Raw genomic sequence first — 64,558 nt, 5'->3', positions numbered from 1 at the left:
ACAGGAACAATTTTCAAACACATGAGAATTTTTTACATTTGGAACATTTTAAAATTTGCAAAAATATTTTGAAATCCATGAAGATTTTGAAAAATGCAAATAATTTTTTGAACTTCAGGGACATTTATCGATATTATGAAAATTTTCTTAATTCAAAATATTTTTAGAAATTCATGATTTTTATTGTAAAAGCCAGGGTCATTTTTAAATTCTTGAACATTTTATGAAATTTATAGTATTTTTCAAATTTTTGAGATTTTATAAATTTTGAACATTTTTAAAAATTCATGAACATTTTCTAAATTCACGAACATTTTATGAAATCAAAGAACATTTGTTAAATTCTTGAATATTTTTTGAATTTTTCTACTTTATTTGAAATTTAGAACATTTTGTGAAATCCTGAACATTTCTTAAAGAAGCAAAGGAAAAAAACCACAAAAAAGGCAGGGGAACCCGCCCCGAATATTGGCTAGCCAAAGCTATCGCGCCGGGGGGGGGGGGGTATGTATTTCCTCTCTATTTTGCACGTAGGTTGGGGAATAGGAGGTCCGGCTCTTCATCGGCCGCCAGAGCCATGTTTCCCACGGTTGGAACCAGGACAACCACTAAGAAGAATCACCAAGTGAAAAGCAAAGAAAGCAAAGAAAAATAACAAAAATATATATTAACATCAAGTTGATTAAATAACTCCACCCATGCGAAGGTCCGGAGGCAGTAATGAGCTTTGCTCACGACATAACCCAATAAAATGTTAACAGTGCGTATAAAAAATGTTTCGAATGTGTACGAAAAGTGTTGAATGTGTACTGAAAACCAAGAAAGAAATAAAAAAAGCAAGAAAGAAAGAAAAACAATAAAGCGATGAAAACCGAGAAAGAGACAAAGAAAAAAAGAAAAAAAGGTGAAACCGAGAATGAAATGAAGAAACCCGATGAAAAGGCAAAGAAAACAAAAAGGAAACCTAAAAAAAAGAAAGGTAAACCAAAACCGGCGAGCGAGGCGAAGGAACCAGCGAACTTGATTGAATGAAACCCAACATATGAAAATGGGTCGGCCCATTAGCTACAGCGCACAGGCATTCGCTTCAGCGAGCCAGAACTAGCGACCGTGGCGTTTTCTTGGGAGCGTCCGCGGTTGTCTTCCCAGGTGTGACAGAGTCTGCTACTCTCGAGGCGTGCGCGTGCAGAGAAGCATTAGCTCTTGTGGAGGATCTGGCCATCACTAAAGCATGTATTGTATCTGACTGGCTGAGAGTCATAAACGACCTGAAGAGTAGACAACATCTTGGTGAGTATTGCCTGATCCTCAGAGAGATCGACGACAAAAAAAGGCAACTGCAGAGTTGTGAATTTGTCCATGAGCACCGCGCAAGCAATGGTGAGGCCCACAGACTAGCTAGATTGGCCACTACACTCTGTAATGGTCGCCATGTGTGGTTTAATGATCCACCGGATCACCTTTGTATCCTGTAAACTTATTTGAATGAAATAAACTGCGGTGTTCTTCTAAAAAAAAGCACCCACGTGAAGTGAGATATGGTCACCACGGAGAAAGTCAGCAATCCACGCACGCACGACCTTGATCTAAAAAAAAATGCACGCACGACCCAACTCACGACCACGCGCACACAGACAGGAGAGACGACACGTTCGGGTCCAACCTCGCGCTGCCGCCTCCTTGCTTGACGTCGTCTGGGCTGTGGCCGCCATGGTGTTGTCCACCGATCGGTGACAGACACCTTCCATCGACTCCTGACGTCCGGTCCCCCCCCCCCCCCCCCCCCCCCCCCCCACACACACACACACACTTCCCCAGGAAGGCCCCTACTCCCCTGGTCCCGCCCCGATGGCCCTGCTCCGCCCCCTGTGTGCGCCGTTCGCTGCCCCGCAACATCCCTTCTTCCCCATCCTAATCTTGGTAAATTTCTTTGATTGTTTTCCACTTGTTCTATATGTGAACTAAATTTATTTGAAAAAGAATGACTGCGTAAGTATTTTGTATTGAGGCATATATGCAGGGTATCGTTAAACTGAAATTGATGCATCTGAAAATTCCATTTTATGTTGTAGAAATAGAAGATGAAGGGGGAAAAAATCTCACTGGTGCTCGCAATGGGGATGTCTATGCCTATCATCTCATTTCAGATGGAGTGAATCAAGCGTCCAGACTGAAACACCCGTGATCAAGTTATGGGAGGAACCAACGAAGTAATCAACTGATTTGGTATTTTTGTATCCCCGTATTATTATATGTACTTTGGTGATGTGCTATCTATTCACTGAGCATTGGGTTTAAATTCTCGATTTATTGGGCAATTGAACTTACTTTATTCTGTATATTTTTGCATGAGGTATTTTTGGAAAATGGTGTGAGGTACATTTGGATTGTTGTAAGTGCCAAAAACTATCATGTTGCCGGAAAAAAAATTGGGATGAGGCTTGCTTCATTCCTGGCTCTGCCACTGCACACCATCGCAAACCTGACGCATGCACATGCCCGGTGGTCTCGCCCGAGCGAAGTAGCGCGGCAAGGGGCAAAGACCCTAACAGAACGACCTGGCTTCACACGGCGCACGCAGACGAGCACGCGGGGTGGTGCACGCTGGCCCGACGGAAAGCCCCTCGTAGAGGTGGCCCCGGTCACGCCGACGACCCATGCTTTATGGACCCCTAAGGAATACCAGCTGGGTGTAGGGTGGCCACAGAGATTAGACGGACGGGTGCACACTAGGGAGCCATCGGTGGGAGGCTCATGCACAACAGATGGCACGAAGGTCACTCTCGCGCGCTGAAGCCCCCAGAAAGCGAGTACTCCAACATGCTTTTATAGGAGTAATTGGTGGACTAGGATGTAAAATGTGCAACCCTAACTAATCATACTAACCCCTGTGGTTGGTTGGGGCGCGGGTTTGTCATTCTGGTGGAGGTGGCGGTGGTCTTCTCATTGTTGGTCCTCGAGCTCAAACCTCCTCCCGGCGTTGTCCTCTGTGGCAACACCGTTGGACTCGTTCCCGGGCTTGGTCAGCGAGGCGGCGACGTCAAGCTATGTGATTTTGTTTCGGGACTGCTTCACCACTTTGTCAGCGCAGGCCCCGGTGCCGGCAAGAAGTTCTTTGTATCCCTATACAGGAATGGCGTCGGAGCTGCCTCCCTCTTGGTGTTTGTCAGCGAGGGAGGCATCAAGTTTTCTTTGCTGATGCCTGCTGCTTCTCAGGCGTGGCGAGTCAGATGGGCTGAGGCTTTGAAGACTTCACGTTCTCACAAAACAAGGTCAGCCGGCTCCATCGATGGGGCGGCAACGGCGGCATGCCTATAGCTCGCGGCGGTGTTAGTAGTTGGTCGGCTCCCCAAGGACCCGGTTGTAATTTTCTTTCATTTTGGGGGTGCTCTGTATCACTTGTTAATTGTTATCTTCAATATAGACCTAAGGCCTACTCACAAAAAAAAAATCATACTGATCTACACACAGACTCGTCCATATATTGGAAACATATCCATTTTTTTGCGGGTGATGTTGGACACGTATCCAGCAATATTGGGTAAGAAATTTTCTTTGTTAATGCGATGCCCGCATGGTGGATGCTCGTGGTAGAGCCACACACAAAGTTTCTGATGCCATGCCGACACATTTCTTCAAAAGCTACGCGGGATGTTTCTGAGCCACGCACACAAAGTTTCTGATGCAATGCCGAGTCATTTCTTCAAAAGCTACGCCGAATATTTCTGAGGCACACACGAAGCTTCCCGGTGGATGAGTGAAAGTTCCATATAGTGCTGCATGCGATGACCTCTTGACCAGCCTCGGTGCGCATACCACTCACTTGGCTCATCGTCCCGCTGAAACCTCACACCCAGTTCATATACAGTGTTCACTTGGATCGCATTTGGCTGCGCGGGGAAGACGATCCTGCAACCGATGGAGGCCGTGGCGGCGAGCGTCGTGACAGGAGCGATGCGGATCCTCCTGCCCAAGCTCGGCGCCCTGCTGGAGAAGAAGTACAAGCTGTCCAAGAGCGTGAAGAAGGAGATCGCCTCCTTGAGCCACGAGATGAGCAGCATGAGCGCTCTGCTCGTGAAGCTAGCCGAGGCGGACGGCGGCGAGCTCGACGTGCAAGACAGGGTGTGGCGCGACCAGGTGCGCGAGCTGTCCTACGAAATGGAGGACTGCGTCGACGCCTTCACGGACGACCTTGGCAGCGGCGGCGCCAGGGCCGGGCTCTTGAACGGGCTCATGAAGCTCAAGGCGCGGTACAAGACTGCCCGCTGGATCGAAGAACTGAAGTCTCGGGTGGTGGAAGTGAACAAGCGCCACAACAGATACAAGCTTGATGACCGGGTTGGTTCTTCTTGTCAGAGCCCTGTGGCCATTGATCCTCGGCTACCTGCACTCCATACGGAGGCAGCCAGCCTTGTCGGCATAGACGGCCCCAAGGAGAAGCTCGTCGACCTGTTGCTGGGAGAGGAGGAGGAAGATGGCAATCACCGGGCACTCAAAGTTGTAGCCATCACGGGGTTTGGAGGTATTGGCAAGACAACTCTCGCCAGCCAGGTCCGAGATAAGATCAAAGGCCACTTTGAACGCACAGCCTTCGTATCGGTGTCGCAAAATCCAAGCATGATCGACATCTTGTTGGATATACTCTCACAAATTGGGGGCTTCTTGCATTCATCGATGAATAATAATGTACCCCGACTCATCAGCACACTGAAGGCACGTCTCGATAGCAAGAGGTATGCTTAGCTCACACAAGTAATTAAATTCAGCTATTACAGCTGACGAAAGGAGTGTAACTTCTTTAAATCTCCATCATTTTTCGCCTTCATTGTCATTTATACAACTTTAAGATACAATTATACCTACGTCTGCATACTTTTTTTTTTCATGCCTGGCATCTCACCTTCCCAAAGCTTATTCAACAATTTAACGCTATCAATGGGGTATCAAGATATTTCAGAGCCAAAAACTCATCATACATGGAAGAATCAGAGTCAGCAGCCCCCAGACAGAAAACTTCGTTAGTTTCAACTAGACAGAGAATAAAGTTCAAACCATAATAAGTTCCTATCCCGACCAGACATGCCACCTAATTCAGCCAGCTTGTCAACTTCATCCGTCTTCCTATCTACTTCTACTTTTCCTTTCTGTATTCACTATAGAGCCACATTTCTGCTCCTCCCACCTTTCTCCTTAAAGTTGACAGAGTGTAGTTCCATTCATTCATGGCATTTCTATTGCCATATGGGAGTTCTAAATAGACTGAAAAATGTCAATTGGTTTATTCCTAAGCAACCAGCATTGCTCAAAGGCTGGCCTCAAGTGTCATTCCCTATAGAAGTATGATAGTCCCACAAGTCCCTATTTTTCTTCTTCTCGAAAAGTAGGTTGGACCCCGGCCTTTGCATCGAGAGATGCACACAACCATATGTTATTGCATAGTTGGTTCATCAACATGTCATACAAAAATATATAAAATGATAGCACAACCAGATAGTAATAAGATCACATAACTCTGTCATCAGTGGCGGACCCAGGAATGGGCTAGGCCCCAGGCAGGCTACAGTGATTGCTACAATCAACAAGCGGATTGGGCCGCACGCCCCAGCCCGCTGCCTGGGGCCTGAATCCGCCACTGTCCGCCATGCTTTACTAATCCTATTGCTGGAACCCCATCCATATGAGTTGACCATAGCCTGTACTACTGTCTCCGATTGGTTGCACCAGAGACCGTGGACTCCCGCGCCTCCCCACACTATAGGTAGGTGGTACCATGTATAGATCAACTGGCTGCCTTGAAGACAACTTGCAAACAAAAAATTGAAACTCACATCCTGTTAAAAACACACGGGATAAAGAACTTGGCCCCTGATTGCTCTCATCCCATTTCGCCTGCTACAGTAGTGCGTAAGGAGACAGAGAGGTGGCGAAGTTCCCCCTCGGTTCTGCCGGCGATCCTTGGCTTTCCCTCCTCTTCGCTCGCTGCTCCGACAGCGCGGGAGGGGGTGGGGGTAGCTCTCGCATAAGTTTTCCGTGGGTATCGTTTTGACGGTGACACCACATCAATCTGGGCTACCCAGCTCAAGCCAAGCCTTGGCGTCCTACGCGGCGTCATGGTGCATCTGTGGGTTGTACATTCCTGTTGTCCCTTCGGCGAGGCTTGGCTTTCCTGGTGTTGTTGTTGTGGTGATGGCGGCGACAACTCTGTCGAATTATGTTCTGCACTCTTGTCTACATCGCATTGGCGACGAGACTGGGGCAGTGCAGCCTTTGCAGTTCGGGCTCGTGTCCGGTGCAGGGAAGATGGTGTGAGGATAGTAGATCCGGCGTGGTTGACCTATCTTGGCGGCGGCGGGACGCAGATCTGGGGTCGGGTGTGGCGTGGCCATTGTGGTATGGCAGATCAGGTTCCGTTGCAGGCAGTGGCGGAGCTACATTAAAAAAGAATGGGTGGGCCGGTCTGAAGATAGGCCCAGTTTTTCTGATAACTATGACTTAGATTTACCCTTAGGCCCAATCTGTTGCACCAAAACTGGGTGGGCGATGGCCCATTTTGCATCAAGGTAGCTCCGCCACTGGTTGCAGGGCGGTGGGCATTTTTGCAAGCATGGAGCTGCTCCTGAATCCAGGTTAGTAGGAGGTATGCCCCCTTCTTCACTGGCATCTTCCGTAATGAGGCAGATCTGCGGCAGATCGCTTGGTGGTCCCCCCGCCACCGCCCAATATTTGTAGCACAAAGTATTCTGAAGTGTACATATCTGAATTGTTTTGAAATTCTGTTCAGTTGTGCAAAACACACTCAAATAAATCCAAACGATTCAGCCCGGCAGCCATGACACCACCCTCCAAATGATTATATATGCTTTTATCTCTAATTTATATAACTACTTTAATTAAAGTTATTTAACTTTAACAAAACAATTGGTGAGGATCCTACTGTGTTCTTGAGTATGAAAACTTATACGATTTTACTTTATTTGACAGATACCTTATTGTCATTGATGATATATGGACAATACAAGCATGGAATACTATTAAATGTGCCTTTGTGGAGAATAACCTTGCTAGTAGAGTTATAACAACTACACGTATTGAAGACATAGCTCAAGCATGTTGTTCTTGTTTCCGTGGCCATGTCTACAAGATGAAACCACTTAATAATCTTGACTCAAGGAGATTATTTCATAGAAGGATTTTCCCCTCCGAAGATGCTTGTCCGGAGAAACTAAAGAATGTTTCTAATGAAATTCTAAATAAATGTGAAGGAGTTCCGTTAGTTATAGTAAGTGTAGCTAGCATTTTGGCTAGTCATAGAGAGGTAAACTCAAAGGAATTCTGGGAGAAGATACAAAATTATTTAGGTTTCCAATTGGAAGGAAACCATGATTTGGAATGGCTGAGACATGTGCTTAATCTTGGTTACATTAATTTATCTTTGGACCTTCGGACATGTATGCTTTATCTCGGTATATTCCCAGAAAATTCTGAAATAATGAAGGATGATTTAGTGAAGAGATGGATAGCCGAGGGTCTCGTTCCTGAAAGGCTTGGTTATGGTCAAGAGGAGACCGCAGAAGATTTCTTTAATGAGCTGATCAATAGAAACATGATCCAAATAGCAGAGTTTGATGACTGTGGGCATGTGTTATCTTGTCGGGTGCATGATGTGATGCTTGACTTTATCGTATGGAAGTCCACGGAAGAAAATTTCATCAATATAATTAAGGGAACCCCTACAGTTAATGATCCGCAATACATGAAAGGGTGTTTGCAGGTTCGTCGGTTATCCCTACAAGTTAGAAAACCGGAACACATGGAATTGCTGGGAAGCATGGCTCTCACGCAGGCCAGATCATTTAACTTTTGGGGGTCTGTTCAATGGATGCCCTCTCTGTCTAGGTTTCAACTCCTGCGAGTCCTGCATCTTGACCTTGGTGTTTATGATTCCAAAAATGAGCAGTGTCTGTCTTTCATTGGCAGTTTTACCCGACTGAGGTATTTGAGGATCATAGGTGCCGTCTTTAAGAAAGTGCAGAAAGAAATGCAAAAATTACAACATTTGAAGACATTGGAGATAGTTGGTGAAAAAAGAGTTGGCCAAGACAGAGAGGAGTTTTTACAATCTTTACACCTAGAGCTCAATGTCAGCAAGTTACCATCGATGCTGTGGCATCTGATTGTTCCATGCACTGTGAAGCTGCCTGGTGAGATCAGCAGGATGAGTGCCCTCCGCACTCTGGGCGAACTCAGCATAGATCTCCAAGATGTGGAGAACATCAAAGGCCTCGGTGAACTGGAAGATCTGAGGGACCTGAAGATACTTGTAGAAAAAGGTGTCCGGGAAGGCGATTGTGCTGATCTTGTTCCTTCCCTGAGCAGGCTCAAACGCCTTGAGTCCCTAACCATCCGTATGGCTGGATCCGTCAAAATTATTGATGTCCTGACTTGCTGGTCTCCACCTTCTCCCCATCTTCGAAGACTACATGTGCTGGGGCTCCCCTTCTCCACTGTCCACCAAAACTGGATTAGCCAACTCGACAACCTCAGAAGCTTGAAAATTCAGGTTGTTTCGCTGCCAGAAGATGGTGCCGAGGTTCTTGCCAGGCTGACCTCGCTGGTTCACCTTACACTGCATGTTAGCAAGAATGTTCCCGAGGAAGGCGTCGTCATCCGCGCCGCATCTTTCCCAAACCTCAAGGATTTCGTGTTCAGATGTGAAGGGATTTGCCTCGTCTTCGAGGCAGGGGCCATGCACAAGCTTGAGAGCCTCACCGTGAAGTGCTGCGAAGAAGCAGAGCGGGTACACGGCTGTGCTGATTTATTTGGTAGCATCGGGCATCTGGGAAGCCTCATGTCATTCAAGCTGGATATTTACAAGCTGGGTATTGTTTTGCAAGCCTATTCTCCTCCACAGCTTCAAACTGGGGGCCTCGACAGTCTCGCGGCCGCGCTCAGGGAGAAATATCCGGGGATTCCTGACATTCGCATTCAGCGCATGTAAACACGGTACGGATAGAAAACCTTCCGTGCTTCGTACTACTACTTTGTTTCACTTACATGATTTGTACTGTTTCGTACTCCCTCCGTTTCTTTTTTAGTTTGCATATAAGTTTTGTTTGGAGTCAATTACACTGGTGGTGCTAGAAGTTGACGCAAACAATCATTTTGGTGCTAGAACTTGCGGCATACATTGAACTGGTGCAATAACTTGGCTCGAGTGTGCAAATATGGTGCAAATCTTGATTGTGTATGCTCACACCGCTGACTAGGCATTCCAGCGTGGCGTGGGGGCCACTGTCAGTGACTAGACGGTAGAGAGGGGGCGTGTGGCCAGTTTCTTTGCGAAAACCACCTTCAATTTTTTATTTATCACAAAAAAAATCCCCTGTCATTATTGGTGAGGTGGCATCTCAATTTTTCTGAAAAATTAACAAAAAAAATAGTACTCTGCGCCTCGAACCAGCGACAGGCTACTGGCACGTAGTCGGTCCTAGCAACTCCATCCGTAACACACTCTTCTTAAATGGACTAGCAAGATGCCCGTGTATTGCACGGAACATCAAGATGCATCTTTTTTATAAAACACCTGTTGTGATTGACCCATACGGGAGTAATCCATGTGTAAAAACTAATGATATCTCAAGAAAATGGAGAGATAAGGTGAGGAGGAGTGGGGTGTGGTGGTGGTTGGTGGTCTGACTGAGTGGAGGCATGGAGATGGACGACGCTGGCAGCGACCACCGTACCAGATTGTTTCAGAGGCTTTCTTTTTTAATTGCTCAACAATGAGGTTGTGGGAGATAAGGATGAACGAGGGAAGGCCTTATCTGCAAATGTGGATAGTGGTGCGGGTATCTTTTTGCAAAATTACCATAGTTTGCTTTCTATCCATCAGATATCGATCGGATGGTCTATATTGCAAGATGGCAGGTACACCATCATCACTAACTCAGTTTTTATATCTTAAATGGATAACTACGCGTAATGTAGATGACAGAGGAGCTCTTTTTTTTGTGAAATACTTTTATTTTTAGCAAATAACGAAGGCATTCTTAGCTGAAATAGCCTGCGGCCAGTGCCGCCCATTTGCACCTGCTCGTATCTTTTAGAAATTTGTAAGATGTATGTAAATTCTAATCTCAACAATAAAAATAACGTTAAAATATTCATATTGTATAAATATTATATACATACAAATAAAATAACTTAATTTTTAAAAAATCAGGTATTATTTAAAAATATATTCATATATTTGAAATAATATTTATGAATTATGAGAATGCTTGTATAATTTTAAAAATACAATATGAATATTTGTAAACTAATATTTAAAATAAAATGTTTGTATAATACAATTATATACATACAAATAAAAATATTTCTATAATTACAAACATTTCAATAAATCTACGCACACTTGCATAGTTCAACATTTTTATAATAAAAAATATTTTTAATTTAAATTTTAAACTGTTTATTTGAATATTCAATCGTGACTAATATATAAATTATATAATTTTTTTGAATAGAAGTCATGAGTTAAAATTATACACATGTGAATATTTAGTAAATGTATGTATCATCATTTTGTATAATTTGAATATAAGCTGCGAGTGTATAAATATTTTAAATGTCCATATTTATGAAAAAATATAATACATGGGGGTATATTTAAATGATTTTATTTACTAATTATCGTCTTTATGTATACTATTTATATCCCCAGAAAACATTATAATATTTATAACACATGAATATTTTAACATTATTTTTGTTACATACGTTTTGCAAATATCTTTAAAAAACCTAGTGCATGCAAAATGGGCCGCACTATTTGGAACCGATTTAAGCCTCACGTGCGTCCGGCTTATGCTACATGAGTGTCTGCTATCAACATTTTGCAGTAGTGCGATCATTGGAGCGGTTAACTCAGATATAATTTTTGCAGTAGGTCGCGCGTTCAACTTGTGGAGGCACTATTTTTCCCTTTTAATTTTCCAATACTGACAGCTTGGACCCATGTGTCATAGGGGCGGAAAAAATAAAATGCATTCTGGCACGTAGACAAGGCTCTCTTTTATGACAAAAATATTCAAGGGGGTTTTCGCCAAAAACAGGCCTCTTTGCCTTCACTGCGCTGACAGCGGGCCCCATGCCATGTTGGCGTGCCAAGTCAGCATTATTTTTTCCTATCAAACGTGGTTTGCACCGTATTTGCACACCCGAGCCAAGTTGTTGCACCAGTTCAATGTATGCCGCAAGTTCTAGCATTAAAGTGACCGTTTACGCCAAGTTCTAGCACCACCAGCGTAACTTCAAAGTATCTCTAATTTAACCAAACTTATAGGAAAAAAGTATCAAACATACACATTGAAGAAACAATATCATGGATTCGTTACGGAATGTAGTGTCATATTTTATATATATTTGATATTGTAGAAGTTAATATTTTTTAATGTAAATGTGGTTAAACTTTACAAAGTTTAAGTTGACACAAATCTTATACGTGGAGTACTAATCATCTTTATCTCTCCATCACAACCCTTCAATTGTATTTGCTCGCATCGTGAACTAGACTGACACAATTTTGTATGTCCTTAACTTATTTGCAAGGTACGTATTTATATTACAGGTCCATTGCAGTGAACAAATCCACGATTATCCTCCACTCAAATCACGGGAGGTACTATGGAGTGTGCCTCAGGGCTAATACAAACCTACTACACTGTTGCCGTGATGTCAGATTTCTGGCTCTCGGGCACATGCAATCTCGCTATCATGACCTTCCATTTATTGCTCGGGATCTGTGTCAAATTAGTTTCAGAATGAAATACTGCTAAAATACGTGAGTGAAATAGCTGCCATGGCACACATGTGAACAGTGGATTCACTGACGGTACATGCTTTGCCATGTAGGCGTCCATGTAATGAACTGCATGTGCTCCAATGTAATGTGTTATATGATACTTCATCCGTTTGCAAATATAATATGTTCTAATTCTTTTCTGAATCAGATGTAAATAACCATGTTTCAGTGTGTAATTTTTTTTGCGGGTTATGTATCAATTTTATTGTCACTTTTTTAGTCTGTATGTAGTTCATATTTAAATTGAATTTGCTAATTCTCATATGAGAATTAGTTATGTCTCATCTAAGTTATCCATTACATGATTAAAAGCCGAAATATCCATACAAACTATCGATCTGTGGTGTGGCCATGCTGCTATTGGCAATAGCTATATCTCGCTTACGCTCTGCTCACCTGAAGAAACTCCCTCATGCTTCGTATCTGGACGACCAATTTAGCAGTTCACCCGTTTCTTCTCCTCGCTCACTCAGGATGGTTGTTGTCCTGGTTTCTGATCCGGTTTTTGGTGGTTTTCTTTCCTTTTTTATTTTTATTTTTATTTTTTTATTTTCTCTGTTTCTATATGGTTTCTTTATATATTTTTTTGATTTTCTTCGTTTCTTTTCTTGGTTTTCACCGTTTTTCTTTCTTTCAGTTTTCTTAGCTTCTTTTCTCGGTTTTCATTGGTTATAGGCTATCTTTATTTTTCTTTGTTTCTTTCTCGGTTTTTTATGTTTTCATTCTTTTTCATTGGTTTATTTAGAGTTTTTTGTTTTCATTAGTTTTCTTTGTTTCTTTGTCGATTTTTTCATCAGTTATTTCTTTGTTCAACACATGTCTATTTTTCAGGGCACAATGTACATTTTTTGTGTATACGCGAAACATTTTTTTGATACATGGTGAACATGTTTTGAATACATCATGTACATTTTTTTCCATAAATACAAGTTTTGAACATTTTTTTAATACATGTTCCACATTTTTCAAATACACGATTAACATTTTTTAGTGGCAATAAACTGTTTTCACATAAAATGTACATTTTTCGTATACATCATGAACATTGCTATAATAATTATGTGATTAGCGTCATGTTTGTGATAATATTAGTTGCATGCTAAACACATCAAGCACTCACCATTGGAGCAATCTAGGTCCTTGGATTGACCTGGTTTGATGACTGTGATGAGTTCGAATCTGCCACTTTAGTATATATATATATATATATATATATATATATATATATATAGAGAGAGAGAGAGAGAGAGAGAGAGAGAGAGAATTTCTTATTTGACCCTTTTCTTAAAATTTGCTTCCTTATGTGGCCCCAAAAAATATTCTTCTTTATTTGACATTAGATGTAAATTTTATTCGGTATTTGACACTTCCATCCAATTGGAGCACTAACGCTGTTAAATGCAATATGAAAAGACTCTTATGCCCCTGTTATTGTATTTAGGTGATTTGTTGCAAATAAACCATATACTCTACTAATGTAATACCCCCAAAGATCCAAAACAAATGTCGTGATTTTAGTTCAAATTGCAGTAAAACTACGTCACTTTTTTGGGATCGGCGGCTACTAATCTAATCACTGACATGATAGTACACCCACGTCATCTCTCTCGTTGCACCCGCTCTCCCAGATTAAGATCCCGACAGATGACGCCAGTGGCAATCTGCGACCAGGTGGTTGCACTGCGTCTTTGCCACACTTGTTCCCCTGTCCATCTCCAGACGCTGATGGCGACCTGAGACCAAGCCTCACTAGGCCACAGCCGTGTCCCTGTCTTTGTCCCTCAAATGATTCCAAAACGAGCTTCAGTTACTGATTTGTAGTTTCACTAACTTCACATATTCCATAGATTACTTTCAAAGATTTTTGGGATAGTTGACTAACTTCACATTTTTATTAACTTCCTTATTTCAAAGAATTTCTCTTCTTGATCTATTTTAATAATTGATATATGTTTTCAATTTCATTTGAGATAATGCAATGTATATGAAACTCATTCCAAATAATACTGACAAAATAAAATTAAAACTATTTCAAATGTATCCAAGATTGATCTGAGTCGTAAAAAAATCGGTACAATTCAAATATAAAAATGTTCAAAATCTAACTTTTGGTCTAGAAGATATCAATCAATCCAAAATATCCAAAGGTTGGGTTTTGATTAGGGAGAGAGTAGAGTGATTCTACGGATGCGGTGTTTTGGCTCCTAGGTGAATATGCACCCATTGTCTAAATACACATTTTGAAAAGTTGAAAAATTCGGAATAAAAATCCTACGGGTATATCTGGACATTCTATGTGCGTGCACAAAGTTTCGGTGAAAAACGACGTTTTTTGTGGCTTGTGTAAAAAAGATAAAGAAATGCCTCGTGAATAGTTATAATGAAGCATCCGAAATTGACTTTTTTTACACAAGCCACAAAAAACCTCGTTTTTTACCGAAAACTTTGTGCACGCACATAGAATGTCCGGATACACACACTTGTTCGAAATTTATCAAATTTTCAAAATGTGTATTTAGACAATGGGTCTATATGCACCTAGGAGCCATAGCCAATTTCCGGTGATTCTACATACAACTGTCATCTCTCTCTCTCTCACACACACACACACACTCTGACACACACACACACACACACACACACACACACACACGTTGGCTGACAAAGGAACTGGTATGTGCACGCAGTTGTACCTTAGTGGACCTAGTTGTACTATTCTACAAAAAAGGTATATATGTGAGGACGAAAGTGTTCTTCTAATCCCGAGATTAGATGTTCATGCTATGAATAGTAAAATCCAAGAAAATAGAAAAACAACTCAAAAAATTTGTTTTTTATAACATTTGTTTAGTTTTCTAGCCACGTGATTTTTTTTGATGAAACTACATTCGTGGATGCCTAGGAGTTTTTTTAAATAGCACTTCAAACTGCTGTCAAAACTAGTCTTTTTGGAGCATCGAATTTGTTTTTTCACCCATGACATTAGGAATGTTTTTTATTCATGACAATTTGCACGTATGTAGAACATTCAACAATGATTGTGGCCAAAACATTTATGAATGTTTTGAATTTTTTAACTATTTTTATTTTACTGTTCTGATGGTGGGTTTGAGCTTGCGTGTAGAAATTCCATGTCCTGGTGCACCCAGCCTTGTGGAGCCACCGGTGCACCAGATGCTCAAATGTCACACTACAAGTTTCAGAAAAATATCAAATAATTTAGTATTTACACATAACATATATTGAACATGTCACAGCTTGAGAAACAGAAATAAAAAATACGACATTGATTGTGTTAATGGACCAAATTATGACCCAATCTGAAATGGGTACTATTCATAACATGATTTGACTTTTTGTTTCTATATTTTTAGTTCTAATTTGAATCTGAAATTTTATGACATATTAGATATATGTTTTGTGTATGTGCAAAATTAGTTTTTGATTTTTCAGACCCTTATATGGATGACTGGTGCACCGTAGCACCACAAGGGTTGGTGCACAAGATATTCTCCTAACTGAGATGTGCCGCAATGAAACATACTGAGTTTTGTTTGGGGGTTAATTTCATCTATCATGAGTGCATATACTGTACTTACACTATTTATTTTAGCAGCGAGCAAAGTAATAATCTGCCATCACAAACCTTTCGACTCCTGACTGCAGTCAAGGAGCATGCACTACATTTTTAATAAAAAACACTAATCTGAATGATGCCAATAGAATCTCACATGCGAATGACTCAAGTTCGTTTCCATTCAAATTTCTTGAAAATGATTGTTCATCTGCTCGCTGGGCAAAAATAACAAACCAAACACTTCTTCGGAACCTGGAAAATGCTATATTTGTTTTTATGTAGACAACAAAGTAATTTTTTTCATCAGAGAAACTTGACGATAATGACTCACTCTAATCTACACACAAGTTTTTTTTGTACTTTTAATTTTTTTTCTGAAATAAACGGAGCATGTGCTCCCGAGAGCACAAAATCCACGTTCGAGTGCACTATATATGTTCCCCATCTCAGTCACCTACGTTTTCTCCTTTTGCACGGTGGATCCCGGCCCTTGCCGGCGGAAGGGCTCCGTTTTTAGATGCTTTTCTGAGTTTTGTTAGGGTTTGTGCCATACTCAAGAAGACGAGGCGACGGCGGCTTCTTGAGGATGAAATAAGATCCTCCCCGCCTAGCTCCCGTCCTGGTGATGTTTCAATCATCATCGGAAGGCGTGTGAAGGTTTGTCACCGATGGGTTTTATGGGATCCGGTTGGCATTTGTCTTCGGTGGATCCGACTGGATCCGGTCTTCATTCGTCTATGTTTGTGTGTCTCCAGGTTAGATCCTTCCGGTCTATGCTTCTCTTCATTGGTGGCGGTTGCTGTTCTGGTGTGCTGGTCCTATCTCCTATGGGGCCTTAGCACGACGACTTCCCGACTGTCTACTACAACAATATTTGCCTGACTCCGATGAAGGAGGGGCGATGACGGCGGCGCGCCTTCTACTCGCTCCAGTGCTGAATGTAAATTTTACTTCTAGTGTTCTTTGTACTACCTTGACAGTTGATGAATAGATCGGAAGTTTTCTTGAAAAAAAATTCTTTAGACGACTCAGTGTAGCCATTCAGATAGTTCGGATGTACTTGTTGTACCAGGGAAAAGTAAATCTAAAGGCAAGGATATGGACGCGGTAAGGATCCACCGTTCGTGTCTTCCCAGAGATTGGTGCAGGCAATTCGGGTATAAACCTGTAAATCCTTTTCCCAAAACAACACACCCTATAGTATGCATCCTGAGAGCATCTCCAACAGGCGTGTGATTTTAGGGTCACGCTGGAAAAATTGTGTTTTTGTATGCGCAGTCTTTCAGGGTGCTCCAGCGGACGCGCAAAAAATGTGCGCGCGGCATAGTTGGTTCAGCGCGTGGAGCAAAACGGCATCGCGCATCGCTTATTTTGTGCGCCCGCGACCCATTTCCGCCACCCTCTCCGGCCGTCCCGCCTTCGCCCCGCCCGCGCCGCTGCCGGCGAAATTCAACCGATGAAAGGCCGCGCCGACGTCCCCCCAACCCCTCCCTACACTTGCGACCTCTTGGTTGGGTGATTCTGGACTTGGTTGAATGATGATGTGGCATGATTGTTGATGTGCCATGCAATTGAACTATGCTATGTCTTTATTTTACACATTTGTTTAATGTTTGAAACATCATCATATTGTTAAAATGGACATGTAAAATCTTATTTGAAGCACCGGCTACTAGCGCGCGCGTTGTAAGTTAACGCGCCTGCTGGAGCTACTCGCGCGCGCCATATTTTACAGCGGCCGTTGTAGCCAGTGTTGTGCCACGCGCAAAAAGTAGCTATTTCCACACCCAGAAAAGGTTAGCGCACCCCGCGGTTGCGCGTCTATTGGAGATGCTCTGACATCTCCCCCTCCCCATGCACACGCGCGCACACACCCACACACACCTATTAACCCGAACCCACCTCCATCTGCTATAGCACGGCAAGCCGCGTCATCGCTGGCTACATCTCATTCCTGGCTTGGCCTAGCCGGCCGGGGGTCCCCGCACCTCGTGGCCACTGACTGCACAGCTCCCATCTCGGCCTTCGTGCTGCACCTCGCCTCCTCCTTACTTCTCCCATGAAATTAACTGAGCCAAATTGAAAAATCAGGCAACGTACATACAGCTATTGACTTTCAATACTGCCCCCCTACAAGTTAACAATTTGTTCACCACATGACACATGTGGTAAGCAATTTAAACAACTCAAAAAAAGTTAACAATTTGTTCGCTCTTTAAACCTCATTGGGGTGCCGTTGTCTTTTGTTCCATATGGCTATATCGCAATGGTGTGTGGTTTTTGATATGGAAAAACTGAACTCTCGTCTATTTATGTTTCTCTCCTATAACGGTTTGGCAGCGGTCATGTTTTTTGCAAAAAACTAGGAGCACAAGGTCACATCACGATGAGCCAAGATGTTGGAATAATGGCTAGTGGTTAACCTATTTTCTTCATGAATTTGCCATTCCTCAGATAACTGAAATCCTTTTTCGTGTCAGTCTATTTTGCCTAGCTAGTGCCCGGGGCTGAGACAAGGACACCGCGGTGTCCGCGAGTAGGCGGTTCACCCTGGGTTGGGAGACGGTTCTACAGAAGGAAGAAGATAAATGGTGAAAGGAGGATAGCCGTTGAATTTACATGGAATGGCTCAGACATAATGGATTGAAAGATGAAACCGCCTCCCTTTGTTTCACTCAGTCCGGCCTATTATTCTTTTTAAACCGAGAGGCTACGTAAATAAACACTAGAGTAAATTCCAGTTTTTACCACCTACTTTGATATGTTTGACACTCATTACCCCCTTTAAAAGCATTTCATCCGGATTATCCCATTCAGCCAAAGTTTTGCCCTTTTTCATCCATTTTAAAGTTTTTTAGGTTACAGAATTTATTTATTTTTTTGGAAAAGGAGGACATACCCCCAGCCTCTGCGGATAGTTCATCTAGCAGTTCTTTTGTTGTAAAAGCGTCCTAAAGCTACATGTCCACTTGCAGCACCCGGAAGCAAATCTAATGAAGAAGAGTGAGGTGGAGTAAATCTCAGCATAAGATGGAGCTGCTTATTGATTACATCGACACACACGCAAGTAAACCGAGACACATAGTTTTTTGTTTTTGTTTTTTTTTGCGGGGGAGACACTGAGTTGCCATGGGTAAATTCCAAACGTTGGGGATTTATCATTTCCACAGAACTCCAAACTACTATTGTTCGCAGCGGTCGGGGACGAACCCAACCATGTCCGCATGAACGTCGTACACCACCTCCGTCGTCTCCTGTGCCAAGGTGCCGATGACCGCCGCGACCCCGGCCGGGTAGACAGCCCATGCGGGCGCGGCAAACGCGAGGCACCCTGCCGAGAAGACGTAGTCGCGGTCCTCGAAGTACATCATCTGCCGGATGCCGAGCTCCAGGCTCGCGCCGCTATCGAACGTGAGCGTCACGGGCGGCACGTCGATCTTCCTCAGGCCGGTGAAGTTGTAGCACGTTTCGAGGAAACCCATCGGCGGCGCCACCGGATACTGCGCCATCTGCTCCTTGAACTGGTCGCGGAGGGCCGCGTAGGTCTCCGGCATCAGGTAGGTGAAGGTGGTGCGCAGCGCCATAAGCGCGTCGCCGGCGGGGACCGGGATGACCGGCCTACCGGTGCCTAGGCTTAACCCCGCGAGCCGGACGAAGTACGAGTTGGGAAGGGCCGCGTTGCTCCGTAGCGGGGTGTAGCTCACCTTGCGTCCTGGGCCTGGCAGGGGTGCGCCGATGGAGAGGAAGCCCCGGTCGGCCCTAAAAGTCGGCAGGCAGTAGGAGAAGGCCGCCGTGTCCGGAGACGAAGGGGCTCGGGACGGCAGTGAGTGGCTGTCCCGGCCGAGATCGAGAAGGCCGGATGAGCGGTCAGCCGTTCTGCTGCCCGTCTCCATGCAGTTGGCCCTGAAGTTATCCACGGTAGTCGGCGTCGATCGCGAGAACGTGAGCGTGTCTGTCACGACGGTGACACTGGATATCACAGCGCCGTTCTTGGCCACGGTGGCGCTGGCGCAGCTGGGTCCGGAGCAAGCTTCCAGCGGGCAGTCCGGCGAGCCGCACGGGACATGGGTGACGGAGGAGGACCGGGACGGGTCGAAGGCGCCTGGCTTGCAGTTGCAGTGGAGGAGCGTGGCTCCGCCCGCCCCGGCGTCGAACCCCACGGTGAGGTTCTGCGCCGGAGTGCCGTACCCGACGACGACGTGGTACTCGGACTCGGACGTGCCCGGGAGAGTGACGAGGGGACTGCGGGGTCTGCGGGTGACGGGGAGGGAGTTGGGTGGCGGTGCGTGCTGTGCTTTGTAGGCCGCGTACCGGGCCTGGAAGGAAATACCGGCGTCGAACTCGAACGTGAGCGTGACGGGGGCCACGAGAAGAAGAAGAAGAAGAAGAAGCAGGCGCAGCAAGTGCACGGAGGAAATCATGGCTGGAGTCACAATAGCTTCTGTAAGCTGCTGCCGGCCCATATATATACACACCAATGAAAAAAATAGCGCGCTACAGCAAAATAGCGGCGACCTCAAAATATGCTATTAACGTGCTATATCGCGCTATAGCGTGCTATTAGCGAGACGTTGTACACCGATATATTTAGCGAGGCAATTCTCAATACGCTATAGCGTGCTATTAGCGACGTTATATCACGCTATTTTTTTCAGTGATACACACACATATTGGCCCCGCGAGCTCTTAATTTCTATTATATTGTACTCCTTCCGTCCCAAAATAAGTGTCTAAATCATATTAAAATTGAAACAATTATTTCGAGACAGAAACGAGTATATTGTAGTGGTGGTGAACACTGAACTGATGGTGATTGATTGACGATGTTGTTCTTCTATGTAATAATTCGTTCAGCCCAAAGCAAATCGAGTACGGCAGTTGTCTCATCTCGTGCGTATGGAGAAGATGATGATCGGGATTAACGCCAGAGCTTTGCTGGTAGAGAGGAAACTATATAAGCCGCCAACCAGTAAGATGAACCATTCACACATAGAATATTGTTTTATCTTCAAACATATTATTTACATGTAACATATTTTAAAAATACCAACAATACCGATTTTAAAAGGAAACAGTTCATATATTGCAGAAGATTGGAACTTTATGTACCTTAATATGAATGTTCATATATTTGAAATGTTTCATATCATGTTCTAAAAATTTCCTGAATATGACAAAAAAATGTATACTTTCAACAGTAGAAATATTTAATAACACAGTTCTAAATTTAAAAATAGTTGTTCATGCACATCTAAATATATGCTCTTGTGACTTTTAAGGAAATGTTTGTGTATTGCAAAATTATTAATATGAATTTGTGGACGCACTTTTCCCACAAATTGGAGACAAACTAGGGTGGGCTTTGCGGGAGTCCGGACGGCAGCCACGTAGTGTTGGGGCTGGACAGCAACAATACGCTGCACAAATTTACCGACACGGCAAATATGCACACTACACAGCCCCCTCCACTTGTGATGAACTTTTAGGACAGCTTCAACCAACAAATAAGCAGCGGAATAACAGAAACAATATGCACAAGTGACACAGGATTTAACATGAAAAAACCTCCCCAATTTGAGGGGTAAAAAACCACGGCTGTGGACCTACCGGTCCACACAACTTCACTATAAGAATGATGAGTACAAAGTCTTCTCTAGAACCTCTAGAGAAATTTACAACACACTCTCCACGTTGCCAACCGGCAACAGCAACAACAGCCACAACAGGCAAGATTTCAGCAAAGCAGAGTTTACACAGCTTCTTTACCCTTCAGTGTTTTGCAAACTGCTCTTAAAACGCTGAACCAAACAGCACCAAATTTGGCACACAAGTAGACACATGAGTTCTTGACATCCCCTCCAAATTTCAGCTCAATCGGACATCATTTGCCTACCCAAACTGTTCGTCTCCAAAACTACTCTGTTCTGAAACTGCAGCAGTCAGAGCTGACAAAACCACTCTCAAATCTGATGCTCCACTGACCCAATCCTCAAACTAGCTAACCAGATCGAAGTACTCAAAGTAAGAAACAAGCTCACCAAGTTTGGGGTCGATCCAAGCACGTTTGAGCCTCCAACCACCAGCTTGAACACTGTCTAGTCAGATGCAGCAAATCTGGACAGAACCTCTGCTTCTTCTTCTTCCTCTCTCTCAGGTTGTGTTTTCTCTTGTGTGCTCTCTCTCTCTCTCACTCTCACGAATGGCAGCCGCCACCAGCAGGGGAGGAGTGGCTAGGGTTTCCTTCTTGCTTCACTTCCCTTGGAAGCACTCTCAACCGTTGGATGCAGCGAAGATCAACGGCTGACATGTGTTGGACTTATGGGCTGATGTTGAGCTGCCAACACACCTCCATGTGGAGGGACTTAGCACAACAAACTCCCCCTCCCGACATCATGGAGGGTCTCACTGCCTTCCGGCAGCCATGCCAGCGAGCTGGCGGCATACTTCAAGCTTCTTCCTTGTCACCACTTTAGTCAACATATCAGCCCCATTGTCATCAGTGTGAACCTTCTCAAGTTGCATTTGCTTGGAATACAACACATCTCGAATCCAATGATAACAGACTTCTATATGCTTAGACCTTGAATGAAAACTTGCATTCTTACTCAAGTGGATAGCACTTTGATTGTCACAAAACAACACATACTTGTCTTGCTTAAAACCAAGCTCACAAGCCAACCGTTTCAGCCACAATAGCTCTTTGCTCGCCTCTGTTACAGCAATGAATTTAGCTTCAGTTGTATTCAATGCCACACACTTCTGCAGCCTGCTTTGCCATGACACCGCTCCCCCTGCATAAGTAACCAAGTAACCTAAAGTAGACTTCCTTCTGTCAACATCTCCAGCCATGTCAGAATCTGAAAAAGCAATCAGCTTGGCCTCACCATCACCAAAGCAAAGTTTCAGATTTATGCTACCCCGAAGATATCTCAAAATCCACTTCACGGCTTCCCAATGAGGTCTTCCTGGATTGGACATAAATCTGCTCACAGTACTAACCGCATGAGCAATGTCAGGCCTTGTACACACCATAGCATACATCAAACTCCCAACCGCTGAAGCATAAGGAACATGATGCATTTCCTTTTTCTGCTCATCGGTGGTAGGACATTGCTTTCTACTCAACTTGAAATGGGCTGCTAGTGGACAACTCACAACTTTAGCATTTTCCATCCTGAACTTCTGAAGTACCTTCTCAATATACTTCTCTTGAGACAAGTACAACTTGTTGCAATTTCTGTCTCGCTCAATTCTCATTCCGAGAATGTTCTTTGCTGGACCTAAGTCATTTATGGCAAAACATTTGCTCAACTCCTTCTTCAACTTAGCAATCCTAGAGACATTCTTGCCAACAATCAGGATATCATCAACATAGAGCAATAATATGATGAAATCATCACCTGAGAACCTCTGAATGAGCACACAATGGTCTGAGCTACACTTCTTGTAGCCTTGCTCCCCCATGACAGTTTCAAACTTCATGTACCATTGTCTTGGTGCTTGTTTCAGACCATAGAGACTTTTCTTCAGCTTGTACACATAGTCTTCTTTGCCTTTCACAAGAAACCCCTCAGGTTGCTCCATGTATATTTCTTCATCCAACTCACCATGAAGGAATGCAGTCTTCACATCCATTTGCTCAACCTCCAAGTTGAGACTTGCTGCCATGCCAAGGATTACTCTTATGGATGTCATCTTCACAACCGGAGAAAAGATCTCATCATAGTCAATGCCTTTTCTCTGACGAATCCTTTTACAACTAGCCTGGCCTTGTACCTTGGATGTGATGTGTGCTCTTCTTGCTTGATTCTGTAGACCCACTTGTTCTTCAAAATTTTCTTGCCCTTGGGCAACTTCACCAACTCATAAGTATCATTCTTATGCAAGGAATCCATCTCCTCTTGCATAGCATTTTTCCACTCCTTCTTGTGCTCATCTTCCATTGCATCTGCAAAGCATTCAGGTTCTGAGCCGTCAGATAATAACACCACGTATTGATTTGAGGGATACCTGCTGGAAGGAATTCGACCCCTGTTGGATCTTCTGAGTGGAGCAACTGGTGGACTTTCTGGTGTTGGTGCTTCCTACTGATCCAGATCATCAACTTCATCATCATACTCTTGTTGCTGCTGCTGGGGAGCATCTTCTTCACCTGTACCACCATGTACATCATCTTGTACATCTTCTGCATCTGCTTCAACTTGCACAGGAGCTGGAGCTGGGTCAGAATCAATCATGTCTTGCTGCTGTTGAGGAGGAACCTGCCCCTTTGTCTTCACAATATCCTCAATTGTTTGGTCTTCAACAAACACAACATCACGGCTTCTCACAACTTTCCTTGCTATAGGGTCAAACAACTTATAGCCAAACTCGTCACCACCATAGCCAAGAAAGATACACTGTCGTGTCTTCGAATCAAGCTTTGACCTTTCATCTTGAGGAATATGAACAAAGGCCTTGCACCCAAAAACCTTCAGGTGGTCATATGAGACGTCCTTGTCACACCAAACCCTGTTAGGAACATCTCCCTGCAAAGGATAACTTGGTGAGAGATTAATAAGATAAACTGCAGTCATCAAAGCCTCACCCCAAAAGTGTTTACGTAGCTTTGCACTTGACAACAAGCATCTAACTCTCTCCACAATTGTCCTGTTCATCCTCTCAGCAAGACCATTCAGCTGTGGTGTCTTCGAGGGAGTAAATTGATGCCTAATACCTCGCTGCTTGCAATATGCATCAAATGACCCAATATACTCTCCTCCATTATCAGTGCGAATGCACTTGATCTTCTTCTCAGTTTCTCTCTCAACCCAGGCTTGGAATTGCTTGAATACACCTAGTACTTGATCTTTGGTCCTCAAAGTGAAGGCCCAAACTTTCCTGGAAAAGTCATCAATAAAAGTCACAAAGTACTTAGCACCACCAAGAGATCTTACCGACATTTTGCAAACATCAGAATGTATCAAGTCCAGCTTCTCAGGCTTCTTGTGAGGAGGTAGAGTCTTGAAGGCAACTCTGCGTTGCTTCCCTGCTAGACAATCTGAACATTTCTTGATGTGAACTCCTTTCACACCCTTCAACAATTTTTTCTTCACTAGCACTGTCATCCCCTTCTCACTCATGTGCCGAAGTCTCTTGTGCCATAGAGCACAATGATCATCCTTCTCTAGTGCATTGACAGAAGCACTAAAGAGCTTAGCATGAACATGATACAAAACTGAGACCATTTTACCTCTTGCAACAACCATGTTGCCTTTGGTGGGCTTGTACTGCCCTTTTCCAAAACTGCTCAAGTAATCTTCTCCATCAAGCAAACCAACTGAAATAATATTGAGATGAAGTGCCTCAACATGCCTCACAGATTTAAGGACTAACCTTGTACCATTTGCGGTCTCCAAATGCACATCTCCTTTTCCAATGATGGCTGCTCTATCATTGTTCCCCATCTTCACAACACCAAAATCACCTGATATATAATTAGTGAAGAGCTCTCTGTGAGATGTAGCATGAATGGTAGCACCGCTGTCCGGTATCCAAATCATCTCGTCACCATCCACAAGGTTGACGGTTTCATCAGAAACAACAGTGATCCTCTCCTCAATAGTGGAACCAAATCTGCCCTCATTTTCTTCATGCATAACAAGCATGATGTCCTCTTCTACTGCAGTAACTCGGTTGCCCTCTGTGTCACTATCACTGTCAACTTGCTTTTGATCTTGCTTCTTCTTTTTCTTTTTGTCTTTCTTCCACTTGTCACATTGCCACTTAATGTGGCCCTTCTGATGGTAGTGATGGTACTCATAATCAGCATACTTACTTTTTGATTTGCTCCTACCTCTTTCTACCCCTTTACCTGGACCTTTGCTCTTGCCTCTCCCCTGGACTGAATGACCAACACCTCTGAATGTGAGGAAGAACTAGCTTCAGCTACCTTTCTGGACTCTTCATTTAGTACCCTGGTTTTCACAAGATTCCAAGTGACAACTCCATTAGGTGCTGAATTGCAAACCGTGACCTTAAAGGTCTCCCAGCTGTCCGGTAATGAGCCTAGCAGCAGCAAAGCTCTCACTTTATCTTCAAATGTTATTCCCATTGAAGAAAGATGATTTATAATGCCTTGGAATGTATTCACATAATCTGCAATTAGAATGCCCTCTTTGTACCTCAAGCACATCAATTGTTTGATCAAGAACATCTTGTTTGTACCTTCTTTCCGGGCAAACAACTCTTCCAATTTCTGCCATAAGGTGCGTGCATGTGTCTCATCAATGATATGGTTCAAAACATTGTCATCGACCCATTGCCGAATGAACCCACAAGCTTGGCGATGAAGTACCTTCCACTGACCTTCCTCAATGCCCTCCGGCATCTCAGTGGAGAACACTAGCTTCCAGTATTCTTTCACATACAACAATTCCTCCATCTTGCCCTTCCATGCTTGATAATTTGTACCATTCAAAGATATCATCCTGCTGGTATTCACTCCATCTTTCACCACAAGAAACTCAGCAATTTGCACAAGCAAACCAAGGCTCTGATGCCACTTTGTTGGGGCTGGACAGCAACAATGCGCTGCACAAATTCACCGACACGGCAAATATGCACACTACACAGCCCCCTCCACTTGTGATGAACTTTGAGGACAGCTTTAACCAACAAGTAAGTAGCGGAATAACACAAACAACATGCACAAGTGACACATAATTTAATGTGGAAAAACCTCCTCAACTTGAGGAGTAAAAAACCACGGCTGTGGACCTACCGGTCCACACAACTTCACTATGAGAATGATGAGTACAAAGTCTTCTCTAGAACCTCTAGAGAGATTTACAGCACACTCTCCACGTTGCCAACCGGCAACAGCAACAACAGCCACAAGAGGCAAGTTTCAGCGAAGCAGTTTACACAACTTCTGTACCCTTCAATGTTTTGCAAACTTCTCTTAAACCGCTAAACCAAACAGCACCAAATTTGGCAGACAAGTAGACACATGAGTTCTTGACATCCCCTCTAAATTTCAGCTCAATCGGACATCATTTGCCTACCCAAACTGTTCGTCTCCCAAAACTACTCTGTTTTGAAACTGCAACAGTCAGAGCTGACAAAACCACTCTCAAATCTGATGCTCCACTGACCCAATCCTCAAACTAGCTAACCAGGTCGAAGTACCCAAAGTAAAGAACGAGCTCACCAAGTTTGGGGTTGATCCAAGCATGTTTGAGCCTCCAACCACCAGCTTGAACACTGTCTAGTCAGATGCAGCAAATCTGGACAGAACCTCTGCTTCTTCTTCTTCCTCTCTCTCAGGTCCTGTTTTCTCTTGTGTGCTCTCTCTCTCTCACTCTCACGAATGGCAGCCGCCACCAGCAGGGGTGGAGTGGCTAGGGTTTTCTTCTTGCTTCACTTCCCTTGGAAGCACTCTCAACCGTTAGATGCAGCGAAGATCAACGGCTGACATGTGTTGGACTTATGGGCTGATGTTGGGCTGCCAACACACCTCCATGTGGAGGGACTTAGCCCAACACGTAGGACTCCGACACCCCTAACCCACTGAATCCTCCCTCCCGGTCCCATTTTCTTCCAATCCTCCCCTTCTCCCCCTTGCTTTGCATCCTCAGCCTCTTCCTCTGACGTCGCCACTACATTTCTTCGGCCGCCACACAGGCATTGCCGGACCTCCGCAACCAGCACCGACGTGCCCGCTCGCCTTTTACGACGATGTAGTCCACCCAGGACCCGTCCGTAGCCAGGTACACTACTCCTCCCCTGTGGACGACGTCCATGGCGGACACCACACCCTCCAGGTGTTCGGTCAAATGTCATTGAGCTAATTTCCGTATGTCATGTCATTTTTTTAGAGTACGAAGGAGTACTCGAGCATGGAAGATGAGTTGTTGTGCAATGCATGGTTGGCCGTATCAGCGGATTTCGTAAGCTTGCCCAGAATGGGGCTCTTCTAGCAGCGCGCGAAAGCACATTGCGCCCTACAATATGCACATCATCCAATAAGAAAATATGAGATCGTTATTGTATCCATGGTACGCCATCCAAACCACCGTCATCAAGTTTAGTGACACGGTTGCTATGCTAGAGGCAAGGTGGCCATTGCGTGCGGCAGGGGAGAAGATCGTAAGCTTTACTTCTTGCTCAACTTGTCGATTGCAACATTCATTCTTTGATTGTTGCCCTACACATTGTGTAGTCCGTACGCGCTGCCATAATGTACCACGGGATAGAGGGACGGCCATTATTTAGGTACATACACTGTTGGATGAAGCTGAAGGGGCAGTAGGTGTGGGACGACATGATCCGTTCATGAAAAACTTGTTGATCATCTGGTTAATCTAGTTAAATTTGAACTATTGTTGTACTAGACTTATTTGCGTGTGATGTATGAATGATTTGTGCTATTTTATACCCGAACTTTGATGAATTTTGTCGGGTTTGCATGAATTTCATCCGGTCTATTGAAATACGGTTTGAATTGTATTGGGGCACCGTTGGATGGCCGGCCCCGCATCCGTGTCCGTGAATTGATCCCACTGTCGGCGGACGGATGCCGAGCAAATTTGCGGCTCGGCATTGGAGATGCCCTAAGAGCGTTTTAGATCACTACTTTAGTGATCTATAAATGCTCTTATATTTTATTTTATTTTATTTGCAGAGGGAGTAGAAGAGAAGAGAAGAGAAGAGTCGCTCTGTCCTCAGTTTTTAGCCAGGTCCTCTAGTCATTGTTGATGTTAGAAGGGAGAGAGGGATTTGGTGGAATAGTTTAATTGTATTGCTTGAGCCTCGTGGGCATATATATAGGAGTACATGATCTACTTGGAGTACAAGACAAGCCAGAATACTTCCTAGTTTATCCTATGTTTCCTAATACAATCACGTTACTCAACATCCCTCCGCAGTCACAACGGTAGCGACGCAGACGGTGAGACTGGAGAAGAATCCGAAGGCAAGCCGACGGACACCCCCCCCCCCCCCAGTCGTAACGGTCGACGCATCGCGGAGTCGTGGCTGGAGTGGAAACCAACGAGGTTGCTCAAGCAGGCGGTAGCCCTTTGTGCCGTTTGTCGATGTAGCCGAGAGCGTGGGTGGTGGAGCCGTGGTCGAGGTAGCCGTGCGAAGAATGCCGTGGTCGATGTCGAGTCGGGGTAGCCGGTGTCGAGGAAGTCGCCATGGAGCCGCGGGCGGAAGGGGGCGCCGAGTTAGCATAGGCGCAGTGGTGTCGAAGTAGGGGTGCGCCGGGAAGAAAATGTTGTTGACGACGCGTCGCGGCGGGTTTGCCAAGCCCGGGGACACATCGTGGACGAAGGCACCCACCGGTGTTGCCAGCACCGGGCATGCGTAGATGGATGAAGACGAAGTTGACGAAGCGCCGACCAGGCTTGCCAGGCCCAGGGACACGTCGTGGATGAAGGCGCGCATCGGTGTTGCCAGCACCGGCATGCGTAGATGAGGGACCTGCACGAGCTGTACACCATGTCGGAGAAGTCGGAGGGGCCAGCAGAGAAGAACTCGACGACGATTGTGGCGTCCATCGGCGCGGGGCCGATGTCACCAACGGTGGTCGGAGTAGACGAAGTGGTCGGGGTAGATGACGGCGACGCTGGCGACGGACTGGTGCTTGGACGAAGACGAAGGGGGTGGACGGGCGGCAGCGGCGGCTATGAAGGTAGCGACGGCGGCGGCCAAAGAAGAGCGGCGACGGCGGCCTAACGGCGGCGGCGGCTAGGTTAGGAGTGCGGCAGCGGTGCTCGAAGTAGGCGAAGAACCCTGACAGCGTGACGAAGACCGGCGCGGACGGTGGCGTTCCCGCGCCAAGGAAGACGGCGCGGTGCATACCACGGGAGGTCGACGCGCGGTGACGGCTGAGCGAACCACGGGCCGCGGCGCTACGGCCCGAAGGGGTGACGCAGCGGCGGCAGGCGGGTCGGGGCGACGGCGGGAAGACCTCTGGGCGGCGGCGGGGACCGCGGGACGCGATGCTGCGGCCCGAAGGGGCGACACAACGGCTTTCGCGAGTCGGTGCAACCGCGGGAACGGCCTCGGGGCGGCGGCGGGGACCACGTATCGCGACACTACGGCCCGAAGGGGCAACGCAGCGGCGATGCACAAGTCGATGCAACCGCGAGGAGAACCACGGGGCGGCGGCGCTGCGGCCCGACGGGGCGACACAGCGGCAGCCCGATGCTCGATCGGTGGAGAGGCGCGCTGAACTCGGGGACCGTCTTCACGGGACCTGCGGAGGCGCGCGTAACCGACGGGCCAGGTCGGTCGCGCGGCGTAGATGAGGGGGATCGCGGTGATGAGCGGGTGATCAAGCCGATCGCGCGCGAGGTCAGGAACGCCGCTCGGTGGAGGCGTGGTGGCGGCGGAGTCCGAGCTGAAGCCGGCGACGACGGACGGCGTGAGACGTCGTGCGGCCGAGCTTGTCAGCACCGGCACCCGGGCTGCCAAAGCAACGCCGGCGCCCGGGCAGCGAGGCCCGAGCGACCAACGGAGCAGCGGCGCCCGAGTTGAGGCAGCCGACGAGCCTGACGCAGCCGTCCCGACGCAGCCGAGGAAGAGGCCGGCAAGGTAGACCGCCGGGCCGCCGTGCAGACGCGGCGGAGGCGGGTGATGTGGATCGATGGGCGGGTCGGCGCGCGAGAAACGACTATGATTGGCCGTCGCATGGCGCGAGGCCGCCGGGTCGGGGCGATGCAAGTGTCCGGTCGGGGCAGGGCGGTGACGGCCGGCGCAGGGCGACGGGCGGACCGACGCGCGGACGGCGGCTGGCCCTGACGGGCCACCTCGGCGCGCGTGGCCGCCGGGTCGGAGGAGAGGCCGGCTGGTCGCGCTGGGGTCGGAGTAGAGGCGCTCGGGGTCGACGACGGCGGTGGGCGACGCAAACCGATCAAGAATAGATCGGAAAACCAAAAAGAAACCGCGCGATCAAGATGACCGGCGGGAGAGAGAAAACCCCGGAGCAAGGCTCGGGGAAAAGACTCTTTAGGGCAGCCGGTCAACACGACCGGCGGACGAACCCTAGGTACGGGCAGCGCGGCCCCGGTGGCGGTCATGGAGGCCGACCGCCCCGGGGGCGGCGCGCGGGTGCGTAAGCGGCGGCGGCTAGGGTTTAGGATCGACTTGCGATAGATACCATGTTAGAAGGGAGAGAGGGATTTGGTGGAATAGTTTGATTGTATTGCTTGAGCCTCGTGGGCATATATATATAGAAGTACATGATCTACTTAAAGTACAAGACAAGCCAGAATATTTTCTAATTTATCCTATGTTTCCTAATACAATATACAATCACGTTACTCAACAGTTGATCGATCTAGCACCAGGACACCGTGAGCATCTAATCGATGTCTATAGTGCAGCTGTGCTATATCGTGTTTTGTGGCAATGTTTTGATGGTGAAAATGGCGTCACACAAAATAAAAGTATCACATAACCGTCTCGGTGTGACTGTCGTGGTCGATCGGTCGACACACGTTCTGGTCGCACAGATTGTCAGCTGTAGATATGACACAGAGGAGTTTTTAACGCCTCTGTTTCTTCTGGTAATTTCCCTGCAACTTCGGCACAGGCGGGCGTTAATCCCTATCATGCGACTTTTCCATAGGCACAAGTCTTGTTCTGTCTGGAGCGTTCGGCTGAAAGAGGAAAACATAAAACAAGGGAGATGCCATGCACAAGGATAAGAAGATGCCATGAGCTCACGACAACACTCTACAGAGGAGAAATTAACATGTTTATGCTTGCAATCGAACCCTATGTGTGTATATATGGCAGTACATCCTGATTGTATTGTGTACTACTACGATACAGCTTGCATAGAGAGGAGCAATGGCTTCATCAGCAACTCCCTCTGTGCACTTTTACCTGCTGATTCTGCTTGTTGTTCTTCTTGCTCCTCGTCTCGGCGGCTCCTCCCAGTACACCGGCTACACCCGTGGCGGCAAGCATTTCTTTCTCCGCTCATCCGGCGCACAACGTCCACCACCACTGACGTCCTGTTCTACCATTTCTTTATTTGGTAAATACCTTTTGACTGAGTGAATCCCATATGGTCTTTATTAACCAGATTTAGGACTTTGCATGTATTGTTTGTTATTATGCATAATGTATAATTACATTTGTTTATGCCTAGACAGTTATAATATTCTTATGTTCCCGTGTGTTGACTAACTTGTCTATATTTTAGATGGCGGCGGTGGAATAGCAAGACCAGACAGTACCTTTATTTCTTCCGGTAAGAACAAGAGAAATGTATAATATTCTTCAAAAGGATTTTTCTCTCAAACTGCTACTCAAATTTATGACATGTCTCTATGATCGACTTTGTTTTGACATCTTTTTTTTCTCCTTCAAAGTTGCCACCGAATATTTTACGAAGCTGGCAAGCATTGGTACAAAAGTTATCACGTGGCAATTTTGATACAATACAACTGCAACTTCAATAATCTATAACTTTAGAGTTCGGAAAAAAGTTCTTTTCAAACAAGTTGACTTCCTTGGTTAACTTAGGCTTGCTATTTTATCATTGATTTGTGGCAGACCATGGCAGCTTGGGACATTATTTATACATCTAGCTTTTTTAACGTCTTTAATCTAAAATAAAACATGTCACTAACATATGTATATTTCTCTAGGAGATGATGGAGGAATAGCAAGAAAGTTGCCCGTACTTCATCGACTAAGCCCATGCTCTCCCCTCAACACGTCTACACTCGCTCTTCGTGGCTTTCTCCGACGCGGTGGCAGGCTAGGTCGTCCACACTTACGACTGCTTAACTCCGGTGCGACGATCCCCATCACTGGCATTCCCTTTCCGACTCTCCCGGGTGCTTCCGAGTTCCATGTCGTTGTCGGCTACGGTACTCCGGCGCAGAAGCTCGCCGTGTCATTCGATACCACATTGGGAGCTACGTTTATGCAGTGCAAGATGCGTGACGGTGACGCCAACGACAAGGCATTCCACCCTTCTCAATCTTCCTCCATTCGCCAAGTCCCGTGCGGCTCCCAGAGTGCCCGTTGAAATCCTGCTTTGGACCTAGCTGCACGGTCATCGAGAGCAAGAATGGCTCCATGGTTTTCAATGCCACCGCTGTGATGGACACACTCACACTCTCGCAAGTGACACAGGAAAACATCAGGGCCATATGCTTGGAGATGGGCGGCAAAACATCTAGGAGCTTATCTGGCATTCTCGATCTCAGTCGGGACAACCACTCATTGGCATCTCGAGCTCCTTCGTCTCCGGACACGGTGGCCTTCTCCTACTGCCTACCCTCTACTGTTGTCGCCCAGGGCTTCCTCTTCATTGGCGCACCCCGGCCAGAACGCTCCCGCCACTTTGTTGTCTACACCCCCTTACGGACCAACACTCTACTCCCGAGCATGTACGTCGTCCGGCTCACCAAACTAGATGTTAGCGGGGTGGATGTCAAGATCCCGTATGCGCCGCACGCCGGCAACGCGATGTTCGTGCTCGACACCACGTTCACCTACCTGAAGCCGGAGACCTATGTGATTCTCCGTGAGCAGTTCATGTCGCAGATGACGGAGTACCGCGTGGCGCCGTCGATGGGCGACCTCGACACCTGCTACAACTTCACTGGTCTGACGAGAATGAGTATGCCATCCATCACACTATGGTTCGAAGGATGGGCATATATTGTCCCCGGCATGGAACAAATGATGTATTTTGGGCGTCGGGGAGATATCTTCTCCGTTGGGTGCCTCGCATTTGCTGCGGCATCAGACTTGCCACCGGGGATCACTGCGGTCATCGGCACCCTGCTGCAGGAGAGGACAGAGGTGGTGTATGACGTTCATGGAGGGAAGATGGGGTTTTCCCATAAACAATGCTGGTGAAATCATTGACTAAATATTTGCACCTCGTTTATTTTACCCTGAAGGCTGGAATGCAGAAGCTATTTACGTTTCAAAAAGGAAAAAGAAAGGAGGAGATCTGTAACTTTACACTACAAAGTTTATCACCAACCGCTTTCTGAGTGATGTCCTATTTTATCGTGAATGTAGAGTCCAGGATGTTGAGCTAGGATTCCTAAAAAGATTCTCCACTTTTACATTCCACAAAACATACGTGATGATCTCTCTGAAAAGTTTTCGCCATGATGTATCACATGTGTATTCTCATTTCACCTATCCTCAATTGAAAAAAACTCATAAATGTCGTTGTAGGATACAAAGTGACAATCTGGAACAAAGCCTCAAACCTGTAGTTTAAAAACCCAGACCAGTGACCGAACCGGTGAAGCCATCGGATCAGGTTTTTATCGGACAGATCGCGGTTCATTGTGTGATTTTTTAGGATAAAAAATATATTTTTATTTTATTTGAAAAGGTAGGAGAGATGGTTTGTTTGCCCATAGTATAAGCCTTTTTTAGAAGCCTTAGTATACACTTCTGCTTCGGTAGACCCCCCTAAACACAAGGACGGCTCAGATTAGCCCATACCTCTTCATAATAAAGGACATGATTGTCATATTTTGTTGTGTATATTTTTCTTTTTATAATATCAATTCGATGTACGTATAGGCCGTACAATTGCGCACTGGGCCGTCCCAACCATCTCTTTAAATCGCAAAAAATATGAGCGTGCCAAGATTCGAGACACGAACTTCTGGTTCAAATGGTTCAAAATGCAACGCGATAACCAACCTGCCACTATCACTTCACGTGGTTGCAGGTGTCTTTCTTATTCTTTTCTTCTATCCGCTTTTCTTTTTCCAATTTTCTTCTTTACTTCTTTCTTTCTTCCTTCCTTTTTTCTTGCTCTTTTTTCTCGTTTTTAACGGTTTTGTCCCAGATTTATTTTCCTTCTCTATTTCTTATTTTTCGTTTTCCTTTCTTTTTTGTTCATTTTTTATTTTCCCTTTTCTCTTGCAATGTGCAAACTTTTTCCAATTTCGTTTTTATGAAAGAATGGACTTTTAACAAAGTTTGCAAACATTTTTTCGAACTTGGTGAACGTTTCCTAAATCGATACCTTTTTTAAAATTCATAAAAAGTATTGATGAACGTTTTTTCAAAATAGATGATTTTTTTTCAAAATTGATGTTCCTTTTTCTCAAAATTGATGAAGTTTTTTTCAAAATAAACGCGTATTTTCAAAGTAGATCAATTTGTTTTGCCAAAATTGATGCACTTTTTTCAAAATGGATGAACTTTCTCAAATCCTTAAAAAAATCTACAAACATGAAATTTTTATCAATTCATGTTCCAAAAAATGCAAAACTTGTTGAAACCCCAAACCACTTGACATGGTGCCTTAAATTGATCATGCAAGGACATGAAAAAAACTGAGACCATTTAAGAGATGTTGAGAAATGGGCTACTCCCAGACGGACTCTTCTGGCCTAACCGAACAGTCTCCGTCGAACATGGTATTTTTGGAAATCTCAAGACTGACCCAAACTTTCCTAAGTAGGTAGGCGTGCCCATGGTAGTCATTTACGCCAGGTTTGAATGATTTCCTACACCATATGCAAGTTGCGACACGCCCTGCCATTTATCGTCCATTTTTTACCGAGAAAACTCCAGAAAATACAAAATTTGTCGAAAAGCAAAGCAACTTGGCATGGTGCCATAACTTGGTCATAAAAGCCACTGGAAAAAAAAAGGGTCATTTCAAGGATGTCGAAAAACAACATGCTATGAGATGAAGCTTTGTATTTTATGAATATTTGTACTTTTTTTTACAGTTGTATCTGTTCAATGTTTGTATAATTTTTTAGAATGCGAATGTTATAATTTATGAACAAAATTTGAAAAGGCAAACTTTTTTTTTGAAATTTTGAAAAAATGAAAATGGAAAAGAAACAAAAACTATCGGCAAAAAAGAGAAAGAAATAGTGGAAAAAGTCTGTTTTGCTACAGTAAGCTCGTTTGTAATGAAGAAAATATGCCCTAGAGGCAATAATAAAGTTGTTTCTTATATCATGATAAATGTTTATTATTCATGCTAGAATTGTATTAACCGGAAACTTAGTACATATGTGAATACATAGACAAAACAGAGTGTCCCTAGTATGCCTCTACTTGACTAGCTCGTTGATCAAAGATGGTTATGTTTCCTGACCATAGACATGTGTTGTCATTTGATGAACGGGATCACATCATTAGAGAATGATGTGATGGACAAGACCCATCCATTAGCTTAGCATAATGATCATTTAGTTTTATTGCTATTGCTTTCTTCATGACTTATACATATTCCTCTGACTATGAGATTATGCAACTCCCGAATACCGGAGGAACACCTTGTGTGCTATCAAACGTCACAATATAACTGGGTGATTATAAAGATGCTCTACAGGTGTCTCCGAAGGTGTTTGTTGGGTTGGCATAGATCGAGATTAGGATTTGTCACTCAGAGTATCGGAGAGGTATCTCTGGGCCCTCTCGGTAATGCACATCACTATAAGCCTTGCAAGCAATGTGACTAATGAGTTAGTTGCGGGATGATGCATTACGGAACGAGTAAAGAGACTTGCCGGTAACGAGATTGAACTAGGTATGATGGTACCGATGATCGAATCTCGGGCACGTAACATACCGATGACAAAGGGAATGACGTATGTTGTTATGCGGTTTGACCGATAACGATCTTCATAGAATATGTAGGAACCAATATGAGCATCCAGGTTCCGCTATTGGTTATTGACCGGAGATGTGTCTCGGTCATGTCTACATAGTTCTCGAACCCGTAGGGTCCGCACGCTTAACGTTCGATGAATTTGTATTATGAGTTGTGTGTTTTGGTGAACGAAGTTTGTTCGGAGTTCCGGAAGAGATCACGGACATGACGAGGAGTCTCAAAATGGTTGAGAGGTAAAGATTGATATATTGGAAGGTTATATGCGAACATCGGAATGGTTCCGAGTGATTCGGGTATTTTACCGGAGTACCGAGGGGTTACCGGTACCCCCCGGGGGAAATATTGGGCCTTAGTGGGCCTTAGTGGAGAGAGAGGAGGGCCGCAAGGGGTGGCCGCCCCCCCCATGGCAGTCCGAATTGGACTAGGGAGAGGAGGCGGCGCCCCCCTTTCCCTCTCCCTCTCCCTCTCCTTCCTTTTCCGCCGGTGAGAAAGGAAAGGGGGGGGGGGGCGAATCCTACTAGGACTGAAGTCCTAGTAGGACTTGTTGGGTAACGTAGCAATAATTCAAAATTTTCCTACGTGTCACCAAGATCAATCTAGGAGATGCTAGCAACGAGAGAGAGGGAGTGCATCTTCATACCCTTGAAGATCGCTAAGCGGAAGCGTTACAAGAACACGGTTGATGGAGTCGTACTCGCGGCGATCCAAATCGCGGAAGATCGGATCTAGCGCCGAACGGACGGCGCCTCCACGTTCAACACACGTACAGCCCGGGGACGTCTCCTCCTTCTTGATCCAGCAAGGGGAGAGGAGAAGTTGAGGGAGAACTCCAGCAGCACGACGGCGTGGTGGCAATGGAGCTCGTGGTTCTCCGGCAGGGCTTCGCCAAGCACTACGGAGGAGGAGGAGATGTATGAGGAGGAAGGGGCTGCGCCAAGGGAAGGGTATGGCTGCCCTCCCACCCCCTCACTATATATAGGGGGAAGGGGAGAGGGGGCCGGCCCCTCTAGATGGATCTAGAGGAGGAGGCGGCGGCCAGGGGAAACCCTAGATGGGTTTGGGCGCCCCCACCCCCTAGGAAACTTGCCCCCCAAGCCGGGAGGGGTGGCGCCCCCACCTCTCCTGGTTATGTGAGAGGGGTTGGGAGGGGCACACAGCCCCCTAGTGGGCTGGTTTGCCCCTTCCCCTTGGCCCATAAGGCCCCCCAACGCTTGCCGGGGCCTCCGAAACCCCTTTCGGACATGCTGGCCATAGCCTGGTTACCCCGGAACAATTCCGGACTCCAATACCCTTCGTCCAACATACCGATCTTCACCTCCGGACCATTCCGGAGCTCCTCGTCATGTCCGGGATCTCATCCGGGACTCCGAACAACCTTCGGTAACCACATACTATTTCCCATAAAGGAGGGGAGGAGGAGGCCGGCGGCCAGGAGGGGCGCGCCATGGGGGGAGTCCTGTTGGAAATATGCCCTAGAGGCAATAATAAAATGGTTATTATTGTATTTCCTTGTTCATGATAATTGTCTGTTGTTCATGCTATAATTGTATTAACTGGAAACCGTAATACATGTGTGAATACATAGACCACAACATGTCCCTAGTAAGCCTCTAGTTGACTAGCTCGTTGATCAATAGATGGTTATGGTTTCCTGACCATGGACATTGGATGTCATTGATAACGGGATCACATCATTAGGAGAATGATGTGATGGACAAGACCCAATCCTAAGCATAGCACAAGATCGTGTAGTTCGTTTGCTAGAGCTTTTCTAATGTCAAGCATCATTTCCTTAGACCATGAGATTGTGCAACTCCCGGATACCGTAGGAATGCTTTGGGTGTACCAAACGTCACAACGTAACTGGGTGGCTATAAAGGTGCACTACAGGTATCTCCGAAAGTGTCTGTTGGGTTGGCACGAATCGAGACTGGGATTTGTCACTCCGTATGACGGAGAGGTATCTCTGGGCCCACTCGGTAATGCATCATCATAATGAGCTCAATGTGACTAAGGAGTTAGCCACGGGATCATGCGTTACGGTACGAGTAAAGTGACTTGCCGGTAACGAGATTGAACAAGGTATTGGGATACCGACGATCGAATCTCGGGCAAGTAACGTACCGATTGACAAAGGGAATTGTATACGGGATTGATTGAATCCTCGACATCGTGGTTCATCCGATGAGATCATCGTGGAACATGTGGGAGCCAACATGGGTATCCAGATCCCGCTGTTGGTTATTGACCGGAGAGTCGTCTCGGTCATGTCTGCATGTCTCCCGAACCCGTAGGGTCTACACACTTAAGGTTCGGTGACGCTAGAGTTGTAGAGATATTAGTATGCGGAAATCCGAAAGTCGTTCGGAGTCCCGGATGAGATCCCGGACGTCACGAGGAGTTCCGGAATGGTCCGGAGGTAAAGATTTATATATGGGAAGTCCTATTTTGGCCACCGGAAAATGTTCGGGATTTTTCGGTATTGTACCGGGAAGGTTCTAGAAGGTTCCGAAGTGGGGCCCACCTGCATGGGGGGACCCACATGAACGTGGGTAGTGGGGGCAAGGCCCCACACCCCTGGTCAAGGCGCACCAAGATCCCACCTTAGAAGGAATAAGATCATATCCCGAAGGGATAAGATCAAGATCCCTAAAAAGGGGGATAACAATCGGTGGGGAAGGGAAATGATGGGATTTCTTTCCCCCACCTTTGCCAACGCCCCAATGGACTTGGAGGGCAAGAAACCAGCCCCCTCCACCCCTATATATAGTGGGGAGGCGCATGGGAGCAGCACCCCAAGCCCTGGCGCCTCCCTCCCTCCCGTGACACCTCTTCCTCCCCGCTTGCGCTTGGCGAAGCCCTGCCGGGATCCCGCTACTTCCACCACCACGCCGTCGTGCTGCTGGATCTCCATCAACTTCTCCTCCCCCTTGCTGGATCAAGAAGGAGGAGACGTCCCCGCTCCGTACGTGTGTTGAACGCGGAGGTGCCGTCCGTTCGGCGCTAGGATCATCGGTGATTTGGATCACGACGAGTACGACTCCATCAACCCCGTTCTCTTGAACGCTTCCGCTCGCGATCTACAAGGGTATGTAGATGCACTCCTCCCCTCTCGTTGCTAGCATCTCCTAGATTGATCTTGGTGACACGTAGGAAAATTTTGAATTTCTGCTACGTTCCCCAACAGTGGCATCATGAGCCAGGTCTATGCGTAGATTCTATGCACGAGTAGAACACAAAGTAGTTGTGGGCGATGATTTGTTCAATTTGCTTGCCGTTACTAGTCTTATCTTGATTCGGCGGCATTGTGGGATGAAGCGGCCCGGACCGACCTTACACGTACTCTTACGTGAGACAGGTTCCACCGACTGACATGCACTTGATGCATAAGGTGGCTAGCGGGTGTCTGTCTCTCCCACTTTAGTTGGATCAGATTCGATGAAAAGGGTCCTTATGAAGGGTAAATAGCAATTGGCATATCACCGTTGTGGCTTTTGCGTAGGTAAGAAACGTTCTTGCTAGAAACCCATAGCAGCCACGTAAAACATGCAACAACAATTAGAAGACGTCTAACTTGTTTTTGCAGGGTATGCTATGTGATGTGATATGGCCAAAAGGATGTGATGAATTATATATGTGATGTATGAGATTGATCATGTTCTTGTAATAGGAATCACGACTTGCATGTCGATGAGTATGACAACCGGCAGGAGCCATAGGAGTTGTCTTAATTTATTGTATGACCTGCGTGTCAATGAAAACGCCATGTAATTACTTTACTTTATTGCTAACCGTTAGCCATAGTAGTAGAAGTAATAGTTGGCGAGACAACTTCATGAAGACACGATGATGGAGATCATGGTGTCATGCCGGTGACGAAGGTGATCATGCCGCGCCTCGAAGATGGAGATCAAAGGCGCAAGATGATATTGGCCATATCATGTCACTTTATGATTTGCATGTGATGTTTGTCATGTTTACATCTTATTTGCTTAGAACGACGGTAGCATAAATAAGATGATCCCTCACTAAAATTTCAAGAGATGTGTTCCCCCTAACTGTGCACCGTTGCGAAGGTTCGTTGTTTCGAAGCACCACGTGATGATCGGGTGTGATAGATTCTAACGTTCGCATACAACGGGTGTTGACGAGCCTAGCATGTACAGACATGGCCTCGGAACACAAGCAAAACACTTAGGTTGACTTGACGAGCCTAGCATGTACAGACATGGCCTCGGAACACAAGAGACCGAAAGGTCGAACATGAGTCGTATAGTAGATACGATCAACATGGAGATGTTCACCGATGATGACTAGTCCGTCTCACGTGATGATCGGACACGGCCTAGTCGATTCGGATCATGTATCACTTAGATGACTAGAGGGATGTCTATCTAAGTGGGAGTTCATTAAATAATCAGATGAACTTAATTATCATGAACATAGTCAAAAGGTCTTTGCAAATAATGTCGTAGCTTACGCTTTAGTTCTACTAAGATATGTTCCTAGAGAAAATTTAGTTGAAAGTTGATAGTAGCAATTATGCGGACTGGGTCCGTAAACTGAGGATTGTCCTCATTGCTGCACAGAAGGCTTATGTCCTTAATGCACCGCTCGGTGTGCTGAACCTCGAGCGTCGTTTGTGGATGTTGCGAACATCTGACATACACGTTTTGATGACTACGTGATAGTTCAGTGCGTAATGTTGAACGGTTTAAAATTGTGGCACCAAAGACGGTTTTGAAACGTCGCAGAACATATGAGATGTTCCAAAGACTGAAATTGGGATTTCAGACTAGTGCCCACGTCAAGAGGTATGAGACCTCTGACAAGTTTCTTAAGCCTGCAAACTAAGGGAGAAAAGCTCAATCGTTGAGCATGTGCTCAGATTGTCTGAGTACTACAATCACTTGAATCGAGTGGGAGTTAATCTTCCAGATGAGATAGTGATGGTTCTCCATAGTCACTGCCACCAAGCTATTAGAGCTTCGTGATGAACTATAACATATCAGGGATAGACATGATGATCCTTGAGCAACTCGCGATGTTTGACACCGCGAAAGTAGAAATCAAGTAGGAGCATCAATTGTTGATGGTTAGTAAAACCACTAGTTTCTAGAAGGGCAAGGGCAAGAAGGGATACTTCATGAAACGGCAAATCAGTTGCTGCTCTAGTGAAGAAACCCAAGGTTGAACCCAAACCCGAGACTAAGTGCTTCTGAAATGAGGGGAACGGTCACTGAAGCAGAACTACCCTAGATACTTCGTAGATGAGAAGGCTGGCAAGGTCGACAGAAGTATATTGGATATACATTATATTAATGTGTACTTTACTAGTACTCCTAGTAGCACCAGGGTATTAGATACCGGTTCGGTTGCTAAGTGTTAGTAACTCGAAATAAAAGCTGCGGAATAAACGGAGACTAGCTAAAGGTGAGATGACGATATGTGTTTCCAAGGTTGATGTGATCAAGCATCGCATGCTCCCTCTACCATCGAGATTGGGGTTAAACCTGAATAATTGTTATTTGGTGTTTGCGTTAAGCATAGACATGATTGGATTATGTTTATCGCAATACGGTTATTCATTAAAGGAGAATAATGGTTACTCTGTCTATTTGAATAATACCTTCAATGGTCTTGCACCTAAAATGAATGGTTTATTGAATCTCGATCGTAGTGATACACATGTTCATGCCAAAAGATATAAGATAGTAATGATAGTACCACATACTTGTGGCACTGCCACTTGAGTCATATTGGTATAAAACGCATGAAGAAGCTCCATGTTGATGGATCTTTGGACTCACTCGTTTTTGAAAAGATTGAGACATGCGAACCATGTCTATTAGTATATATGCATGAAGAAAGTCCATACAGATGGATCATTTGGACTCACTTGATTTTGAATCACTTGAGACATGCAAATCATACCACATGGGCAAGATGACTGAAAGGCCTCGTTTTCAGTAAGATGGAACAAGAGAGCAACTTGTTGGAAGTAATACATTTGATGTGTGCAGTCCAATGAGTGCTGAGGCACGCAGTGGATATCGTTATGTTCTTACTTCACAGATGATTTGAGTAGATGCTGAGAATATTTACTTGATGAAACACAAGTCTGAATTATTGAAAGGTTCAAGTAATTTCAGAGTGAAGTTGAAGATCGTCGTGACAAGAGGATAAAATGTCTGTGATATGATCATAGAGATGAATATCTGAGTTACGAGTTTGGCACACAATTAAGAAATTGTGGAAATTGTTTCACGACTAATACCGCCTGGAACACCATATTGTGATGGTGTGTCCGAACATCATAACTGCACCCTATTGGATATGGTGCATACCATGATGTCTCTTATCGAATTACAACTATCGTTTATGGGTTAGGCATTAGAGACAACCGCATTCACTTTAAATAGGGCACCACGCAATTCCGTTGAGACGACACCGTATGAACTATGGTTTAGAGAAACCTAAGCTGTCGTCTCTTAAAAGTTTGGGGCTGCGACGCTTATGTGAAAAAGTTTCAGGCTGATAAGCTCGAACCCAAAGCGGATAAATGCATCTTCATAGAATACCCAAAACAGTTGGGTATACCTCCTATTTCAGATCTGGAAGCAAAAGTGATTGTTTCTAGAAACGGGTCCTTTCTCGAGGAAAAGTTTCTCTCGAAAGAATTGAGTGGGGGGATGGTGGAGACTTGATGAGGTCATTGAACCGTCACTTCAACTAATGTGTAGCAGGGCACAGGAAGTTGTTCCTGTGGCACCTACACCAATTGAAGTGGAAGCTTATGATAGTGATCATGAAACTTCAGATCAAGTCACTACCAAACCTCATAGGACGACAAGGATGCGTACTACTTCAGAGTGGTACGTAATCCTGTCTTAGAAGTCATGTTGCTAGACAACAATGAACCTACGAGCTATGGAGAAGCGATGGTGGGCCCGGATTCCGACGAATGGCTTGAGGCCATAAAATCTGAGAGGATCCATGTATGAAAACAAAGTATAGACTTTGAAAGAACTACTTGATGGTCGTAAGGCTGTTGGGTACAGATGGATTTTAAAGGGAAGACAGACAATGATGGTAAGTGTCACCATTAAGAAAGCTCGACTTGTCGTTAAGATGTTTTCCGGCAAGTTCAAGGAGTTGACTGTGATGAGACTTTCTCACTCGTAGCGATGCTAAGAGTCTGTTAGAATTATATTAGCAGTTACTACATTATTTATGAAATCTTGCAGATAGGATGTCAAAACATTGTTTCCTCGACGATTTTCTTGAGGAAAGGTTGTATGTGATACAACCAGAAGGTTTTGTCAATCCTGAAAGATGCTAACAAGTATGCAAAGCTCCAGCAATCCTTCTAAGGATTGGAGTAAGCATCTCGGAGTTGGAATGAACGCTTTGATGAGATGATCAAAGATTTTGGGTTTATACAAAGTTCATGAGAAACTTGTATTTCCAAAGAAGTGAGTGGGAGCACTATAGAATTTTTGATGAGTATATGTTGTTAACATATTGTTGATCAGAAATGATGTAGAATTTCTGGAAAGCATCCAGGGTTATTTGAAAAGTGTTTTTAATGGAAAACCTGGATTAAGCTACTTGAACATTGAGCATCAAGATCTATAAGGATAGATCAAAAACGCTTAATAGTACTTTTAAATGAATACATACCGTGACAAGATTTTGAAGGAGTTCAAAATAGATCAGCAAAGATGGAGTTCTTGGCTGTGTTACAAGGTGTGAGTATTGAGTAAGACTCAAGACCTGACCACGGCAGAAGAAAGAGAAAGGACGAAGGTCGTCCCCTATGCTTTAGACGTAGGCTCTACAATATGCTATGCTGTGTACCGCACCTGAAGTGTGCCTTGCCATGAGTTAGTCAAGGGGTACAATAGTGATCCAGGAAGGGATCACATGACAGCGGTCGAACTTATGCTTAGTATCTAGTGGACTAAGGAATTTTCTCGATTATGGAGGGGAAAGGGGGTTCGTCATAAAGGGTTACGTCGATGCAAACTTTGACACTAATCCGGATGACTCTGAGTAGTGAACCGGATTCGTATAGTAGAGCAATTATTTGGAATAGCTCCAAGTAGCGCGTGGTAGCTGCATCTACAAGATGACATAGAGATTTGTAAACCACACACGGATCTGAATGTTGCAGACCCATTGACTAAAACCTCTCTCGTAAGCATAACATGATCAAACCCTAGAACTCATTGAGTGTTAATCACATGGTGATGTGAACTAGATTATTGACTCTAATAAACTCTTGGGTATTAGTCACATGGCGATGTGAACTTTGAGTGTTAATCACATGGTGATGTGAACTAGATTATTGACTCTAGTGCAAGTGGGAGACTGTTGGAAATATGCCCTAGAGGCAATAATAAAATGGTTATTATTGTATTTCCTTGTTCATGATAATTGTCTGTTGTTCATGCTATAATTGTATTAACTGGAAACCGTAATACATGTGTGAATACATAGACCACAACATGTCCCTAGTAAGCCTCTAGTTGACTAGCTCGTTGATCAATAGATGGTTATGGTTTCTTGACCATGGACATTGGATGTCATTGATAATGGGATCACATCATTAGGAGAATGATGTGATGGACAAGACCCAATCCTAAGCATAGCACGAGATCGTGTAGTTCGTTTGCTAGAGCTTTTCTAATGTCAAGTATCATTTCCTTAGACCATGAGATTGTGCAACTCCCGGATACCGTAGGAATGCTTTGGGTGTACCAAACGTCACAACGTAACTGGGTGGCTATAAAGGTGCACTACAGGTATCTCCGAAAGTGTTTGTTGGGTTGGCACGAATCGAGACTGGGATTTGTCACTCCGTATGACGGAGAGGTATCTCTGGGCCCACTCGGTAATGCATCATCATAATGAGCTCAATGTGACTAAGGAGTTAGCCACGGGATCATGCGTTACGGTACGAGTAAAGTGACTTGCCGGTAACGAGATTGAACAAGGTACTGGGATACCGACGATCGAATCTCGGGCAAGTAACGTACCGATTGACAAAGGGAATTGTGTACGGGATTGATTGAATCCTCGACATCATGGTTCATCCGATGAGATCATCGTGGAACATGTGGGAGCCAACATGGGTATCCAGATCCCGCTGTTGGTTATTGACCGGAGAGTCGTCTCGGTCATGTCTGCATGTCTCCCGAACCCGTAGGGTCTACACACTTAAGGTTCGGTGACGCTAGAGTTGTAGAGATATTAGTATGCGGAAATCTGAAAGTCGTTCGGAGTCCCGGATGAGATCCCGGACGTCACGAGGAGTTCCGGAATGGTCCGGAGGTAAAGATTTATATATGGGAAGTCCTATTTTGGCCACCGGAAAATGTTCGGGATTTTTCGGTATTGTACCGGGAAGGTTCTAGAAGGTTCTGAAGTGGGGCCCACCTGCATGGGGGGACCCACATGAACGTGGGTAGTGGGGGCAAGGCCCCACACCCCTGGTCAAAGCGCACCAAGATCCCACCTTAGAAGGAATAAGATCATATCCCGAAGGGATAAGATCAAGATCCCTAAAAAAGGGGGATAACAATCGGTGGGGAAGGGAATGATGGGATTTCTTTTCGCCACCTTTGCCAACGCCCCAATGGACTTGGAGGGCAAGAAACCAGCCCCCTCCACCCCTATATATAGTGGGGAGGCGCATGGGAGCAGCACCCCAAGCCCTGGTGCCTCCCTCCCTCCCGTGCCACCTCTTCCTCCCCGCTTGCGCTTGGCGAAGCCCTGCCGGGATCCCGCTACTTCCACCACCACGCCGTCGTGCTGCTGGATCTCCATCAACTTCTCCTCCCCCTTGCTGGATCAAGAAGGAGGAGACGTCCCCGCTCCGTACGTGTGTTGAACGCGGAGGTGCCGTCCGTTCGGCGCTAGGATCATCGGTGATTTGGATCACGACGAGTACGACTCCATCAACCCCGTTCTCGTGAACGCTTCCGCTCGCGATCTACAAGGGTATGTAGATGCACTCCTCCCCTCTCGTTGCTAGCATCTCCTAGATTGATCTTGGTGACACGTAGGAAAATTTTGAATTTCTGCTACGTTCCCCAACACATGCTACGTTCCCCAACAGGTAAAGGATAGTTCTAGTAGTTTGCGTTTTTGTAGTTAGACATTTGAGCTTATCAGTTTGTGTACCTAGCGGCGAGTGGTCGGCAGTGAGAGTTACAGGGTTTGATCCGCGCATTTCCATTTCCTTTTTAATGTATTTTCCCTGTTTTCGCGTGCGATAATGGGCGGGGCCAGTCGAGGCAGCGTACTGTGCGCGGCACCTTCTATTTGACTCTACTTCCCGAAGGCGAACCCTATTTGCCGCCCGAGGGTGTCAAACCGTCATGGCTTTGTTAAAGCGAAGCGACCGACAAGATAAGCGTCTGCCCACTTTAAACGAGCAACCGATTTTGGGAACCTTTTAGAAGGTTCCCTAAGCTCACCGTATTGAAGAACAGTATTCACCGTATATTAGGAAAATGTTCATTGTGTATAAAAAGTGTTCATCGTGTCTACTAATTTTATTCAACGTGCATTCAAAAATATTCAGCATATATTTTAAAGAAAGTTTAGTTTGTATTTGAAAAAAACACCGTATACTAGGAAAATGTTAAGTGCGAATTTTAAATTCACTTTTTAGAAAACTGTTCATATTTAAGAAAAGAATATTTGTTTTTTTATGATTTGAAACATTGTTCGCATTTTCAAGAAATTTTGTTCGCACTGTTTTGCAAAAGTATTGGAAAAGAAAAAAAAGTCAGATCTGCAGCTCTAAATAGTACTTTAAGCGTTAGCGCTGGCTTTAAGCTGTACTTAGTTACTAGGCTGTCTGGTTAGCATTGTTTCCATTCATGGCCAGGTGGTGAGTTCGATACCTGATGCAAGTGTTTTTATTTTTCGCATTTATTACGGATACGTGTCTCAAAAATATATATTAATACGTGTACGACAGACTACCGTATAATTTGTGAAATATCTATATTGCCCTTTATACGCTTTGTGAGGGAGGGCCTACCGAAGCATTGCTCCTTAGTATAACCTTCAAGCTACGACATGTTTCCGTGTGACACATGTTTTCCAATCCGCACTAATGTATGCTCCCATCACTCGTTCAAACGCTCCGGCTTTTTTTCCGGGTTTTGCACGAAAACAGGGCAATTTGATCAGGTCAGTCTGGTCCGCTCAGGGGTGATCTATAGAGATAAAGAAAGCACGTGGGCAGTGATGCAGATGGACGTGTCCGTGTCGTCTGCATAGCGAAAATTACACTAATTCTCATTACTTTAATAATCATTTTAGTTTAAATTCCCTGTTTGCGGACAGTTGCGGACATGCAAATGTTGTCCGCTTGCATCCCCACGCGAGGATCGTTGGTTCTGGTTTTTTAAAACTATGTCCAAACCCAGCGAACGAGCGGACATGCAAGTGCAAGGTGCATATTTGTTTCAAACACAGTTAGACATATCCTGCAAACGCCTGGGCCAACCCCAAATAGCCAACTAGCTAGCGGTGAGGGTTTTCCAGTGGATGCGAGCCAAGTGAAATTTTACATTTTTCGCTTGACTTTTGCCTCCTTTTTTTTGCATTTGGAAAGGGGATGTGGAATCCAGAAATTAGAGTGAGCGTGTAGGCCGGAGATGTCAAGTAAGTGCGCAATGAGGAGGCCATCCAAGATATGCTACCATGAGATAAGGGCTCGAGGTGTACACCCTAAATTTTGATAAATAACGTAATGAACTACCAAATTTGTCTCGAGGTGGAGGTGTTTCCAATGGGTGCTATCATGGACTTACTTTTTTTGACCCGTTCGGGAGATTGAATATTGTCAAAAATTCCAATCGGTGAAAGGACGAACTTAGCGAGAACAACACAACCGGATATGGAAGATTCTTACCCTTCCATCCCCTAAAAGATATGCCACCACTGTCAGTAAGAGGCGGAAAGTGCACCTTCAAAAGCTTTATGAACCCCAAATATTTATATGGAAAGGTAACTTGGGCTGCGAGGTGGTTCAACATCTCCTGGATGTTGAGATCCTTGTATTTGATTGAGAATAGTCTGCCTTGTCAATATTTGTGAGCAAACCACTAGCCTCACCAAAATAGTTAATGTTTGCCACAATTGCCCATCACTACATGTTTAGCGTAAATGGAATCATCTTTCGTATATAAGGACAACCTACATAATTCATTCCCAAGAATGAAAAGACTTCAGAATGTCAGACTCAACCACCCTCAAGAAGAGATTTTATAGCGGCTTGAGACCATGATGAAAAATAGGGGGAACAATAGGTATCCCTGCTGAAATCCTTGAGAATGATCGAAGGCAATGCTAGGTTAGCCATTCAATAGCACCCTAGATGACAATGATGCAAACAGAAGACTAAGCCAATCTCTAAAATCTCGCATGAACCCCTGGGTAGCCATGACCTCGAGGAGAGAAGGCCAACTAATCAGGTCGAACACTTTGAAAATGTCAAGCTTGATGAACAACTTAAGGATTTCATTGCAATGAAGATTTACACACATGTTCTGGATATGTAAAAAGTTGTCATGGATGGATCACCACTTCATGAAAGAACTATGGTTGATCAAATAAGGTCCTGAAAAATCTAGGATGCCTGCATCCCAAGGAGCTTACAAATGATTGGAGCAAAGCTTTGGATTAGGACAACATGTCTAAAATGCTCCAGCCTCGATGCCCCATCTTTTTTTTTGGTAGCAACACAATATTGGTTAAGTTAAGGAACCTTAAGCACATACATGTAAATACTCCACCTGATGGGAGGCATTGATGATATCTAGTTTAATGACTTTGCAATATGTTTTCAATAATAAACCACTGAATTTATGTGGCACTAGGGTCTTTCTCAGAAGGCACTACAAAAACATCATCTTTTATCTCATCCTCCTAAAAAGCATCTTAAGAATGGTGAAACCGAACGGAGTTTATCCCAAGGTCCACACTCAAGATCTCTCCAAAATAGAAGGTTGAGTGTCGAAAATCTGTTTCTGATCCCAGGCTTAGATGCACCCTATATCTCAGCCATTGAACCACATGGGGATTTGTGTCTGCCAGTGTATTGCAGGTTGTATCAGGCACCGTATTGTTGATAAAATAAAGGGGCCATCTCAGCCATTATGACGGGTCAATGGCCTAACGGCAACAGCGGACCAGGTTGGCTCATGGCGTGCACGGGCCATTTTCTGAGCGGAACTGAGCCGGCACCCGGCGACGACAGCTTAAAACGGCTACCAAACCCAGCCCGGCCTTATCCCCACTTGTCCATCTATGTCAACTACCTTTTCATTAATCGAGTTTCAGGACTGTTCAAGAGCGCTCGTCGGCGATGCGCAAGGAGTCATGTCTGAAGGTGCACCACCTAGGCCCTAGCCGCGGCCGGCGAGCATGAAAATTTTCAGTTAATACACCTGAAGAAAGCTCAGGCACCAAGTCTATCGAAATCATGCTAATGCTACAGTGAATACTAGAACGATAGTGTCAGTCTGATTCTCTCCCGTTACCAAAATGCAATAAATAAATAATTCATGCAGCACCATCATTAAGCATTTATTAATCGACTGATTTTCGCTGCTCAAGTTAAATTCCTGCAGAACAGGGACGCGATTTGCCTTGGTCGACCCAGGAGCTTCCTGGTTGACCTTCCCCATGGCGACCCTTTCTTCGTCGGATGCACTTCTTCTCCACTGAAGCCCCATTGCAACCCCCACAGCTGGAGCCGCAATTTGATTCAGCTACACGCGGGTTGGGGACTGCACGCGGCGGAAGCAAAGCCAAGGGAAACAAAAAATAAAATCGATAGAAATATTCATATACTTTAATTAGGAATATGACACCGTAACAATACCACCAACTCACCTGTCTAGAAAACCCAATCCGTAAGCTTCCATCTCCGGTCGCCGGCTGGGTCACTCGCCGCCGGAAAAGAATTCTATGAGACCAGGTCTCACGGATTAGCAGGTGAGACCCATCCTGATGGATGACACGTGACATTCACAAATCATAAAGCATCTACCCCACCCTCATCTGAAATCGGGGGGGGGGGGGGGGAGGAGGGGGGAGATTAGATGCTTTGTGATTTGTGAATGCCACGTGTCATCCATCAGAGCGGGTCTCACGTGCTAAATATGAGACCCGGTCTCATATAATTTTTTTCCCTCGCCGCCCCACACGAAAACTACACGAGATTTTTCCAAACAGATGAACATGCCGGTCTAGCACTATCACATCACGAGGCAAATTTCTTTTTTTTAAGGTACGAGGCAAATTTCTGTGTGCGACCCAACCGACACATGGGTCTCCAACTACCTACCCTGTCCGACTGCTCGGCTTATAGTTGACGTTTTCGTGGGCCGGGCTCGTAACGTTGCCGACGTCGTGTACCACGGCTCAGGACTACCACGTGACGGAACTACCCATGTGCTATTCCAAATAGGCCTCCCTCTGTACAGAAACGGCCCACCGTATTGCACTGTTCCCTGCGGTATTACTGTCCGTACCCAATTTTCCAGCGCCTCAAGTCTGACGTGACAGAGCCATTTTCCAGCATCCCTAGGCACCATTGAACGAACAAGATCTCAGGTTCATCTGGACCTGGGCACCGAATCTCCGCGCGTTGAGTGTACAAGACTTGGGAAGTGTTTGAATTACTCTTGTGTACCACGTGAAATAACAATGCAAAGTTAAGACAATATGACAAAAAAATTGGCATTGACTTTTCGATCGATGGTGGAAGAACTACCAATTGGTGTCTCCCACTGAATCTAATTTACTTTTCGCTCGGTGGTGGAAGAACTACCAATTGGCGTTGCACCTTTGGACTACCACTTGTCCTACGAATACATGCTTAAGATCAATTGTTAGCTCAAATTCATTATTTGAGAACAAGTTTTCTTAGTCGGTGATAAGTAACACCCAATGCATGTGACGGTATGGAACACCTTTATTTCCATTCTTTTGAGGCAATTCATGGTCTAGATACAATAATAGAGTAAAAAAACTAAAGTGAACATGAGCAACAAAAATGAAGTTAAAAGATCCTCTCAAATTGTTCCAACGTGGCCTTTGCATCTTGGGCCACCACCAAGCCTCCGAAAAAGAAACTATACAATATCAAACTTATAGATGCTATACTAACTTAGAAGGTTTCAAAGAACTACATTAGCCTCCTATCCCAGGATAAGGCATTAACCTCAAACTATTGAACACACCGTGGTTGATGACACCCCACACAAGGCTGATGAACCACACACTTCATAGTCAAACTACCCAAGAAGAAGATCAAGAACGTGAAATGATGTGAGTGAATCAAAGGCCAAATCAACCTCCATGCCATGTCCACGACATATTGGTATGTCAAACCGCAAAAAGGCTGATGAACCACACACTTCATAGTCAAACTACCCAAGAAGAAGATCAAGAACGTGAAATGATGTGAGTGAATCAAAGGCCAAATCAACCTCCATGCCATGGCCACGACATATTGGTATGTCAAACCGCAAAAACTGAAGCTTTAGATCTGTGGAACTTAAACAACATTTGCTATTCAACTTTGGCTATCATGGAGCCCATAGTCATGTGCGACTGATTGCATGCATATGCACATACTCCACTCCATAGTGGCCTAATTTTGTACAGAGTGGATCACTGTTGGCTCGTTAAGCTAGGCCGCCGACTGCCATGACCCTTATCTGTCATGTGATCCTTACCCACATAACATAGATCGGTTAACGAGAGAGAAAGCCTTCCCGATTCTGCACAACCTTTGTTTCCTTCCACCTTTTTAAAACAACACCATTGCCATGCTACATCATAGAAATGGGGTGAATCCTAGGAAAAGAATAAGGTGGGACTAAACCATTGCAATGCTACATTATAGATGCTACATCACTGCCTTGTTGCCCCACACCCTAACACATCGCTAGAACCATATGTATGTTACAATACTAGGTTTAAGGAGTAGATCTTTCCTTCAGCGGCGACGACCCTCACCTCTACCGTAAGGCAGTTGGTAAGCTCTAAGGTGTGCTGGTTGTCAACCCGCATTTGATCCTTTTGATTGACATGGTGTGTCCATGTCTGCAGAGGAGTCCATGCCTATGTGTTCAGTGGGACATGCATACCTACACTCTATAGGCTTCATTGTGTTCCATCAATTTCCCAAGCTGGCGGTGCAAAATACCGCCAGATCCCTCGGCAGGAGTCCAAGCGCAGCTAGAAGTTCTGGGGTGATCTGGGGCGCGGCCTCCCCCTACTCTTGGAGACCACGAAGGTTGTCTTCGCCTCCTAGGGTTTGCTCCTTGCATTAGGCCTTGCAGGGCCCTAGTAGTCGATGAGGCTGAGCTCCCTGGCGGTAGTCACCCCTGGTGCAGGACCCCGTCACTAGCGCAAATCGAAGGCACACACACGGGTGTGGAGTACGTGTTTGGTGTCAGCTTCCCTCTGAGCTATGTCTCGTATTAAGCGAGATAGAAGCTTACACTCACGTCGAAGTCTACAGTGATGGTCCGGCCCATTGGAGTGAACATAAAACAAGGAATATTATAGATGGTCCGGCCCATTGGAGTGAACATAAAACAAGGAATATTACTGACTAAAAGGAGCGCGAGGGGCGGGATTCGATCCCGGGTATCCTGGTTAATAAGCAGAGCAGCTAACCATTGTGCTAGTGTAGGACGTATTGATGAAAACTCACACTTGAGGTGACACGGTCCGGTTTTCCACTGTTTTCTTTTGTTTTCTGTTTTCCCTTTTTTTCATCATTTTTTCTCTGTTTTCTCTTTGTTTTCAAATACAAGTTTTATTGGCTTTCGACAAATGGGTTTTCTTATATACAATTTTAACAACTTTTTAAACGCTTGATTAATAGTTTTCAAATGAAAAGGATCAACATTTTTTTAATACATGGTCAACATTTTTCTATACACATTTGACATTTTCCAAACGCTTGATTAACATTTTTCAAACACTTGTTCAACATTTTTTCAAGTGCTTGTTTAACATTTTTATATACAATCAAATTATTTCATCAATTTTTCAATACATGGTCAATATTTTTTCTATGCTCATTAACATTTCTCAAATGCTTGATTAACATTTTTCAAATACTTGTTTAACATTTTTTAAATGGTTGCTTAATATTTTTATATACATGATAAAAAATTTCATCATATTTTTAATACATGATCAACAATTTTTCTATACACATTCAACATTGTCCGAATGCTTGTTCAACATTTTTCAAATACTTGTTCAATATTTTTGAAATAAACGTTCAACATTTTAAAATAGCTGTTCAACGTTTTGAAAATACTCGTTCAAACTTTTTCAAATAATTTTTAAACATTTTTCAAATGTTTTTTGTGGAGTATTTTTGCAATATATATGTCGAATTTTTTAAAGTATAAACAAAAGTACAAAATAAAGCAAAAATGAAAAGAGAAAACATAAAAAAACTGAAAAGGTGGCTATGGGCTCTTGCGCTTGTGGGCCAGCCCATCTTACTCGCCCTTCAGCGAGTCGGAAGCTGAGAGCAACTAATTGAGGAGCGCTCCTTTGGAAACCTCCCGATGGTCACTTGGGTGGGCGGAGAACGCGCCGCCACTTGACACGACGCGCTCTGGGCGCTCCCTCCGGAATATTTTTATGCACGCGTTTTCGACTTTTTAGATGGTTTTTTTCCCAATTTTCCGGTTTCCACCGGTCTTTCTTAGCTTTTCGACAAAAAAATATAGCTACTTTTGCACGCGAAAAAACACGTTTTTTCTTGCACAAGACGCACGGCCATGCCTCTCGAAAACGAAAAAAAATATTTTCTATTTTTCTTTTCTTTCATGAAAGGCACGGCCGTGCCTCTGGAAAAATGAAAAAACACGCTTTCTCTTTTTTTTCCTTCCATGGGAGGCAGGTTTGCTTCAGTGAGAGGCACGACCGTGCTTCTCGAAAATGAAAAAACACGTTTTTTTTTCTTTCCATGAGAGGCACGATTTTGCCGCCTCTTAGAAACAACTTTCGGAAAGGAAACCCCAAGTTTGTCTATGAAGAGCTAATCTAATTGTATTTTTTTCTATTTATATGTTAAGATATCTCTGATAAGGGCTATAGCTCAGTTCGGTAGAGCAACTCGTTTGCACGTGCGCCAATGCTTTTCAAAGGAGCTTATTATGCAATGAACATAATCGATCTTATTGCAAAATCAATGTCTTACTTCATAGATTCTAGAGAATAGGAGAACAGTAGCCTGACAAACAGTCGGTTCAGTCCGATTCAGGTACCCAGACATAGAAGGCTGACCCAGGCGGATATACGCTATAAAATATATACCGTAGCGAGCGTAGTTCAATGGTAAAATATCTCCTTGCCAAGGAGAAGATACGGGTTCGATTCCCGCCGCTCGCCCGCTTAATTTATCAAAGTACTATGATAAAAAGTTCATGCTTCCGGTTCAGTTTTTCTGTCCTTTTTTTCGTGAAGAAAAGTTTATCAAAACCTATCAACATGGGATCTAATTTCGAAGATCTCGACACGAGGAATCTAACGGTGAAAACGGCCGAAATTTGGACGCACGGTTTAAGAGATAAAATAGTTTGAATAAACGAATCTAAAAAAAAGAAAAAACTCATAGGTTGCGACAAGTGACACACATTCAGCATGCCATTTGGAATGAGTACTCCTCAATTAGTGATTTCGTCGGAAGATGGACTCGCTGAAAGCGAGATGCAGGGGCGCCCAACTCTTTGGGGGTTTTATAATTCAAAAGGGACCCACTAGGCCATTGTACATAAAAACAAGTCGGCCCATGTCTAGTCCAAACGAAAACGGGTTGGCCCATCATCTGCTCTCTCTGGGCCCCACTCGTCAGCCGATTCCACCAACGCGTCACAACCCAACTGCGCCCCCATCCCCTCTCCTCTGCCACCAGACGAGAGGCACGGCGAAGCTTCGCCGGCCGCCATGTCGCCGCCGTCGCTCTGCGCCGCCCCTCCCCGCGCCGGCCCGCCCCCGCCCCCTCTCCTGCGCCTCCGCCGCCGCGCGGCCTCCTCCGTCGCCGCGTCGCGCGCGGCGGCCCCGTCCGTCTCCGACGACCTGGTCCTCCGCATCGCGGAGCAGCTGGAGGACGCGGCGCCGTCCTCGCCGCTGCTCGACCCGCTGCGCTCCGCCTCCGCGCTCTCCCTCCTCACCACGCCCTGGCCCACCCGCCGCTCCAACGAGGCCTTCCGCTTCACCGACATCTCCTACCTCCGCTCGCTCCCCATCTCGACGCCCACCCGGACCCCCGGCCTCGCGCCGCCGCCGCCGCCCTCCGACCTGGAGTCGCACGTCCTCTTCTCCGACGGCCGCCTCGTCGCCGCCTCCGGCGCCCACGTCTCCGCCCTCGCGGACATGCCCCCCGGCCACGCCAGGGACCGGGCGGCCGCCGCCGTCGCCGCCTCCGCGCGGTTCTCCCACCGGGACATCTTCTACGACTTCAACGCCGTCGGCGCGAGCGACGTCGCCGTGGTGTACGTGCCCGAGTGGGCCAAGATGGCCGACGACCCCGTCCACATCATGTTCGCCTACAGCGGCAGCGACGGTGCCAGTCTGATGATGTCGAACCCCAGGGTTCTGGTGATTGCGGAGAAGGGGGCGGAGGTCGCCATCGTCGAGGAGCATTTCGGGGTTGGGGAAGAGGACGGTGGGTGCTATTGGGCTAACCCGGTGGTGGACATCATCGTGGAGGAGGGTGCTAGAGTGGTTCATTCCTATGTGCAGCGACAGTCACCCGCCGCCGCGCATACCAAGTGGACCACCGTCCAGCAGGTGCGATTGCCTTATGCATTTTGCACTACTTTTATTTGATTATGGGCTTTACATAAATGCTGTGTGAAAGGTTGCTTGAGCTATATAATATTTGACATTCAGCTAGGACAGTGATCAGTGCTGATGAGAAATCCATTATGGAGAGACATGGTTGCACTGGGTTAAATGATTGTAGGGGTTAGGGAGCACACGAATGTCTGATGAACCTTTGAGCTATATATTGCAATTGAGGATAATCCTGTTTACACCTGTTATCTATTGTTCTAGCTGTTACGAGTATCATGTGCTTGCATTCAGTGTAGGAGTAGGATAGTCAACAAGTTAGTCAGTGAACTCGCTCTTCAGTAACACAAGCTGGTCAGTGAATGAGCAACCAATAAAACCAAATAGATCCCCTGCAATTTACATTTCAGAGTAATGGTTTCATATCTTAGTTCATTATTTTCACTATGAAATTGGACATAGCTTGATGTATTCCTAGTTCCTACTCATTACTGAATGATTTGCTATTTTGATTCAATTAGGATTTAGGAATAAACATGGTCAGGTTTATTCGGTTGATTGTAGCGGCAGTAATTACTTCAATATATGATCGTTTCAGTTAAAATCTGAACTAGTCATCTTAACATCTGTGGAGATGGCTGTCATAAGGTCTATGACCACAGAATATGGATCAGTGAGGATGCCACTAAAGTCTCTTAATTTAGGCAATATCTGATCCTTTGAGCTATATTCGAATTGTGGATAATCTTGTTACACCTTTTGTCTACTGTTCTAGTGGTCGTGACTATCATGTGACTATGCTTGCTTTCATAGTGTAGGAGTAGGATAATCAACAGGTTTGTCGATGAACTCGGTCTTCAGTAATACTACTAGATACAGAAGGATAATATGATAATTTGAATGTAGAAAAATGAGGAGTATATTATAGTCAAAATAAAATGAGGAATATGTGAAGTTTCTATATTTGGTTCCTTGGTATTGCTTTTATTATCTTGAATTAGCTAGCAAATAAAACCACATAGACCCCTTGCAAATATACATTTCAGAGTAATGGTTTCATGTCTTAGTTCATCATTTTCACTATGAAATATGAATAGCTTGATGTATTCCTAGTACCTACCCAGTATTGAATGAGTTGCTATTTTGATTTGATAAGGAATAAATGTGGTCAGCCTTATTTTGTTGATTCTAGGGGCAGTAATTACTTCAAAATATGATTGTTTGAGCTGAAATCTGAATTAATCGTCATCACATCTGTGGGGATAGCTGTCATAAGGTCGAGTAGGACCACAGAATATGGATCAGTGAGGATGCAAGTAAATTCAGGGTTAATTACTAACTAGCTGCAGTTTATTCAATGCCTTAATTTTTTTGAATTCGCTATCCATGTAAGCAAGCGGTTGCCATGGAATCTAAAACTTTGGAGTTATTCTGGTTCTGTTGTTATATCCTCTGAGAATGGAGTACCAGAAAGCTCTCACTTTGTTTCTATTCATGCTGTTGCCAAGTTTATTTTTTCTGACTGTATGTAAAGAGTAGGTATGCGCATTTGTGTTCCAGTACTTACGACAAATGCTGTGTGTAAATAAGGTTTTATAGTAAAGATTATTCGAAATGGATAGTGTCAGTCTCATTAGTTGTGTATTATTTTCCTTTGCAGAATACATCTAGTAAATATGAGTTTGTTGAGGTCAGCACTGGAGCAAGACTGAACAGGCACAATCTTCACATCCAGCAATTGGGTCCTGAGACAGAAACGGAACTATCAACGTTTCACTTAACATCTCAGAATAAGCAGATTCATGATCTGCATAGCAGACTAATACTTGACCACCCGAGAGGTTTTTCACGACAGCTCCACAAATTGATTGCTTGTGGTACAGGAAATGGTATTTTTGATGGAAATATTCAAGTGAACAGGTATTTGGTCAGACTGTTCTCATTTATTAACTTTTTGTATTCCAGTAGAAATCCTTACGGTCATCGTTGAAATAGCATTGGAGAAGTATATATTTCTGTAGTACTATCTTACTAATGTTATGTGAATTCTTTGGTTACATATACATGTTTCCCTGTTATTGAAAAAAGCCTTCGTAATTTTAGTTTCATGTTAACTTAGAATATTGTATTAGTTTTACATAAAAGATGCCGTACATTGATGAAAATTCAAGTAACCTAGCAGAAGCATGTTTTGGTTGTAGGTTTGTAGCCGTAGCAGTGCAAAGAAATGAATGTAACATTTAATAGTTTAGGAAGTATACTTGTTATCAATGCTACGAAAATTCTTTGATTGCCCACATGTTTCACTGTCGCTGAATATAGGACCTCGTAAGTTTGTCTTTTGCAGTGTCATGTTAATGTGGAATACTGCAGTAGTTTAGATTAAAAATGTTCAGTGTCATGTTAATGTGGAATACTGCAGTAGTTTAGATTAAAAATGGTGTATACTAATGAAAAATTATAGGTAAACTAGCAGAAGCATGTTTTGGTTGCAGTCTTCTAGCTATTGCAGTACAAGGCAAGGAATGTAAAAAGTTTACTTACTACTTCAGGAAACGTACACTGTTAGTAATTTGTTTCACCTATTGTAACACTGTCTGTATGATGCAGCATGAGAAAATACGGCATTTGTGGCTATTGACAAAGCTTGTAGTTACATCTGGAAATTTCCTCGGCCTAACGTTTTGATTCTGTTAATTTGCAGGTATGCACAGCAAACCGATGCAGGACAGCAAACCAAGTGTCTTCTGCTCTCACCAAAGGCTGTCGTGAATGTGAAGCCGAACCTTCAGATCATCGCTGATGATGTGAAATGCACGCACGGAGCTGCCATCAGCGGGGACCTCGACCCGAACGAGCTCTTCTACTTCCAGGCGAGAGGCGTCGACGCCAAAACGGCGACCGACGCCCTGCTTTTCTCGTTTGGAGCCCAGGTGATAAACCGCATCCCGTTTAAGGCCATCGAGAAGAAGGCTCTAGCACAGCTCAAGGAGTTGCTCGCCGTGTCAAGACAAAACAATTGATGAGGCCCTGAGGAGCTCTTTGAAGTGGTTCAGCACTGTTTTTGGTCGAGGTGGAAAGAGCAGGGCGGGAATGCTTGGAAGCTTTGGCATTGAAGGTGAGCGACTACAACTGCATATGTTGGTTGACTGCCGGAGGAAATACCACTCTAGTCCTTTTTTCAGATTCTGCTTATTATTTGTAAATTACTTGTTTATCCCTATCAATAGCAAGAATACATCAAGCATCTTCGAAATAGATGTTCCTTCTGTTAGTGGCAAAAATGTAGCTTGTTTATCCCTATCATTGCTGTCGCCGACTCGCCGATGTTCCAAGCCTGCCAGGCCCCCAAACAGCAAGGTCGCAGGTACAGTACAGCCAGTGGACGCTTGCACTACACATGTCCGTTTGTAATAATCCATGAAGGATTCCTTCTGCCTGTGGTTTTGCCTCCTGCTTTCTTTTGGTTTGCAACTGTCCGCAGGCATGCAAATCTGGAGGGCAAAAACGAATATACAGTGGGATTTAGTAACATGTTGTTTTGCATAAAGAATAATAAAGTTTTCTCTTCCCACGTCTGTATCACTGTATGAATGCTTGGTTTGCTATACCATACACGTCTTCTGTTAAGAGTTTCATTGTCAGTGACAACAGGTAGCCAAGGTCTGTTTTTTTTTTGCGTACATTCACCTTGAGCATAAGAAAGAACAAACAAAGTTCATCCAGTGAAAAATAGCGAACTTCGAAAAACGCAAAAGAGGAATGAAAGAAACAGGATAGATGGGGACATGGAGTTTTTTTTAATCCTGAGCTCACATGCACCCTAGTGAACAGTCAAAATAAAAAAAATAGTCAAAAAATCTGAATTATTTTTAGATAAACATTGATGAAGAACCGCGTACTAATTTTCGTGATAAAAAGACATCCACGGAGGTTTGTGCAAAACTAAAACAAAATCAATGCTTGGAAAAGACTATTGTTGGAAGCATTTTGGAGCATCTTTTTATTTTTCAGACCTCCACGAATGTCATTTCATCACAAAATTTTGCACGCAGTTGAAACAATCATCAATGTTTGGTAAATATTTTTTTTATTTTACTTTTCACCAGGGAGCATGTCCAAAGAGTACTTTTGGCATAGCCGCTCTACCACAGATCCCATTGTCACATGTCACACATGAGAGAAAAAACGCTTTGTAAAAAAGGAAAGGAAAACTTGCAATGCAGATAAGCCCATCGAGAAACAACAAATCCCATATAAGATAAAAAGTAAAGACGAGAAATGGCGAGTCCCATGAGCAAAAGGAAAACCCATATGACAAAGAGAAAAGTCCATTAGCTGGATATAAATGCGTCACACCCCGGAGACAAGCACGACGGGCCACACAAAAACAAATGGAAAAAGTCCAAAACAGACCGTGAGGTTGTAGATGAAAGCTAAATCAAACCCTGAACTATGAATCCCGTAAATTGGTACTCTGTACTTGTAATCCCGGTCTATTTTGGACCCTAGACCTGTTTGGCACACTAGCAATACTACAATCCGACCGGGATGACCTGCTACTCTCACGGACAAGAATTTGGGGCGGCCAACTATACCACCACAAGAACTCGTGAAGTTTAAAAAATGTTCACGCATTTCTAAAATTGTCCATAAGTAAAAAATGTTTTTGTGTTATGTTTTTGGCACAAATTCAATTCATTTTGTGTTTTTAAAAAATGTTTTGAATTTTAAAATTCTATTCGCATTTTAAAAACTCTTCGCGATTTAAAAAAATCACATTTGGCAAAAAATGTTCAGAATTCCAACAGTTTTTCACATGCTATGAAAAATGTTTCAGATTTTCAAAAATTGTGAAACATTTTTAATAATGTTTGGAATTTCGTAAATTAATTGTGTTTTGAAAAACTTGGCATTTCAAAATTGTTCACAATATTTTTAAGAAATGTTTTGATTTATTTTATAAATGTTTTTATATATGAATGTTTTTGTGTGTTCTTAATTTCGTTAATTAAGAACATTTTCATAAATATATGAACATTTTTTACGGAAGTTATTCTTGAGGAATGTTTTTTTGGGAAGTTTAAGATAAAATTCCGTGAACTCAAATTATGTTTTTAGTGCAGTTTTTTGAGAAATTTTTAAAAAGGTTACTGTGTTTTTTAAGGCAGGTTGTTTTTTGAAGAAGTTTTTTAGGGAATTTCAAAAAATGTTATCATGTATTCAAAAATATGTTTTGAAGGAAGTATTTTTAGGAAGTTTTTTGAGGAAATTGAAAAATATGATCTGTTGTCATTAAGAAAATGTACAATGTTTATTTCCAAAATTGTTACCGTGCATTCAAAAAAGTGCTGGAAACATGTATTTTTTTGAAATGTACATGTGTCAAAAAGGAAAGAAAATCTAGAAAGAAAGAAAGGAAAACCAAAAATATAACAAAGAAAAAAAAACCCAGTGAAAACATAAAGTATAACGAAAAGAAGAAAACTGATGAAAAAATTAAAGAAAAGATAGAGGAAAAAAGGGGAAAAAGTGAAAAAGAACATAGTAGACAGAGCGAACCTATAGCTATGCATGAGCGGCGCAAGCGACTGCACTAATGAGCCGGCCCGACTCAGCGAATACAAGCTAAACACTCGCATGCCCTTTCCTCAAAAATGAAAAAAAAACCCGAAAGGAAACGACGAATCACATCAGTCTTCTATGGTGCAGCACGCGTACCTGGATATTACTCTGCGTATTTTAAAATCAAACCAAAAAGCCACACTGAAAAAAGAACGAATATATTTTATGGTTTCTTGTATCGACACTGTATGAATTTTTCTTTATGTTTTGATTTTTTTGGGTATATACCAAAAATCAAAACGGTTAACCGAAGTAAAAAGTATAATTATATTTTTTGAGCGAACTGTCATACAAGTAGTCGATCATGTGAGCACATGAGCTTGTCTCGCTTGCGTTGTCCAACATTCACACGCCCAGACACAGCCTTAGATGGACCTAACATCTACTCTTCACCGGGTTAGTAAACAAGGTGGTACTAAAGTTTCTGCCATCCTTCGTACACTCACTGGCCGGTGACCGTATTGCATAAAAGATTAAAAGGAGTTGCGAACTGCTCAATCAGGGCCATGGAAAAGTTAATGTGCAGACCAAATGCCTAAAAGAGCTTGCAACGTAGTCATTTTTCTTATATAGGAGCTAGATTCCCTGCCAAGGACGTCTATTTTTCTTGGAATGCAGTATTTTTTCTAGAAAAGAAATGCTAAGCACGACCATAAACAAAGCAAAGTATGAATTGCGCATTTGCATGAACAACCAGCCATCCAGACATGAACCCGCAAAATAATCGCCAAATTGTGGGTCAGGGCCAAAAAAACTGCACGACCAGACCCCGCATCCGGCACCGGCCCGCAAAATTTTTTGCGGGGTGCGGCAAATCTTCTCCCCCAACCTCTATCTTCACGGGCTGGGAGGCCGACCCGAGCTCAACCCCCATCCGACGCGAAATTTGGCAGGAGGGACATTTCCGCGCGCCCTTTCCCGCTCCCCGCACCCTCCGCCACCATTGCCCCTCCTCCGAAAGCTCCGGCTGCTCCTCTCCGGCCGTCCCTCGCCGCCATGGACGACCACGTGCTGTCCCCCATCACCGTCGAGGTCGCGCACGCCCCTTCCCCTCGAGCGGATCTCGTCGCCGGCCATGTTGGTCCCACCGGCGTCGCCCAAGCACACGCCGCGCCTGCCCGCAAGCGGCAGGGCAACGTGCTTGTGCAGGGCGGAAATCCGGCTGCCCCCGCCGCGATGGCCCGCGCTCCGGGCGCCAATGCCGCTGTGCGATCCCGACCGGTGGCGGAGAAGGCCGGCAAGGCTGCGGGCGCAAAGCGGAGGAAGGTTCCGACTTCAAGGAAGCCATCTTCTTCAACCTCTCACTCCATCCCCCCTCAAGGAGGTGCTCCGGCGATGCCGTTCGATGGTGCCGCTCCCCCCGCGAGCGAGGTGTTCGACGAAATGGCCGGAAGGTATATCTCTTCGGACTTCGGCCATTCTCTTTCATTTTCGCCATTGTTTTCGATAGCTCGTGACTTGTTATCGTTCCCTATAGCGGTGGTTCGAACAATGCAACAACCGAGTTCGTGAACTTGTTGGACACGAACGCGGTTGACATTGATCAAGCCCCTTTCGAACCTTTCGACTACAATGAAACGGAGGGCGGCGTGGACGATCATGGTTGTGCGGACGACTTGGCGGAGATCGAAGCGGAAGCGTTTGAGAATTCACAAGCAAAAACTGGGAAAAGCCAAAGATCGAAGAACTACACTATCTTGGAAGATCAAGCTTTGATCAAAGCATGGAGTGCGGTGTCTCTTGATGCATGCACGGGTACTAATCAAACCGCCAAGAAATATTGGCAAATGATTGAAGATCAATACTTCCGCATTATGAAAAACTACCCCAATAAGACTCCACGCACATTTCGGTCTCTTCAAGGTCGTTGGGAGAACATCAAGCCTATGTGCAGCTTGCTTGAAGCAAGTACGCAATGCACCTCCAAGTGGCACCGTGGAATCCGACTATGTGAGTTTGCTTTGCCTTTGTTCAAGTTGTGCATCATCATAATGTATCATGAAAAATGATTGCATCACTTTGCTCACATTGTGTAGGACAAGATTGCTCAACATAGATACAAGGACACGGAACACTACTAGGAAAATGGTTTAGCTAATATGGACATTACTGGCGCACCATGTATGTGGTGCGCCAGTGACGCACCAGATACAAGTGTGCCATTAGTGTCCTCATTACTAATGGCGCACCACACACATGGTGCGCCACTACTAACATTTTTTTTTCAAAACTAGTAATGGCGCCAAGGCATAGTGCACCATTACTAGTTTTAACTAGTAATGGCGCACCACACACTATGTGCGCCACTACTAACAATTTTTTTCTTTTTTTTTAAACTAGTAATGGCGCACCAGGGTATAGTGCGCCATTACTAGTTCAAACTAGTAATGGCGTACCACAACCACGGTGCGTCACTACTAACAATTTTTTTTTTTGCAAAACTAGTAATGACGCACCACGTAACAGGTGCGCCATTAGTAACCAGGGTTACTAATGGCGCATTATTAGGTGGTGCACCATTGGTAACCTAAGAGCAGCTAGATATTTTGGACAGCCACCTACCACACTCACTTTCCCCATTTCATTCTCTCCACCTCCTCCTCCAAGCTTGTCTCGGCTGCCTCCTCCTCCTCACCTCATTTGCACCATAGATTCACCCAAATTAAGTGGTTAAATTTCCTTTTTTTGATAGGTAAGTAAGCGGAAATCTTCTTTATGTTGTAGATCTACTTTTTTCTTCCTCCAACAACGTGCACATGCACTTTTTATGGCCTAGATCTACGTATGTTTGTGGTGTTGCATATGTTTGTGTTTGCAGGTACCGGTATTTGAAATGCGATAGTTGCCAATATTTTGCCGGAATGTTGATTCATTTCCGTTTCGGCGAGAATTTGGCACTATGCATTCTTTTTGGTCCTATTTTTAGGCAAAGTCATGCCAAATTTTTTTTGGGTTCTAAAATATCGTTTTGGTCTACCCCGCAGGCGACCATGGTCCGCACGATGACCGA

The 64,558-nt window shown here is 44.8% G+C and overlaps 3 protein-coding genes, 1 non-coding gene and 1 pseudogene across 5 annotated transcripts; 4 read left to right on the top strand and 1 right to left on the bottom strand.

Annotated features, from left to right (window-relative positions):
• Positions 1-3,817: 3,817 nt before the first annotated feature.
• LOC123076873 (disease resistance protein RGA5) lies at positions 3,818-12,003 on the top strand. Of its 2 annotated transcripts, none has more exons than XM_044499022.1 (3): positions 3,818-4,733; positions 6,982-9,003; positions 11,630-12,003. In XM_044499022.1, exons 1-2 carry the CDS (start codon positions 3,919-3,921, stop codon positions 8,996-8,998), a joined length of 2,832 nt encoding a protein of 943 aa, XP_044354957.1. In that variant the 5' UTR covers positions 3,818-3,918; the 3' UTR covers positions 8,999-9,003; positions 11,630-12,003. The 2 variants fall into 2 exon arrangements, with proteins under 2 accessions (XP_044354957.1, XP_044354955.1); XM_044499020.1 differs by having other exon boundaries at positions 11,611-12,003.
• Positions 12,004-18,622: 6,619 nt separating this feature from the next.
• On the bottom strand, positions 18,623-19,925 carry LOC123073743 (aspartyl protease family protein At5g10770-like). The gene has a single exon (XM_044496789.1). The coding sequence runs from the start codon at positions 19,901-19,903 to the stop codon at positions 18,623-18,625; it is 1,281 nt and encodes a 426-aa protein (XP_044352724.1). The 5' UTR covers positions 19,904-19,925.
• Positions 19,926-31,280: 11,355 nt separating this feature from the next.
• LOC123073742 (aspartyl protease family protein At5g10770-like) lies at positions 31,281-33,311 on the top strand (annotated as a pseudogene).
• A 21,137-nt stretch (positions 33,312-54,448) lies between these two features.
• TRNAG-GCC (transfer RNA glycine (anticodon GCC)) lies at positions 54,449-54,519 on the top strand. Its single transcript has one exon. It is a non-coding gene; the product is annotated as a tRNA-Gly (tRNA).
• Positions 54,520-54,817: 298 nt separating this feature from the next.
• LOC123076045 (protein ABCI7, chloroplastic) lies at positions 54,818-59,207 on the top strand. Its single transcript, XM_044498497.1, has 4 exons — positions 54,818-54,863; positions 54,983-55,920; positions 57,584-57,843; positions 58,628-59,207. Exons 1-4 carry the CDS (start codon positions 54,818-54,820, stop codon positions 58,944-58,946), a joined length of 1,563 nt encoding a protein of 520 aa, XP_044354432.1. The 3' UTR covers positions 58,947-59,207.
• Positions 59,208-64,558: the final 5,351 nt, after the last annotated feature.

The sequence above is a fragment of the Triticum aestivum genome, chromosome 3D, assembly GCF_018294505.1.
Source record: "Triticum aestivum cultivar Chinese Spring chromosome 3D, IWGSC CS RefSeq v2.1, whole genome shotgun sequence".
Classification (NCBI taxonomy): domain Eukaryota; kingdom Viridiplantae; phylum Streptophyta; class Magnoliopsida; order Poales; family Poaceae; genus Triticum; species Triticum aestivum.
This window is presented reverse-complemented; position numbering and strand designations above follow the sequence as displayed.

Coding starts and splice junctions, on each gene's coding strand:
- LOC123073743 (XM_044496789.1), bottom strand. CDS start 19,903: ATGGGCCGGCAGCAGCTTACAGAAGCTATTGTGACTCCAGCCATGATT.
- LOC123076873 (XM_044499022.1), top strand. CDS start 3,919: ATGGAGGCCGTGGCGGCGAGCGTCGTGACAGGAGCGATGCGGATCCTC. Junction 4,734..6,981: donor GCACGTCTCGATAGCAAGAG/GTATGCTTAGCT, acceptor TTTATTTGACAG/ATACCTTATTGTCATTGATG.
- LOC123076045 (XM_044498497.1), top strand. CDS start 54,818: ATGGACTCGCTGAAAGCGAGATGCAGGGGCGCCCAACTCTTTGGGG. Junction 54,864..54,982: donor GGGCGCCCAACTCTTTGGGG/GTTTTATAATTC, acceptor CCCACTCGTCAG/CCGATTCCACCAACGCGTCA. Junction 57,844..58,627: donor GGAAATATTCAAGTGAACAG/GTATTTGGTCAG, acceptor GTTAATTTGCAG/GTATGCACAGCAAACCGATG.